This window comes from Condylura cristata, unplaced genomic scaffold, assembly GCF_000260355.1.
Source record: "Condylura cristata isolate star-nosed mole 26May11 unplaced genomic scaffold, ConCri1.0 scaffold00032, whole genome shotgun sequence".
NCBI classification, from domain to species: Eukaryota; Metazoa; Chordata; class Mammalia; order Eulipotyphla; family Talpidae; genus Condylura; species Condylura cristata.
Genome location: NW_004567133.1, coordinates 2850770 through 2913256, shown reverse-complemented (window position 1 = coordinate 2913256; position 62487 = coordinate 2850770). Strand labels below are relative to the sequence as shown.

At 39.8% G+C, this 62487-nt stretch overlaps 3 protein-coding genes across 4 annotated transcripts; 2 read left to right on the top strand and 1 right to left on the bottom strand.

The window, feature by feature from the left end:
• The first annotated feature begins 2356 nt into the window (after positions 1–2356).
• Positions 2357–10570, top strand: LOC101637484 (zinc finger protein 420-like). Its single transcript, XM_012731633.1, has 6 exons — positions 2357–2365; positions 2497–2638; positions 2878–2973; positions 7563–7623; positions 8539–9311; positions 9732–10570. Exons 1-6 carry the CDS (start codon positions 2357–2359, stop codon positions 10265–10267), a joined length of 1617 nt encoding a protein of 538 aa, XP_012587087.1. The 3' UTR covers positions 10268–10570.
• An 8827-nt stretch (positions 10571–19397) lies between these two features.
• Positions 19398–33889, bottom strand: ZNF12 (zinc finger protein 12). Of its 2 annotated transcripts, none has more exons than XM_004691929.2 (5): positions 33473–33889; positions 32417–32481; positions 27320–27446; positions 26958–27050; positions 19398–23374 (listed from the first exon to the last, which is right to left on the bottom strand). In XM_004691929.2, exons 2-5 carry the CDS (start codon positions 32429–32431, stop codon positions 21531–21533), a joined length of 2079 nt encoding a protein of 692 aa, XP_004691986.1. In that variant the 5' UTR covers positions 32432–32481; positions 33473–33889; the 3' UTR covers positions 19398–21530. The 2 variants fall into 2 exon arrangements, with proteins under 2 accessions (XP_004691986.1, XP_012587205.1); XM_012731751.1 differs by having other exon boundaries at positions 33613–33889.
• A 4488-nt stretch (positions 33890–38377) lies between these two features.
• On the top strand, positions 38378–56322 carry RBAK (RB-associated KRAB zinc finger). The gene is made up of 5 exons (XM_012731750.1): positions 38378–38765; positions 39673–39731; positions 49845–49971; positions 50238–50333; positions 53154–56322. Exons 2-5 carry the CDS (start codon positions 39717–39719, stop codon positions 55067–55069), a joined length of 2154 nt encoding a protein of 717 aa, XP_012587204.1. The 5' UTR covers positions 38378–38765; positions 39673–39716; the 3' UTR covers positions 55070–56322.
• The last annotated feature ends 6165 nt before the right edge of the window (positions 56323–62487 follow it).

Sequence of the window (62487 nt, the reverse complement as noted above, 5' to 3'; positions counted from 1 at the left end):
GGGGAACAGAACAGGCAGATCGATGAAGTACACTGCTGAGGGGAGCAGCGGGCGGGCCAAGAGAGGTCTGCCCCGCCATGTGGATCTCCTCCGGGGCAGGTGGGGATCGAACTCAAGCCGAAGTGGCCTCAGCCTCTCAGTGCTGTGCCTTAACCCGCTGCGCCACCAGGGAGGGCCCAAGTCTCTCTCCTTTTAAAACTTCTACATTGTTCATTTTGATGCTGTTGTGAGATTGTTTTGGTTTCCTTTTCATATTGTTAATTGTTAATGGATAGAAATGCAATTGATTTTTGTAATTAATTTATATGCCACTACTCTGCTGAATGTGTTGATCCTTACAGTGGGTTATCTTTAGGATTTTCTATATATAAAATTATATTTGAGAAGAAATCAATTTTACTTTGATTCATCCACTTTGAATATCTACCTTCATTTCTTTGAATATCTACCAACCATTTCATAATTGGTTGGGCTCGTGCACCCATTACTGTGTTGATGAGGAATGGTGAAAGTGGGTATCACTGTGTTATTCCTGGTCTTAGCGGAAACCATTGAGTATATGGTATTTACTGGAGGCTTTTGTTACTTGGCTTGTATTATATTTAGTAGTTTCCTAATATTCTTGTTTTGGAGTGTTTTTGTCATGAATGAGTTTTGAATTTGTCATGTTTTGCTGCATCAATTGGCATGATCATGTTTTTCATTTTTCTTCATTTGTTCATGTGGTTATTATGTTGGCCATTTTTGTATTTTGAACTGTTTTTGCATTCAAGTAACAAATCCCAGTTAGTCATGACATATAATCCTTTTAATATGCTGCTGAACTTGGTTTTTTTTTTTTTTTTTGAAGATTTTTGCATAAGGACATTGGTTTTTAGTTTCCTTTGCTTGCAAAGTCTTGTAACTGGGGTATCAGGCTAATGCTGGCTTTATAGAATAAATTTGGAAGTATTTCCTCCTCTTTTTACTTTTTTGGAAAAATTTGAGATGGATTGGTTATTTGTTCTGCTGTAAGTGTTTTATAGCATGAAATTCTGAAAATTCATCAGATCTGGAGCTTTTATTGGTAAGATTTTTGATTTCTGATTCAATCTCCTTACAAGTTAATGGTCTGTTCAGATTTCCTGTTTTCTTTATGACTTAGTCTTGGTAGTTTGTATTTCTGGAAATTTGTCCAATTTATCTAGGTTATCCAATTTGTTGGTGTATAGTTGCTCATAATTTTCTCCCATAGTCATTTTATTTCAGGAGAATGAGCAGTAATGCCCTCATTTTCATTTCTGATTTTAGCAATTTGAGTCTTTTCACTCTCTGTCTCCCTCTCTTTTTTAGTCCAATTAATAAAGATTTGTGCATTTTGTTGATCTTCTGAAAAAGTCAGTTTGGGGGTTTATTTCCCTATTACTTTTCTGTTTTGCTTACCTCTAATGTTAATTATTTCCTTCTGCTAGATTTGGGATGAATTTTTCTTCTTTATAGTTCCTCAAGTTATAATGTTTGATGTTTGATTTGAGCTCTTTCTTGCTTTTTTTTTTTTTAAAGATTTATTTATTTGTACATACAGAACCGGGGTACAGGCTAGAGGCTCAGGGGCGGTGAGAAGCTTCACCAGAGACAGAGTGGGGAGCAGAACAGGCAGATCGACAAAGCACACTGCTGAGGGGAGCAGCGGGTGGGTCAGGAGAGGTCTGCCACACCATGTGGTCACCTCCGGGGCAGGCGGGATCGAACTCATGCGGAAGTGGCTTTAGCTTCTCAGTGCAGTGCTTTAACCCGCTGCGCCACCAGGGAGGGCCTCTTTCTTGCTTTTTAATGTAAACTTACAGCTATAAAGGTGATTGCTTGCATCTCTTCCTTGGCTCTTCAGCAGTCACCTGCCACTGGTAGAGGGACAGGTGTTCCAATGCCTTCTTCCCAGCTACAATAACTTGTCTACATTTGACTATTAACCAGAAAAAAAAAAAGAGATAAGTTTTATTGTGTGGGTTGGCATGTATATATTCCTTATTGCTAGGGTAGTGAAGGATTTTGAGATAACTAAACTGTAGAAACAAGTCCAAAATCACCCCATAATGCATTCCCCATACTTCTGCACCCCTTTATGTCCTCATGTCCCCTAACATCTATTCTCCTAGCAAAGTGCCATGTGTTCTCCTGCCTCTCTGGCTGTCCTTATGCAGTGATACCACATTAATGAAGCTCTAATTTTCAGTGAAGCACAACCTGTATTTTCTACCATTATTTAACACTCATTTTAAATGATTCTAGCATAGTACCATAAGTGTTCATAAATACAATTTGTCTCCTTACTGGGATATAAGCTCTTTAAAGGCAGAAAAAGGATTAATTTAACTTAATGTTCCTGGTAAGCTAGGACATCTTCCAGACACATGCTAGGAAATTTTAAATTTGTTTGAATTAATAAATGAATACATTTTTGGGTTTTCCTACTGTGCTATTTCTTTATCCCAGTTTTGATCTCTTTGGCTTGAATAGAAATGTGCTGGCCAGGGATCTGTGTCATTCAAGGATGTGACTGTGAATTTTAGCCGGAGTGAGTGGCTACAACTGACCAGTACTGAGCGGACGCTGTACCGGGATGTGATGCTGGAGAACTATAGCCACCTGGTCTCAGTGGGTGAGTTTTTCCTGTGTAATGCCTCATTGAGTGATTTTTTTTTAGTTCTTGGCTACCAGAATTTATGGGTCCTTTGTGGAGATGAGTGTTTCCATGGATACATATCTTAGGTCAAAGGTGATTGTGCCCACCTCTTTAATGAAAGGACACCATACACGTGGTTTCTGAAACTGTACTTTCCTCATTCTTCGTAGCTTTGATGTCCATGCAGCTTGTCAGTCTTCCCCTCTGTCTTACAGGGTATTGCATTGCCAAGCCAAAGTTGATCTTCAGATTGGAGCAAGGAGAAGAGCTGTGGCCCATAGAGGGAAAAGTGACAGGCCAGAGGGATCCTGGTGAGTGAGTCATAACAGGTGACAAAAAGAAGCCATTGGAAGTCAGGTCTCAAATGTGTTTATTTAGAGACCGGGCCCTTTGGTCTGTGTCTTAGTGACTTCTTTAGGGCTCTCAAGTCTTTAGCAGTGACTGACAGTGAACCCACTTGCTCAGATAACCTGAATCACCCTTAAATGTTTCCCCTTTCTGCCAACTTTTAGGGAAACTGACTGTTCTTATACCTGGTATTAATTCTCTGCTTGCCTTATCTTAGACCTATTTTTCTTGCTTTCTTTTTCTCCATTTTCAAGGACTATTTTCTTTTTGTTACTCTCTCCAACCAGACATTCATTATTCTGCAGATATTCCTACCCTATGCCACTCATGTTCTTGGTACTGGGGAGAGTGTGAGTGGCTAAATATGTACATTGTAATCCCTAAAGCAGCATTATAAACATACAAAGAAGTATAGCCCAAAATCAAAAAGATAAATTAAAATGGAGTGCTAAAAGGTTTTCACTAAGTTCAAAAGGGTAGAAGCTAAGTTTTTGAAGTTATTTAAAAAAAGAAAGAAAGAATAAAAAGATACCTAGAGACTATATATAGCCTGTCAAACTTAAAATGTTTACTGTCTGGCCCTTTATAGAAAGTTTGTTGACTTATGACCTGACTACTCTACTTATGTTTTATGCATACCAAAACACAAATAGAATATTTTCACACACAATCAGCAACACCTTGAACAATAATGAGTTGAACAGAGAAATTCAGAAAGAAAGACTTTCTCCATTGATGTCCAAGAGGCATTGGAATTTAACAAATATTTTTTTTAATGTGAAAACTTAGTAAAATAAGACAAGGTGAATATACCTTTCAACCCTATTCATACATAATGAGGAATTTCTAGACATATCTCTACCAGTCACCCCAGTAAGGATGTCTAGTATCATTATATTATTTAATATTAATTTGAATGAATTAGAAAATAAAATTAATTATAAAATAAATAATTGGCATGAAAGTTTAGAATGGGAAAGGTAAATCTTTATTTGCAGACAATATGTATCTAGTCAACCCAGTTGGAAAATAACCGGCTGGAAGGTAAGAAAATTGAATTGACCTTATTTCAAATGGTAGCAAATTTTGAAAAAAAAACCTAAGGACTAACATTAAAAAATTGCACAATGTGGCCCTCCCTGGTGGCGCAGCGGGTTGGAGCACAGCACTGAGAATCTAAAGCCGCTTCCGCATGAGTTCCATCCCCGCCTGCCCCGGAGGTGACCACATGGCATGGCAGACCTCTCCTGACCCGCCCGCTGCTCCCCTCAGCAGTGTACTTCGTCAATCTGCCTGTTCTGTTTCCCACTCTGTCTCTGGTGAAGCCTCTCACCACCCCTGAGCCTCTGGCCTGTACCCCAGTTCTGTATGAATAAATGAATGAATCTTTAAAAAAAAAATTGCACAATGTTACCTATCTAAATTTTTTTTTTTTAATTTTAGACATAGGTCATGTTATTTTATCTATTTTAAAAGAAGATTTATTTATAAGAACTGGGGTGTAAGCCAGAGGTGTGAGGGGGTGAGAGGGTTCACCAGAGACAGAGTGGGGAGCACAACAGACAGATCTACTGAAATACACTGTTGAGGGGAGCAGTGGGGAGATCAGGAGAGGTCTGCTGCACCATGTGAGTCAGCTCCCTGGTGGGGGATCAAACTCAGGCCGCAGGGGCAATAGTATGATAGTGCTGAAACTTAATCCCTGTACCAGGAGGGAGGCCCTCTATCTAAAGTTTTCAAATACTTGTAAGAGCCTAAAAGACTTGAAATTGTATCATGTTTCCTCCACAGGAAGATTCAGGGGTTAAAGATGTCATGCCAGTTCTCTTAAGCCAATCTAGATACATAGTACTCAAATAAACTTAACCTAAAATAGCCAGAAGGAACTCAGGAAGGTCATTGATGTCTTCTGAGAGGAGCTGAATGACTGGGAGACAATAGAAAATACCAGTCTTTTTTGGTAACTCCTGAAATTTGACCCATGTTGAATATACCATTAAATAATTTTTGTTTTAGTTAAAGTAAGGATAACAGCTGTTTCATATGATACTGAGAGGGTAAGACGAAGACTGAAAATTAAGTGTTGAGTTTTCTGATATTGGTGATTTTAACAAGAAAAGTTTTTAGGGAATGGTGTGGTGAAAGCTGGTAGGTTCATATGAGAACGGAGGTCTTTTACTTCCAGCAGGAAGTTGGGCGAGCCTTGCTGTAGATTAGGAGTAGAATCTAGACAAATATAAAAAAAAAAAAACTTCAGCCATTTCTGGATTTTCTGAAATGTGAGGGAAATCTGCAGTAGTCAAGAGACAAAACAAATTAGAAACCTAACAGTGAGCTGAAGCTTAAAGCAGGTTCATTGAGCAGCAGATATGAAATGGAACTTGTTCAGAGGACAGATGCTCATTCCACCACCATGAGAGCCAGACTGATGGGAAAGTGCAACCTGCATCTTCCACATGAAATCAGGGCTCTGCAAATCTGGCTAGATCCACCCTAGCTGTTACTGTTAACTTTCTTTGACTTCCAGGAGGGAAAAACAAATTTTCAAGAAAGGGATGGCCAGTTCAGCCTTCCAGATACACACAGATTATAATGACACCAAAAATAGGAGGACAAAAAAATTAGCAAGCTCATGTGAAGAAGTCAGTTATAAGACTCAGTAGAACTGATAGAATTAAAATATGGAGGACTTTAGATTTTAGAATTATTCAGTACCAATTTTTTTTTAATTGTATGCAGAACAAAATCCAAAAATAACAAAAGCACTTTTGAAGTGCAGTGAAGAACTTGGTTTGGGGTATTTGCCCTCTCAAATGTCAGTAATAACTCTATGACTGTAGTAATTTAAAGTTTTCCTTTGAAACTATTTTCTGTACCATTTATTCTTACCTTCCAATGACCTAACTCAAAACCAAAGCTTATTTTCTGAATCCTTACTTATCCCTAGTTGTAAGTATGCATTTACAAACCTAAAGCATCCACTTGTGTTGTTGATAGCCTTATATAAACCTAGGGTTGCCCTCTCTTACTTTAAACACCTCTTAAAATGAATCAGCCCATATTAATGCTTTTTTTGTTGTTGCGCAAAAACTTGTGAAAAATTCCATTTGATGTAACCTCTAAATATTATACATACATCTTCCCACAACCTGCATCTCTTCTTGCCTCTGCAGAGCTTTAATAAAAGTTTTAGGACTGTCAGCCATGTAGTCAATACTTGTTGTGCTTTTTTTACACGTGATTCCTATTTAAGCTAAAAATTTCACCTCTTGCTTTCTCCTTAATTACTCTTGCCAACAACAAGCTCTTCTTTATTAGAATTCTCATTTCACTTAGTGGCTGACCTCAAAGTTGATCTTATAATGTGACACCTTAGAGTATCTGGCTGTTACCTTTTTGTCCCCCCGACCTGAAAGATGTCTTTTTTACTCTTCCTTACTTTGATGTTGTAATATACAATAGATTGTTTTCATGTGGTAATACTGATAGAGATGTGTATTCAGAAAGCATTCTGAAGTATGAAACATCCTAAGTCGGGCGATATTATCTTCTTATAGATGTGATTCATAAGATATATAGATTGACATGAGGCCTATTTTTTAAATAAAAATTTCCTATTAAATCATATTTTTTAAATAGGGATCTTCAGCAAATTCTGATGTATAATGGTAAGGGAGGGGCACTACGTATATATCAAAGGCAACTGGAGCAACATTAAAACTGATAGCAGCATAGTTGTAGTTGGGGGAGGTATGCAAATTGTTAAATATTTAGAATTTCAGTGTTATTAAGTACTATTTGGACAAAGATGATGAAAAGTGTATTAATGAAAAGTATAGGTAGTGAATATTTTAAAATACTTGAGCAAATAGAGGTTAAGAGGCATGATCTGAAAAAAAAAAATGTGTTTGGCAAGGGAAGAAGAGTGATACATTTTATGGATGATATCTGTGTTTCTAGTAGGACCAAAGTTTAAAAGCAAGCTTACCAAAGAGTAAAAATCTTTATGAAACTTATGACTTGTGATTAGGAATGAACATTAAAAAAATTTATTGTGAATTTCAGCAAGAAGTCACATATCACTCAACCTCAAAGTTAAGGATAAAACTAATATAAATCTTATTTTATGGGTGATCTAGCAGGCTGCACTTACATAATCTAAGACTTCCCATGATGTTTCTTCTGAACACCCACATACATTATTATTCTGGTTACACTACTTTCTACTCATGTCTTTTGTTGGATTCTTACCATTATCTGTAGTTTCTGTGCCATGCTTTTCCCTCAACTCAGTTGTTTTTTTGTGCTTAGTTGTGCTTTTTTTTTTAGTTTAAGGTCATAGCTTAAAAATAGTAATTATATGTATGTTCATTACTAGTTTTGCAGGTGTTTTCTGTTTTTGTTTTCCTTCTGAACCATGAAGAAATATGTGTTTGGAATTTTATCGAAGGAACTTGGGACTGAAAATTGAGAATAAGTGATAAAATCAAGTATATTTACAAAGAAAATGTGTTAACATTTCAAAATTACACTTAACTTTCTTTATTTCTAGAAGTCAGGACGTTTGATGACATCAGAGAGAGAAGCCAGGAAAACCAAGATAAACATTTGTGGCGAGTTTCTCTCACCAACAAAAAAACATTGACTAATAAGACAGATAGGGTTTTCAGAAAGACATTTGATTTGGATACAAACCCAATTTCTGCAAGAAAAACACCATGTGAAGATGACTGCAGTGGATTAAATTTGAAAAATGTTTCAGAGTTAGTTAGTGGTAAAAACCATTCCAGTAAGAAGTCTGATGAAATTAATGCATGTAGGAAGTTGCTTCTTCCAAACAGGCAAGAAAATAATTATGCTGAAAAGGAATCTGATGAATGTAATCAAGATGGGAAATCCCTGAGTAATAATGAGGACCTTAGTGAGCAACAAAGAAGTCAGACTTCAAGACCACCTCTTAAAGATAATGAACATGAAGAAACTCTTTTTCATGAGTCAGCTGACATCACAGCTAAGAGAGCTCAAACAAAAAAGAAATCTTGTGATTCTAAGGAACATAAAGAAAGTATCAGTAACAAGTCAACCCTAGAAATTCCCCAGGAAATTCACACAAGGAAGGATCACTCTGAAGTTAATGAGAATTCAGCCCTTACTCATCATCAGAAAATTAATATAGAGGAGGAAACCCATGAATCTAATAAAAATGAGGACAGTTTCAACAAGTCACATCTCATTCATCCTCATAAAACTCAAACAGGAGAAAACATCTTTCAGTGTAATCATTGCAAGAAAGCTTTTGGGCAGGAGTCTCACCTCACTCAACATCAGATTACCCATGCAATAGAGAAATCATGTGAAAATAATAAATCTCAACTTGACTCTCCAAGAACTCACACAGGAGATAAACCCAGCGAATCTAAGAAATGTGGTAATGCCCCTGTGATGTCAATCCTTACTGATCAGCAGAGCAGGCAGTTAGAAAAGAGGCCTTTTGTATGCAATGAGTGCAAGAAAGCTTTCCGTCATAGCTCAGCTCTAAAAGTTCATCAGAGAATCCACACAGGAGAGAAGCCCTATAAGTGTAATGAGTGTGGGAAATCCTTTTATGCAAAATCAAATTTCAATCATCATCAGAGAACTCACACAGGGGAGAAACCATATGAATGTAAGGATTGTGGGAAATGCTTCTGTGTGAAATCAAACTTAACAAAACATCAGAAGACACATACAGGAGAGAAACCTTTCAAATGTAATGAATGTGAAAAAACTTTCTTCCAGAAGTCACAATTTACTGACCATCAGAGAACACACACAGGGGAGAAGCCCTATAAATGTAATGAATGTGGGAAATCCTTTTACTATAAGTCAGCCCTACATGTACATCAAGGGAAGCATTCAGAAGACAAACCCTATAAATGTACTGAATGTGAGAAATCCTTCTGCTATAAGTCAGCCCTAATTATACATCAGGTATCTCATACAGGAAAGAAGCCCTATGACTGTAATGAATGTGGAAAAACCTTCTGTGTGAAATCAAATCTTACGAAACATCAGAAAATTCACACAGGTTTGAAACCCTATGAATGTAATGAGTGTGGCAAATCCTTCGCTATGAATTCAATGCTTGTTGTACATAAAAGAATTCATACAGGGGAGAAACCCTATGGATGCAATGAATGTGAGAAGTCCTTTTACAAAAAGTCAGCCCTCACTAAACATCAGAAAACTCACACAGGGGAGAAACCCTATGGATGCAATGAATGTGGGAAAGCCTTCCATATGAAATCAACTCTAATTATACATCAGAGAACTCACACTGGAGAGAAACCCTTTAAATGTAATGAATGTGAAAAGGCATTCTATGTGAAGTCACTTCTTAATATTCATCAGAGAAATCACACAGGGAAGAAACCCCATGTGTGTAATGAATGTGGGAAAGCCTTTTCTATGAAGTCAAATCTCACTGACCATAAGAGAACACATTCAGAAGAGAAGCCATACGAATGTAATGAATGTCAGAAAACCTTTCGCCACAAATCAACTTTGACTGTACACCTGAGAACTCACACGGGGGAGAAGCCCTATAAGTGTAATGAGTGTGGGAAATCCTTCTACATGAAGTCTGCTCTTAGTCAACACCAGAGAATACACACAGGGGAGAAACCTTATGGATGTAAAGAATGTGGGAAAACCTTCTTCCAGAAGTCACACCTCACTAAACATCAACGAACACACACAGGGGAGAAACCTTATGAATGTCAGGAGTGCAGGAAAACCTTCTTCCAGAAATCACATCTTATTGAACATCAGAGAACACACACTGGGGAAAAACCCCATGAATGTAATAAATGTGGGAAGTCTTTCTGTTACAAGTCAGCCTTAACCATACATCAAAGAACTCACACAGAAGAAAAACCTTATAAATGTAATGAATGTGAAAAGTCTTTCTGTATGAAATCACACCTCACTGTACATCAGAGAACTCACACAGGGAAGAACCCCTTCGAATGTAATGAATGTGGGAAGACTTTTTATGTGAAGTCAAACCTCATTAATCATCAGAGAACACACACAGGTGAGAAGCCATATGAATGTAAGAGATGTGGGAAATCGTTCTGTATGAAGTCAACCCTCACAGTACACCAGCGGACACACACAGGAGAGAAACCCTATGAGTGTAGTGAATGTGGAAAGTCCTTTTGTAAGAAGTCAACTCTTACTAAACATTTGGTCATTCACACAAAAAAGCTACCCTAAAAAAAAAAAAAAGGAAAATCTTCCTGTGTGAGGTTAAATTTTGTCATGGAAGAAACCATAGGAATGTAATAATGTGAAGACTCCTCAGAAAGTGCACATGTGGTGGGGGTTGGCTGACTCTCCATGAAAGAGATGAATATGGAAAACTTTCTGTGTCATACCTTACTGTCAGAGAACTTGTGGATCTACCTATTGAATACATGCTTCAGATAAATCATGGGGGAAGAGAATAAAGAATGCCATAAAGGCATTTACAAAGTTGCAACCTACTTAACATTAATATTGAAGGGAAGTTATATAAATGTGTTATATGCATGAAAGTTCTAAGGAAGAAGTCAAATTTTGTTATATACAAAAGGAATACTAAGGGAAACTGATCAATTTGAGATATGTGGATATGTTTTTTCCTCTAGAAATAATGTAATACCAGAATTAATGAGTCCGATATACAAAATTTGACAATGCGACATCAGATGTAGCTAATGCTGATGTTACTCATTGTTGGAATATAAAGCCTCAATAGTTGACAGTTTCAATAGTAGGTTGACAGAATCAGATGTATGAAGAATACTTGATTTAAGCAAGGCTTGGGGATGTTACAACATACACCTGTTGTGTATGTTTGATTTACACAGTGGATGTCAAAATAGTTGTCAGTAGAAAAAATATACCTATAGCATAATTATTATGAAAAATTTCTCCCATTAAGTGCCGCCAGTATCTCTTTGTATTTCGATACATTGTAAATGACATGTCTGCCAAACTTGAAGCACTGTACCAGGACATACTGAGAAAGACAATGTAAAGGAAATGGTATATAGCATGTTAACTTTTGTGTAAGAATTGAGAAGAAATAAGAAAAAATATATATGTGTACTTGCATAACTACTTATTTTTTCAAAAAAAAAAGCTAGATCATAAACTACAAACTAATACCTAACACTAATATCTACAAACTGATAAGGCAGCAGTGAATGGTAGTGGAGTTAGAAATAGAAGCAGTTTATTTTGACTAACTTTTTATGAAATTTTGACTTTTAAACAAATGTAAGTTACATATTTAACATTTAGTAAAGCACTTCTGAAACTGAAAACAAACCAAATTTATATCAAATTAGTAGTTTAACCAGAGAAAATCATTCAAGGGATGTTTGAACACTAGTGTGATTTACATCCTGAATGAGATATGTCTTATTACAACAAACAAAAAGATCTGTAAAGACTTAAGTAGACACTACTAGTTAATTTTGTTATTAATAATTTTAGCATTACTTTGAATCTATTTTGTGTATATTATAGGATAAAGTAAATGAAAAACTGTTTGTAGGAACTAAAATTCCCGATCTCAGATCATAATAAAATAAAAACATATGTAAAATTCCCTATAATGATAAGCAGGAAGTGGAAATATTACTCATTAATTAAAAGAAATTGATATGCTTCCTAGCTACGTCCATTGAGAAGACCTAGGAGCAATGGCATCCTCATGGCAATGAACAAATCTAGTCCCCAACATCATCCACTAAGAACCAGGACTCCTTGGAGAAGTAACTGGTTTTAGGTGTGGGTCCTGAAGAGTCAAAGGTGAGTCTGAGACCTGTTGTGTCAAAACTAAGGAAGCACTCAAAGATTAATGCAGATGCGTCAAAGATCACAGAAGTTAGTGAGAATGGGTTCCCACTGATCACATCTGAGGTTACTGAATAATTCACAGTGAAACAGAATGATTGTCTATAACATTTTGAATAAAAATTTGAGTTGCGGTAATACTAGAAGGAGAAAAGAGCTAACATTTTTGCCATTGAAGGCAAATCTTATACAAATTCTTTGTAGCTAGAGGGAATTAATTCAATTTTCGCTCTGTTCCTTTAGCAGGTACAGTTGCTTAGCTGTAGTGTGGGAAGGCTGTTGCAGAATAATGTCAACTAGTGTAGAAGGAATGACAGAATTTGGAAATTGGTAATTTGCAGCCCCTAGTGCTTCTGGGCAAAGATTGGCAATGGATGTGGGCTTTGTGTAATGCCAGAGTACCTCCCACAGATAGATGATTCATTGAAACTGGAACAAATGTACTTTTCCAGTGGAATGACTGTCCAGCTATGATCAAGTGATCACATGCACTATCAGAGTGTTGACATTATGTACATCCTCACGAGATGCACATGCAGAACTTATGTTGCATTGAGAAGGTTCCTTGCCAGAATGTTTAATGTAAATCTAACCAAATGTTTAGTCTTTTAGTTTACAGGAAATGAGGAACAGCTTCAGTAAAGAGTAACAAATCTGGAATGTTATGTAGCTTACAAGATTGCTGGCCTGGTTTTCCCACAAAAGGAAAGAAAATCTTTGCCTTTCAATTGAAAGTGGTTAAAAGAAATGCTCTGCATGAACCTTGATGAGATCCAAAACTTCTGGCTTTAAAAAGCCATGGATATTTTAAAGGCATTTGGAGGCATTTGAATATGACATGGGCATTAGATAATTTCAGGGAATTAGTGTTAAAGTGAGGTGATCATGATAAGGAGTTAGTGGGTTCTGTACATGCATGCTGAATACAGTGATGAATTGTGATGTCTGCACATTTGAAGTTATTTCCAGGAAATAACACATCTAAGTAGATGAAGCAAATATAGTGCATTTAGCAAATAACTGGACTCAGTGATAAGCACATGGGTGTTTATTGGATTTTTCTTTTAAAAAAACTCTGAATTTTTTTTATTAAGGTTTGGAAAATGACACCACTTATTACTCTTGCTAGGTCTGTTGACATCTACATGCCCATTGTTATGACTTGCTCTTCAATAAAGAAGCTCAACAATATCTTTTCATAAAAGCGTTTCACTGTCTTGATTTAATGAAAACCTGTTCATAATGTATGCTTAGGCAGAGCCCAGTACTGTCAACAGCAGAAAACTGTGAGCAGAAATAGTGGCAAAAGCACTGCTCGTCATACAGGAGAATGGTGCTGTGTTCAGAAAGTGCCCTCCTTTTTCCTCCTCTGACTGCTTAGATAGGTAACTGTAGAGCCACAAAGTGCCTGGGTGCCAATTGTGTGGCAGACACTAGCCTGACTTTTGCTTCCCTATTGGAGACCAGCCCCAACTATCGAGGTGTCTGGAGGTAAGACAGGCAGGGCCCTAAGGTGGGAAGGTGTCGGTGAGCAGAGATTCCAAAAGGGAAGAGGGGAGTGGGAGTGAGGAAGACACGGCAGTCAGGGTTGAGTGCAAGTATTCCTGCTTATTCCCTCAGCATGTCTTTATTTATACTGTGTAACAAGGAGTTAATTGTAATAATGTATAGAGTGAGTTAATGAGAGATCACCATAAAACGTTCTCAAGGACAAGGGGAACAAAACATTTTTCTCTTAACATTTTATAGTATACTAGATTATACGTTTTTGTGATAATTGTCATGTGTACAGATGTTTAGTTATCACTCAAAGGAAGAGGGGTCTGGGAAGGGGTGAGCTCGTTAGCAAAAGGTTATTAGGGGTCTTGGGCTTCCCACTTGACCTGGTTATGCCTTGGCATCGAGTTGACAGATGACTCCGTTCTTCCTTGTTGGAGATCCTTGGTGAGATTTGTTTTTCCTTTTTCACCAGGAATTGTTTTGGGTTGAGCCAGTAGGATGTTGAGGGAAATCCAGAATATGATCTTGTTTGCATTTTGTGACTCCAGGTTAGCATCCGAGGCGGGAGTGGTAGGTAGAACAGTTACCACACTGTGGTTAGTGGTAGTGGTTGCCAGGTATGGGGAATTAAGCAGCTGTAGAGCTGCCATTTCAGGGAGACCTAAGGTCATGAATTATTATTGATTAAGCCTGTGGGAGTTGAGATTTTCCTCTTACTTGGAGCTATAAGGTATCTGAACATTGCAGAGGCATACATTTTTACAATCATGTAATTCAGAAGTTTTAGGTTATAAGAATTGGGGGAAAATAGTGATTTCCTCTGAGAAAATTATTCAATGACTACTGTTTAAATTACTTGTAAATTTCTACCTAATAATGAAATAGTATTTCCTGTTTGAGAGAAAGCACAGGAAATTTCCACCTGGACACCTAGAACATTGTTATATATATATATATATTCTTTTTTTTTTAAGATTTATTTATTTGTGCATACAGAGCTGGGGTACAGGCCAGAGACTCAGGGGCGGTGAGAGGCTTCACCAGAGAGAGAGTGGGGAGCAGAACAGGCATATCTACACTGCTGAGGGGAGTAGCGGGCGGGTCAGGAGAGGTCTGCCATGCCATGTGGTCACCTCCAGGGCAGGCGGGAATCAAACTCATGCGAAAGTGGCTTTAGCTTAGTGCTGTGCTTTAACCCGGTGCCCACCAGGGCCTCACATTGTTATATTTTAAGTGTTCTTTTTCTTTATACAAAATAGCCTTTAAATGAAACAATTAATAAAATGAGGATTCATGAGATTATCCCTAAATTCTCTCACCATAAAAAAAAAACTTTAAAAATAAAATGAAGTATTTTATCATTTTCAAGCTGTGGCTCGATATAGGATCTGATTTTTTGATTTCCTAGTGAATTGCTAGTTTTTAGCAATTTAATCTTTTGTTCTCTATTTGATATATTATTGACCTTTCAACAACTGGGGGTGAGGGGTGCTACATCAAAAAATCTCAGTATAGTTTTTGTCTCCCCTGCCATGAAACAAGAAGTAACTTGTTGACTTACAGATTACATTAACTTGGTTAACACATGTTTTATATTTACTGTTCATTAAGTGGAAATGGATCATCATAAAGGCCTTCATCCTTGTTTTCACTGAGTAGATGAGAAGGAAGATGTTGGTTGGCTTTGCTGTTGCGGGCAGCACAGAAGGCAAGAGAGGTAGGCAAAGTTGGGCTAACTTTATGGAAATAAGTTTTAATTTCTGTCTGACTTTGTCGTTTCTCAAAAAAATCCTTCCACCTTTTGTTTTAGTTCCTTATAGAACAGTTCATGTTATAAAAAAAAAAGCATAGTTTGAATAATTGGACCCTCTTACCATATTGTCTTTTGTTGGTTTGTTATTAGGCACTGCTTTTTCTGCATCTTCTGGCCCTGGTTTAAAGATTTATTTTATTTATTTATACATACAAGAGCTGGGGTGTAGGTCAAAGGAATTGGAGTGGTGAGAGTATTCACCAGAGAGTGGGGAGCAGCAGGAAAGACAGGAGTGGTCTGCTGCGCCACTTGGGTCATCTCCCTGGCCAGGGATTGAATTCGGGCTGCAGTGGCTGCTAATAGCCATAGTGCTGAGACTTAATGGCCTGCACCACCTGAGAGGCCCTGGGACAGGCTGAGCAGCACCCATCTGTTGTCCTGTTAATTCCCCTGGTGGGGAATTATCTGTGTTAAGCGATCCCACACAATCCAAACCTGTGTTGTTCATGGTTCAGCTGCAGTTTTTATTATTGTGTAGTGTTTTTGCATCTACTTAGCTCTCGTCCTTCCAGAAATAAACTGCCACCACAGGGTAGTCAGACGATCAGAGCACCACCCTTTGGCCCACCACAGTTGTCCAGGGGTGGGCACTGAATTTGAAAGGCCCAGGAGAGCCCTGCTGGAGTTGTCTGTATCTGTGGGGGACCATTGACCAGGTGTGTGTGTTTTGGCTCCAGAGCTGTGTGGAAATTGTTAGATTGGCTTTTACTACAGACTCAGCCTACTACTCTCATTCTTTCTGGTTTTTGTTTTGTTTTACTTAACTACTTTATAATTGTGATAAAGACAGCAGGTAGATTCACCTTAACTGCAGCTTAAAAATGAATCTTGGAGCCTTTGGCCTCCTCCTCACAGGTTTTTAATAGCTGGCAGGGAGCAAGCTGGCAGGGAGACAGCAACTGGGCCCCCTGTGTGTCTTTATGTCCTTTCCTCTGGGCTTTCTCTCGCAGTTGCAGCTCATCCTCCTGTAGCAGCTCTCGCCACACGCCATCTGCTGCCCTGCCAGCCTGTCTCACTCAGGTGCGCCCATTTAGGCATACCCACACCGCACCCCAGGTGTCCACCATCGAGCACTCTGCCCCACGCCCACTCCCCAGTGCCTCTGCATTCATGGCCACAGGTGAAAGCCTTAGAGGCCAGTGGTGAAAAAGCCTGGGCATCTTCATTTACTCTACATAATACTCCATATATTAGGGAGCAAGTCCTTCATTCTGTTTATCAAAATTTTCTTGGCTTTTTCTTCATTAGTTCTTAGAAATGACCTTTATTTACAATGAACTTACCAGGCTCCTCTCCCAACCTCTTGGGAGGTATTTTTGAGACTACGTCTCAAAAATAGTCTCAAAAAACTGCCCTTGAGAGTGGGCCACATAATCCAGCTGACTGGGGCCACTTTTGGTGATCAGAGTGGGGCTCAGTTTGTGACTTTTCTCCCCTTTCACAGTGTCATGCCCATAGCAGCATCATTACCGTGGGGCCATTTCTAGGGCCTCAAACAGCTGTACTCCCCACCAATTCCTTTTGGCTTTTCTTGTCAGACTCATCCTAGATGGTGGTGGTGGTGGTGGTGGCCAAATTCCTATTCACCATTTACCTGAGGGCTTTCAGTGTTCAGGTGTGGTGAATGGGGAGGAATTCTGTATAGAAGTTAGATGTGTTTGTTTGATGCCTTCTCCACTGTGTGACAGACAGCCCAAATGCAACCCAACACATGTAGTAAAAGTTCACTTTCAATCACAAAATCCAGAACTGGCACTCTTGCTCAGAGTAGTTTCCAGGGACCTTAGTTTTTCTATCCATGATCACTCAGTTCTCTCACAATGAGGCCTCTGAGGTCAATTTGCCCATAACCAGCATCAAAAAACAAAGGACAGTGGAGCTTCTGGGCTACCTCACCTGGAAAGCAACACAGTTCCACTCGCTCTATTCCTCCAATGCTTCCTGAGGAAAACGAGGTAGAAAAAGAGGGACCTGCACACATATAGGTGGGACTAGATATAGGAAATGGAGCTGCCACACTTGAATTAATAGCTAGTTTCAATAGCATACAAAAATCCTACTGTATGTTTTAACCAAGTGTTTTTTTTATTGGTACAAACTAAGTGTATATACTGCATGTCTATTAAAATAGATTTATAACCATTACTCTTGAATTTTCACTTAGAGAGAAAAGAAACTATAGGCTTTTATATTGATCTGTCCCACTCAGGAACTCCCAGTATGTTGACACAATGTACATAGGTCTCTCAGGTTCTGTTAAATTCTTTGTTCCTCAGATCAGATAATCTCAATTGACCTTCAAATTTGCTAATTCTTTCTCCTGTCTTAAATTTGTTGAACTCTTGTAGTGAAATTTTAAACTATCCCACTTTTCTGCTCAAGTTCGCATTTTTGTTTTTTTTTTTTTAAGATTTATTTATTTGTACAGAAGTGGGGTACAGGCCAGAGATGCGGAAGGTGAGAGGACTCACCAGAGACAGAGTGGGGTGCAGAACAGGCAGATCGAAGTAGTACACTGCTGAGGGGAGCAGCGGGCAGGTCAGGAGAGGTCTGCCTCACCATGTGGATCTCCTCCAGGCCAGGCGGGGATCGAACTCATGCAGAAGTGCTGTGCTTTAACCCGCTGCGCCACCAGGGAGGGCCTCTCATTTGGTTTTTTATAACTTCTATTGCTATTCTTTGAAACAGCTAGTTTTCCTCTAGTTCCTTGAGTATATTTGAGACAGCTGATTTAAAGTCCTTTTCTATGTCCAGTACCTGGACTTCCTCATGGAGAGGATTCCTATTCTTAGTCCCTGTGAATAGGTCATAATTTTGTCTGTATACTTTTGCTTGAAACTGCATATTTAAGATACATTGGGGCAACTCTGGAAATTAGATTCTCCCTCCTGTCCTAAGGTTTTTGTTCTGAGGGTCTTTGATTTTTTTTTTTTTTAAAGATTTATTTGTGCACACAGAACTGGGGTACAGGCCAGAGGCTCAGGGGCAGTGAGAGGCTTCACCAGAGACAGAGTGGGGAACAGAACAGGCAGATCGACGAAGTACACTGCTGAGGGGAGCAGCGGGTGGGCAGGAGAGGTCTGCCACACCATGTGGTCACCTCCGGGGCATACGAGAATCGAACTCATGCAGAAGCGGCTTTTAGATTCTCAGTGCTGTGCTTTAACCTGCTGCACCACCAGGGAGGGCCGGGTCTTTGATTTCTTACTGATCATCTAAGCTATTTTTGCAGGTCTACTCTTTTTGTCATGTGTGGATGGTCAATAGCTTGTCCCACTAACTGAGAGGAAGTATGTTTTTGTGCTTTGCCAGTTATCTGTTAAATCACTAGGGCCACAAAGAAAGATAAGAGGGAGGAGGGGTCAGAAAAATATACTGCCTTGTTTCCATACTGGCTGCTGGTCATGCCTTCAATGCTTAGCTAAACTCACAATTCTCCCTTAGCTTTCACTGTCAGCTTACAGGGAGCCTGACTAACATCCCAGTCACATACTGGGACTTCTCAGGTCACCTCTGAGCCTGTATCTCACTTTGGCAAATATGGAAACTCCACATACTGCTGTTTGATGCGCTTTCTTCCCAGGGTTCTCACCTTGTCATTCCTTGCTGCAGCCAACACTTTTTTCTTTGACCGCTTTTGGCAATAGCCACCCCAGGCCTCAGACTGTTGAACTGAAGAATCAAATGGAAGTCTTTATAACAACTTTACAGATAATGCCCTGACAGGTGAAACCCACACCAACAAACAATCTCTCAACTCTACCATTCCCAGCAGCTACCTATACACAGGGCACAGGCTATCATACATGTGGCCAGAGGGTGTGTGTGGGGGGGTATACACTTAAAATTACAACTCTTTTTATGCAATGCTGCTGCCTTCCTTCCCCAAATCTCTCCATGTGTATTCTAAGTTTTAGACTAGATTCTAGAGTTCTGCAAGTTGATGTCAACTTTTGCCAGCTCATTAAGATGTTTGTGTTGGAAGGACAAAAGTCCTCGCCATTTTTGGTAAAGTCACTCCCTATTGGTTCTTGAATACTTCCTTGTTTGCTAGTACAAACAGATGCTCTATGTGCTTATTTTACTTTTCTTTATAAGCTTTTCATATGCAGGCAATCCATAAGAGAAAAAGAATGTGTTAAAACCATTCAAGTTTTTCAAGTAATTTACTTCAAAATGCATATATAATATAATGACAGACTAGTATGGGAAACCTTTAGAAATATTTCAACATACATACTATGAATATATACTTCCTACACAAAAGCATACACTCTGCCAGACTTTGTTACACAGCATACTCACAATCATTTCAGAGAATGTGGGAGCAAAGTGCTTAGTAACAAAAACAGGAACCACAAGTGGTTTTAATACATGTAAAATACAGCATTTCATCTCAGTGGTAAAGTGGTAAATTACTCAACTATACAGAGCATCTGGCTAATCACTGGAAAGCAAACAAAAGTAGATATTTACATCATACATTATCATCTAACATAGCAGTGATCCATCAATATAATTTGACCTAGATAGGATTTGTCATGCATAACAAAAAGGCAGGTAAACTGACATTGTTAGGTTTCAAAGGCTAATTTCTTAGGTGTATGATGTAATAATCTAAGGAAACATACATATTTTTATTTCAGAACTTGATAGCTAATGTTCAATTTTATTTACATGTAAATTGACAATACAAAAACCTCTATAGAAATACCACGAATTAAATGATTTAACTAGAGTCCACTCCTGAATTGTTTCATTTCTATAAAAGTATAACTTTACATCTTCAGTTATTATTACAGAGTTCTAATGAACTGAGTTAAAATAAATTTAAGCATTCACAAAACAGTCCAGAGCTGGAGTGACTAATGTTAATTGGCAATGACATCATCCAGGTCCCTTCCTATTTTTCAGCTCTGTCACATTTAAATTATAATCCTTTGTTAAAAAGCATAACTAGTAGATCCCATACAGATTAGGAAAGGCTCAAAGATTCCAGTTCACTCTGTATGACTGCCTGAATCTGAGGACATCTTTTCCAGAATATAACCTATCAAGTATCTCCTGTATTTGTCTAGATGTCTAAAATTGGGTACAGTATTAACTCTTAACAAATTGCTGGCAATGAGAAAGGGATTTTCATTAATGGTTGAAACTACTCAGGATTTACCCCAACCTATGAGGAGGGAGACACCCCAACTGCCAGAAAATAGTAAGGTGGTCACTGAGCATATGCCATAAACTGATGCGAATGTATTCGTAGTTCATTCAGGAATAGGAAGGAGTAGAGCATAATGCCTAAAAACATATCAAATAAAAACAGACAGTTCTTGTTACAAAGTTATGTGTGCTTTGTACACTTATACAGGCAAACAAAAAGAGGACAAAAGTGGAAATATTTTAAGTATGCTTTTAACTGTATAAAGTGTAAGTGCTACAGCTATTTCTCACAACTAGAAACTTTTATCATTACCATTTCAAAAACTTCCATGCAGATTTTTCTATCTATTTTATGTGAAGATTTCTACCTCCCATTGATTTAGATATAACTGAAAATACTGTAAGAAATGCTGGCTTTTTAATGGAAGATTTTGTTCACTAATAATGATCAAATACATTTATAAATGCCAGGTAAGAAAATACAAAGTATATTTTATACCTACCAAATATTAACTCAATGACAATGTATATTAAGATATTAACATGGTGTTGCTACTTAGAATGAATAATCATACCATATGGCTAACAAATTATTCTAATAAGGACACCTTTGCAAATACTACTAAGAATGAATATGCAAGTCCTGTAAAAGCATCCTAAAACAAACACACCACCCATCCCCTCCATACATAAGTCCTACAATCTCAGAAACCACTCATAAATCAATTTAATGTTGAATTTAATGTTACTCTATTAGTTATCCTGCTCCGTTTCAACAAGGAATGTTTATTTACAATAGGTATCTTGTTTTCGCCCCCCTAGAAAAAGTTTGACACATCAAATATTTTAGTATTAATAATGTCCAAAGGAGTATCTTGTTTTCCACATTCCTTGAGTCCCCTTATTATGAATTCCCTGATATGTAAAGCAGTTTGAATCCATGCTGAAACATACATATATTCTTAATGGAAGTAAATGTTTACTCCTGTATAGCCCACTATCCAGAGTCATGTAGTTCTGTTACAATTGTGGCTTCTACCCTGTGAACTTTTAGATTACATGTGATTAATGCACAGTCATTTGTCCAGTCACCTGTGAAAATCTTACGGACAATGGGGTTTGACTTCAGGGAGCATTTCTTATTAATTACAAGGTCTGATTTCAGAGAAGTCTTTCTACATCATTTATATTTCCTCTCCTATGAATTCTCTGATGGCTATTGAAGGCTGATTTGTGATAGAATTTTTTCCCACATTCATTACATTCATAGGGTTTCTCTCCTGAATGAGTTCTATAATGTACAGTAAGGTATGACATTCGAGAAAAGGCCTTACCACATTCATTACATTCAAAAGGTTTCTCTCCCGAATGAATCCGATGATGTATAGTGAGATATGACATCTGAGAGAAGAACTTTCCACACTCATAACATTCATAGGCTTTCTCTCCTGTGTGTGTTCTCTGATGTCTATTAAGGGCTGAATTCTGGCAAAAGGTCTTTCCACATTCATTACATTCATAGGGTTTCTCTCCTGAATGAATTCTATGATGGATAGTGAGGTATGACATTTGAGAGAAGAATTTTCCACATATATAACATTCATAGGGTTTCTCTCCTTTATGTATTCTCCGATGTCTACAAAGAGCTGAATTCTGGTAGAATGTTTTTCCACATTCATTACATTCATAGGGTTTTACTCCTGAATGAGTTCTATGATGTATAGTGAGGTATGATAATTGAGAGAATAATTTTCCACATTCATTACATTCATAGGGTTTCTCTCCTGTGTGTACTCTCTGATGTCTCATTAGGGCTGAATTCAGGTAGAAGGTTTTCCCACATTCATTACATTCATAGGGCTTCTCTCCTGAATGAGTTCTATAGTGTACTGTGAGATATGATAACCGAGAGAAAAATTTTCCACATTCATTACATTCATAGGGTTTCTCTCCTGTATGTGTCCTCTGATGTGTGGTGAGAGTAGACTTACGACAGAAGCATTTCCCACACTCATTACATTTATAGAGTTTCACGCCAGTGTGAATCTTCTGATGGTCATTAAGTGCTGACTTCTGGGAGAAGGTTTTACCACAGTCATGACAAACATAGGGTCTCTCTCCTGAATGTGTTCTCTGGTGTTGTGTGAGATGTGTTTTCTGGCAAAAGGATTTTCCACAATAACTACATTCATAGGGCTTCTCTCCTGAGTGAGTTCTCTGATGCTGAATGAGGTGTAACTTCTGGTAGAAGGTTTTTCCACATTCATTACATTCATAGGGCTTCTCCCCCGTGTGTGTTCTCTGATGCACAGTGAGGGTTCCTTTCTGGCAGAAGGATTTCCCACATTGATTACATTCATAAGGTTTTTCTCCTGTATGAGTCCTCTGGTGTATAATAAATTTTGACTTTTTACAGAAGGATTTCCCACATGCAGTGCATTCATAGGGCTTCATTTCCATATGAGCCCTCTGGTGCACACTGAGGTTTGACATCTGGAGAAAGGCTATTTCAGATTCATTCCATTTATAGGGTTTCTCCTCCACATGAGTAACAAAACCTGTATCCTTTTGAAAGGCTTTCTGGCATTTAAGATATTCAAAGGGTTTCTCCAAAATATGAATGTTCTGATAAATGTTTTCTTCATTTAGAGTGCAAGCTTCCCCATTTTGATGAAGTTCATAGGATTTATCTCCCAAATTAGTTTTCTCAAGCTTAATATGATGAAGTGATTTCCCACATGAACTACATTCATCAGGCTTCATTCTTGCATAGCTTCCATCACTACTAATAAATTCTGAAATAGATTTTAAACTCCTTTCACATGAGTCACATTTATAGGATATATTTTTTGAAGGAACAGAGTTGGTTTCCACATTAGAAGTTTTACTGAGAACATTACCTCTCTCTTCAGTCAGGGTTTTATTGTTGGTAAAGACAGTTTGCCTTGAATGTTTGTCTTCATTTTCCTGAACTCTTTCTATCAGAGCATCAACTTTCCAGACTTCTAAAAAGAAGCAAAATTAACCAAATTTTATAAATCTTCTTATATAAATTATGGAATGAGATTTATACACAGAACTTTCATTATGGCACTAAGTTCATGGGCAGATGAAAATAATTCCAAATGTACTTTTTTCCTTATTATTTTGATATAGAACACACACGTACCCTCTGTCCAGGGATGAGGAAAGGGGGAAGAATAATATTGGCAAAAACACATGTACCTTTTATCTTTACTACTTTATAGGATTTTGTTCAAAACTAGGTATAGAAGGTAAAATACAAACAGAGAGCAATGATGGAAAGATACAAGATGTTGGAATTAAGACTGACAAGGCAGATATGAAAGGACTCCCAGGCAAATGGGATAAACTGACGGAGGGACAAGGAATGTTGCTAGACCAAGAAGGGCAGAAGATGTATCCAGTAGGAATACAGGAGGTGTGGTCATTTCATATCATGTTAGAAGAGACTTAGTATAGTCTAAGGCTCTGTCACCTTATACTGAGTTTTTTATGGTAGCATTTGACTAATCAAAATCCTCCCAAAGTATTTTGCCTTTTTTTCTTCAAATTCCACACACCTAACTTAACACCTAAATCTCTTTATGGTTACAGTTAAGAGTCCAGGGTTCTAACTCTGTTTCTGTTTCACTTAGAAGTAGAGTCCCAGGAACATATACTTCCAGTTGTAAGTATAGAATACATCAAGGAACAGTCCATCCTTCCAAAAGTTTTAAATTTCTTATATAGTCTGATGACACTAATTTAAACTGAACTCATTCTGTCTATGAAATTCTATTTGTTCCTATTTGGATGATACAGTGTAAGTTTGGCTAGAAGACCCAGGGCAATTTACCAACTGCCCTCTGTGACAGGATCATCCACTGATAAAATGGAGATCATGTACCTAAAACAGCACTTGGCACAACAGACATGTTCAAAAAATTGAACATTTTTCCCCATTTTCAGTCTACTAACAACTCTTGTCCTTGACATACCACTTTCATTTAACTCTGAATGTTTCATTTCATTTACAAATGTTAAAAATTAGAATCTTCATCCTGTTCCTAAAATGGTGATTTTAACTTTTACTTAATGCACCCAATTTTTGGATGAACTCAACTACTATACTTGCTATCATCCACATTCAATGAAACCATATCAACCTTTTCTAAAATCTGTAACTTTCCTGAATCCAATTCAAAATATGTACCAAAAGATAAAATACTGGATGTTGGGGGGATAAGGAGCCTACGGAGAGGCAAAGAAGTCTGATAAAAAATACTTTTCATCACCTGCCTTTACATGATGATTCCAAACTAGGATAATAACAGTTTTCCAAAACTCCTGATCCCGAAAACCAACTTATCTGTTGAATAGTATGTCATGACATATATACAAGTAGGGATTTATTTTAGAGGAACCTGGGAGAAAGTACAGTCTAAGCCCTTGCTGACTTATTCTAAGACTGCAGTGGTACTCAACAATGCCTCAGTTCATTTTCAGCCTTGAAGTTCTGCTCTTAGTGTTTTGGTGTTTGTTTGACTTCCCACCTCGATCTACTCAAAAGTCTATTGTGGGGAGGCAAGGGGAAATTCCATGCTTTAAAAAGCACAACAAGTTCCCGATATGCATTCTTACCTCAATAAGCTCCATTTCCTCTTAAAGCTGAAAATATTTTTCATAGAATCATTTTGGTGCAAAGATAGTCAGTCTTGCATTAACATTCCATGTGAAATGCTAAGTTTTAAATTTCTCTACACAGCTCTGTTCTCTCTTAGAGACTACTAGCTTATTTCCTCTAAACCCGAGTTGTTCTTAATCTAAATCATATGGGTATTTTTTTATCATTTACAGAACATGCTGTAACCTAAGCATACATATTTAAAGACAATTACCTATAAATTATTTCTGAATGGATGGATTAGAAAGTGTTTTCACCTAGCTCCTAAGATAATCAAAAGTATGGTTCTATATAGGTATGTATGTGTTTATTTTTGTTTCCATGTTACTACATAAATATAGAAATAAGCTATTACTAATTGATACACACCATGGCTTGGAAGGAGAACATGCCCTTTTCTTTATAGGAATGCAAATCAGGGGAGGAAAGAAGCTCAAATGAAAACTATATGCTGGATAAGCAGTATAGATTCTTTGACCAGACTTAATTTTTTTTAAAGCATCACAAAGTAGAAAAAGAAAGCTATTGGAATAACAGTGAATTGGAACCTTCAAAGAGGGATTGAAAATTTGAGCTCAGATTTAAAGAATGTGTAGTCTGGGTAAGTAAAGCAGACTTTAACGAATGTGACGCTGTAGGGATAGTAATCCCAGAAATATACTAAATTTATTTAGGAGTGTGGAGTTTAGAGTTTTGGGAAATGAGAAATTAATCATTACAACAAATACAGGATCAATATTGTGATTTGTAAAGGACAAAGAATGGAAATTCACAGGGAATTACTACAGGCTTATCCAGTGAGGTTAGTAGTAAGATTGGAAACTTCAGGTGAACACATCTTGCACAATCCAAGAATGACAGAAATACTTTTTGTTTACAGTGAGATGACAGAAACCAAAAACATGCGACAAAATTGAAACATGTTACATAATCATACAGTGATCAGCAATATTTAATTAGAAGCAGACATGCCAAAGGGGTCACTCCAAAGGGGGAAATCATGTAATTTACGAAGTAAAGGGAGGTAGGAAAGGTAGTCAGTAATTATAATTTGGATGAGCTCATGGTAATTTCCAGACATGATGAGAATGAAGAAGTTGCTGTATGCTATTGCAGAATATAATGGACTAGAAGACAAGATGAACAATGCAACATGAAACAGAACAAAATCCCTAAAGTTTTGCGATAGGAAAAGGCATCTGAACAACTAAGAAAACAAAGAAACCTCCAAAGGTAGAAGCATATGCTTTAGATATACTCCTAGAGGGGGGCAGAAAGATAAGTAAATCAAACTCATTCTGTACATCATGCTTACTGAGTACTTTCTATGATGAGACATTCAAGGCACTGGGAACATAACAGTAAACAAGTGACACAATGAAGAAGCACTTGGGAAAGAGACCCAAAGACTGTGACACCAAAGTTAAGAAGGCAAGATCTAAGGGACAGTGACCAGCACAAGTGTGCAAGACAGGAGAGGGGAACTGAATTTACTGGGTTAGGGGTAAGATGGGGTTAAGAATCTGATCTCAAAGAAAAAGAAGGGAAAAGTAAAATCGGTAATATAAAGTGTGAGGCATTTCACATTAAAAACAAGGGAAAAAAACTGAAGCCATTTATAAAGGAATGCCTAGAAACAAAAAGAATCTATGATAACGAGTTACTCAGAATGCAAAAAGAGCACAAAAAAAACAAAGTTCAAGAGGAGAAGTGATTGGATTTTGGTTCTGAATAGAGGTATGCATAGGAAGCTCTACAAGCAAGTTTTTCTGGGGAAGGAAAAAGTCTTTAGGAGACAGTATCTAATACAAGGCATTTTCTTTAGTCACTTCTAAAGGTTTGGGACCATTAATTTCCTGGAAAAACACTTCCATGTTACCTCATTGCCTCCACTAACACACCTGGATAACTCTGGAGTAGGAATTCTCCTACTATCCATGGCTCTTCTCCTTGCTCCAACTTGATGATAACTTCTGGTTTGATAAGGTGACACCCTGTTAACAAAAATGAAAGAGAACTTGAGCCTGGCTCTGGGATTCCAGATGTGTTATATGAAGAAAGTGCTGCTTTAAAAGCTTTATCACAGATGCTCCCATCTGTGTTTTATCAGGAACTTCTCAAGGGGGAGGTAAAGACTAAAATGCTCTGCCTGGTGCCCCAAACAAATTATTCACAATTGTCCCACCAAATTCAAAGATTAAGTCAGTAAATCTAAAGAGAAATACCATATATTTGAGCAGGTGAAAAAGCAAGCTGTCCTCACCGACAGAAACTAGATGGCTGTAGTTCTCCAGCATCACATCCCTATATATTGTCCTCTGCTCAGGATCCAGCTGCTGCCATTCCTCCTGCGTGAAGTCCACAGCCACATCCTTGAATGACACTGGCCCCTGTAATGGCACCGTGATTGGAATTGGGCAATATAGAGATTATACAGGGATAAGAGCTTATAACCAGTTATAACTTTAACTGGTAAAGTTAATTATAAACACTGCATACCTTTTTTTTATTGCAGATTGTGGAAAAATAAATATCAAAAAATGCATTCATTCAGCATACACCACAAAAAAGAAAATACTGGGTGTACCCTGTGAACGTGAAATAAGTCTTAGCTACTGGGAACACTAGAATCACCAGCTTGAGGGACACTCATGGAAACCAGGATGCACTTTGCTCCTTCATTTTGCTTCTGAACATTTACAACCCTGGTTCTCTCCACTACATGCTGCCAGTTGCTCCTTCCCAGTCTCCTTTGCCGGCTCCTTCCTAGTCACTGCAGGTTAGTGTTTTTGGTCCTTACTCTGCACTCACCGCTTTGATGGTGATCCCATCCAGCCTCATGGCTCTAATTACCACCTATAGGTCAACATTTCCCTAATTTATCACCAGTCCAGATGACTCCTCTAAACACCAGACACATATGTTCTAGACCTCAAGCTCAACAGGGCTGGAATTCAATTGCTGGTTCTGTCCAAACCTGCCCTTCTGCAGCTTACAGAAGGAGCCAATCTGGCATTTGCCACAATTGCCAAAGTGACAAGGAAGCCAGGAAACATACAGCTGGCCTTGCACTTTACTGAAAGGGAAGTCCCCAGCACATCTGAATGTGGTTGGTATGTGAACTGTCAATAGCATGTTTCAATTACCCCTAATTCTTAGCTGGGGGAACTGTGAATCCCCTTTTCTTCCCATTTAGCATTCCAGGGGAAGAGGAGAATGTTTCCAAAGAGGGGCAGAAAGTAAACAGACTAGAAACTTCCCCAGACCTTATTTTTAAATGAGTGTCTTCTGAATAAACCTTCCACTAGAAATATGGACCCCAGTCTGAGTCACTGTCCCCATTTCCTTTACTATCATTATCTCCAAGCAAAGCTATCATGGCACCTATCACATAATATGATGTAGTAAATGGGCAGCTCTATGGAAAGCACTAACTTAGTTCTTTGGTCACGAATATATACTTCTCAGTGATAATCTAATTTATCGTATCCCTATGTTTACTATGTATCTTAGCATTCTTTCCACATTAGGGCAGAAAGTAACCAGGAAACAGAAGTCAAGTTTAAACAACCAAGGTTTATACAATTTCCAAGAAAGGGTTGTAAAACCGTGTTGATATGTTAAAAATTAGAGAGGTTCAGGCCCTCCCTGGTGTCGCAGCAGGTTAAAGCACAGCACTGAGAATCTAAAGCCGATTCCACATGAGTTCGATTCCCGCCTGCCCTGGAGGTGACCACATGGCGTGGCAGACCTCTCCTGACCCGCCCACTGCTCCCCTCAGCAGTGTACTTCGTCGATCTGCCTGTTCTGTTCCCCACTCTGTCTCTGGTGAAGCCTCTCACCACCTCTGAGCCTCTGGCCTGCACCCCAGTTCTATATGCACAAATAAATAAATCTTTAAAAAAAAAAAAATTAGAGAGGTTCAGATGGTTGAACGAACAGGGAGAAGCAGTGCTGTGGAAGGGAAAAGCCATGTTGTCTTCAAGGGTCATTTGAGATACTGACAAACCCCTAACATAAACCGAAAAATCTATTCTGGCTTTTGCTGTTTTTAAATGTTGAACAATAATAACCACAGGATGGGGCCTGCTGGTTTTTTGAAATACTGGTCCCTTGACCCCTTACTGCAGCGATGTCCAGGGACCAGCCTCTGTGAGCCTGGGAAACAGAGGGCCCAATTACTGATGGACACTGGGCGCAAGAGGTCCCATCCACCTCTACTAATTGTACCCAGCTCTAAGCGGCAGCAGTCAGTCCTGGAAGCCACACTCAGGCATCAATAGCCCCAGCTGGCCACCCTCACAAAGGAATTCCATATTGCATCCTCCTGGTTCTGACCAGTACTTTCTGTGTTCACTTTTTAGAAATGGAAGCCTGGTTACACTTATACAAGTTTTGTCTCTCTTTAGTTTGTCTGCCAAGCTGAACCTACTACTTTTGGTATTTGTGAACACACTGATTATACAATAGGTAAAACCAGGACAAAAGACTTTAAAATCACTGAAAAGAGGGGAAGAAATATGGGAAAGACATCATCAATTCAGGAACATTCCAGGCATGAAAAGGATACAAGTAAGTGTGTATTATAAATTGAAGCAAGTGTATTATAAGGCCATCACATCAATGACCATAATAAATGTAAATTAACAAAATCTCCATTTTAAATCTGAATCTTTCTTGTGGTAAAACCATCCAGGTACACAATCTTTATTAAAACCTATGCAGAAATAAGTGTATCACTGCATTTAAACCTCCATCCTACGCTTTTATGTAATGTGTTTGCTTTTATCTATATGTCTTTTCCACTACTCTAAGGGATTCTTCCTAAAAAAGAATATTCCATTTGGCTTGGAATCTCAGTGCCTACGAGAGAGCTCACATTTAAGAATCAGTAAGTGAATGGTTACTTCACAAGGGCTGCTAAATGAAGGGAAGCCTTGTCCATAAAAGCAAGTGGATATGTCAGTTAAGTTTCTATGTACTAAAAGGCAATACCAAATGCAAGACAGCCTAATTTTAATACATAAATGCACATCTTATTCTAACTTTTGGTTTTGTACTTGTAACTTCACAAAATGTGCCATTTGTGGCACATTTATAATTGCTTGTAACTTTACCTTATAAAAAAAAGGACAAAATTATTTTATTTGTAATGCATATAAAATACATTCACTACTGCTATTTGAAAATAGGATTATCGTAAGTGCTCCCTATTAGTGATGGCGTTTAAGTAACTTGCTCAAGTTTACTTTTATGTATAAAGGAGGGAGAAATTTGCATTCTTTTTTTCTTTAGCTTAAAACACATATAGCTTTGCAAATATTTAAAATTTAAAGTATATGGGTTTCAAAAATCTAGAGAGCAATCTGTAATCAATCAGAGGTACAGATATTTAGGGATTTTCGGTTGGTTTCAAAAGACAAGGGACTACCCAAGATGTGTGTCTTAAAAGATCAGTGCACAGGACAATGGTGATGGCACAGGGGTGAGCTGGTGGTGGGAAGTCCATGACGGTTACAACCAAGATGAAAAAATGAACAAAATGAAGAATGATGTAAAAAATAAAAGGAAAAAAAAAAGCCCACTCAGTACAGGTCATATTCTGAGATAGATTTGTAATCACCGAACTCAGATATGGGTCACATGTTTCACACAAGTCAGAATGCTGGCAATGAATTCCCCCTCAAAGCCAACTTGACCATGCACAGTACCAGCTCACTCACTGCTCTGGAAGGTTCATTACAAGCACCTCATGCATTTGTGATTCCTTTCATGACAGACTGAGAAAGCTAAAAGCACTGACTCCATCAGTGAAAACAGGAGGAAAGTCTTCCTCAGAGGGTTGGAAATAAAAGACCCCAGAGGACTTTACTGAAGGGGCTTCCCTCAGAGACCCACCTCACAAGCATTACTGAGAACCTAACAACAAACAGCTGAAGAATAGCAACAGCCCTACTGGACCCAACACAGTCACAACTGGTCACCCTCTCCTGGAAACTTCATTCCCTTGGATTCTGAACTTCCTCTCCAGGTTTTCTCCGGCCTTACTGTAGCCCCCGCTCACTCCCTTCTCAGCCACCCCTTACAGGGGTGAGCCCAGCTGACCTGTGTTGTCTCAGTTCTTGGCTTTTATAGTACCCACATGCAAACATCCAGCCCAGGCTCAGTCCTGACCCCGGCCATATACATCTACCTTCCTGCTATCTGTACTTGCAATTTCAAGAGTTCAAATTCAAAACAATGAAAATCAAATTTTGGTCTTTACTCAAATCTGCTTTTCCCACAGCCTTCCCCATTTCAGTGCCATGAGAATCTCATTCTTCTAGTCATGCCAGCTTTCCACATAGAGGCCACATGATATGGGAAAAACACTCAATGTGGAAAGTTCACATAAAAGAGTTGGGAAAAGAAATTATAGTCTAGAAAGGGAGTTTCTCACAGTCCAGGAGGAAAACATCAGCTATTATAAAGGTAGGAAGGATATGATGAAGGGGAAGGGGTAAGAACAAACCTAGCAACTGAATATAGTTGTTTAGAATGAATCCCACTTTTCTGGTCAGGGTGACAGGCTGAATGGGGGAGTAGGAAAAAGAGCAGAAGGTATAGATGGGGTTGCAAACTATTACTTTTGGACTGGTTGGCTCTATTTAACTTGAGATGTGCTCAGAAAAACTCCATAGAGACACTGGTAGGTAACTGGACAGAGGTATCTGGGCCACATGAGAGGAGAGATGGAGTTCAAGGCATGGAAGGAGAGATCAGATATAAAAGAGCCAGGGGTGGAAGAAGAAAACATAAAAAAGCAGAAGGAATAATCAAAGTTGGAGAAGAGGAGGAGAGGTCTGTCACAGAATCCAACAGAAGATTCTGCAGATAGGAAAGTCCTGGAGTGATCCAAGGCCAGGAGTTCTCTGCTGGGTTAATCCATTAGATCACATGAAATCTGTACTGGGTCAGGCTCAGGGGAGGAGCAGGCCCAGAACCAAAACTGTAGGATAAAATGTGCACAGTCTGTTGTACAACCCAAGTAGACCAGCAGAGAGAAATGTTCAGGGAATCTTTTTTAAAGGAAGACAAAAGTAATTCCTCTAGTTGCTCATTTCATCCCTGATGGAGGAGCAGAAACAATTACCTATGAGACAACAATGTTGTAGTAGATGGTATTTGTCTTTTTTTGTGAAGACCATCAAAGATACAAGCAGCTTTGGTACTGAAAGATCATGCAATCCCTGTTTGCCCAAACAGAAATGCTTGGACTAACCTGCTACTCTGTCGTCTGACCACATCTTTTATCTATTTCTATTTTCCAACATAATAGCTGAACAACAGGTGTGTTATATAAGAAAGCAGAGAAACTCACCAGGGATTTATTCATTTTCTGATGCTCTTGGGAAAATGTGAAGGACTGTGAAAGTGGAGTCGAACCTGGAGAAGGAAATGCAAGCATGAGGCTGGAATGGCTTGTAAAGAAAGTACCCTCCTAAATAAGAATCTACCCAGAAAGTTCCATGAAAGACACCTTATGAAAGCCTGTCCCTTTAAACTGTCAAAACTAAGTGGAGTAAGGAGGAAGCATCCACCTGTGAATTTCTAATTCCCATATGACTGTGTATTGCCTGAGTGGATACATTATGTCAGTGAAAGATCAATCCTTCTGAAATAATCTGGCATCTTTAAATTTTAAGATAAAAAAAGAGAAACTCATCTCTTGCTAATTCTTTTAACTACTTAAGATCAGAAAATACACAGGATGCTCTCTGAGTAAGATATACTTAGGCATGGCTCACTCTTCAATTATTGGTACCAACTTAAGTGTGCTCCTCTAGAGTACCTGTAATTAAGAAACCTATTGTAACTGTAATACAAGAAGAGAACGCTGACCAGGGAGTCTGAGTCCTTGTTAGCAATCCCACGTCCACACCTGGTGACACTGGCCGAGTCCTTTCCCCTCTCAGTACCAATTTCAACCCAGATAGCAGGAGACAACCTTTGCAGACTTATCCTACACTACACTGTGTGAGCCAGCAAGGGCTGAACATTGAGATCAGTCAAGGTGCTGATGGAGACCCGTTGACAATCTGGAAAAGCCAAGAGGAGGAAGAAGGGGTGTCCGGTGTGGAGGAAGTGGACACAATGTCCGAAGTGGATGCTGGTGATCCCTAAGCCACTAAGAACCCTTTAATTCACAAATCCTAAAGTGGGGGCATTCTGAAGCAGTCAGCCTCTGCCTTGCAATCACCCTCAGATTTGCGGGAAGCGGTCAAACCCTCCCTGTCCATACTCCCTCGTCCTTGGCGCGGGCAAGTTCTCCTACTCCCCACCCACCGCGCCCCGCCCCGTCCCGCCCCGCCAAGCCCTGCACAATTCCAGCGGGGAGATACAGAACTGCCACCAGCAACTCAAATTCAAGACCTACCCTTCCGGAACTAGACGCCTCAGCCCCCAGGCTCCTGGGAAGTGGCTGCTCTGCCAGTTTCGGCTGCAAGGGTGTCTCTTCTCCCCCTCCCCAATCCGCTAAGCCCGAGGAACCGGCTCTGGCCTGCGGGGCAAACTCACTATAGGCGAAGGTCCCTCTGGGGCCCAAGTCCGCCTCCTGGAGACCTCACCGGGCCGCGCGCCTTGATCAGGCTCCGCCGCCACTCCGTCCGGCCCCCCTGGCCCAGCGGGTTCCAGGGCTCGCCTTCGCGGGACCCCGCTCGAGCCTCTGCCTGGTCCCAGCGAACCCTTGCCCACACAGTTCCGCGCCTGGTGGTTTCAGCCTGAACGCACGGCGTCCAGTCCCGCAGGCCCTGGGATCCTAGCCGGTGGGAGGCCAGAGCCTGGGAACGAGGGCGAAAAGTGACCTGGACGCGGACAGGAAGCGGAGCAGCGCAGACATTGCGCGTGCGCGAACACGCACGCGCCAGAGGTGCACATGCGCAGAAGGACAACGGAATGCTGCCTCCCGGGTGACAAATGCCTGGACTCTGTTTCCCATAAGTCTACGCGGCGCACGTTAGGAAAGCTCCTGTGGCGGTGAGCTATGGGTTTGTCCTGGACTCGAGTTCATTTTTGTCTTCATCTCTGATTGTTTTGTCTGGAAACCCTTCGGGTGCCAACTGAGGGGCCCCTAAAACCAGGACAGGGCAAAGAAAGGGTCTTTCATGTTCCCTGAAGCACTAGGCCTTGCCCTAAAATGCCAGGAAACGATAAATGACCCAACCACCACGAAAAATAACATCCACAGGCATAGTTTCCCCAAGGAAGGAAACAGCAATCTTAGCTTTTCTAGGTAGCCCGACTAATGTATAAAATTGTTAGAAAAACCAGAAAGTACACACAAACCAAAAGAAGACGACACATACCTGGATCTTATTTCTCAAAATGGCATATTTTATATTAGTTTAAAATAGCATTTTTCAAAGACTGGGTCACAGGCACAATGATTACTGCTTTTTAGTGAAATAATATAACTATTGTTTGCCAATTGTTTCTTAAAAGCTGTGGTGAGGGTTAAAAATAAAATCTGCAGGGCCCTCCCTGGTGGCGCAGCGGGTTAAAGCACAGCACTGAGAATCTAAAGCCACTTCCGCATGAGTTCGATTCCCGCCTGCCCCGGAGGAGACCACATGGCGCGGCAGACCTCTCCTGGCCCGCCCGCTGCTCCCCTCAGCAGTGTACTTCGTTGATCTGCCTGTTCTGTTCCCCGCTCTGTCTCTGGTGAAGCCTCTCACCGCCCCTGAGCCTCTGGCCTGTACCCCAGTTCTGTATGCACAAATAAATAAATCTTTAAAAAAAAAAATAAAATAAAAAAAAATAAAATCTGCAAACCCAGAAAATGCTCTCCACAACTGTAGAACTAAAAGTTTTATTCCTGAATTAACCATTGAACCAGATTGTGTTGCACATCACAGGGACCAGAGGTAAGAGAGGCGCCATCTTTTGTTATGGACTTGTGGGTACCACCATTAGATCCATCCATCCGTACATCACCTCAAGATACAGGTAAGTGATCCTTTTTCTCAGTGAAGGAGTTAAAGGGCAGCCTAAAGTGAATTGGGTTGCCTGTCTATGGGTCCTCACCTGTGTGCTTAAGATTCAACTGCAGACACACACAAAAGGTCAATAATGGGTTTATTTATAAGGGAAAAGAACAACTCAGGGAAAGAGAATCAGAAGTCTCAATGTCTCCTACCAGTTCCGCTGACCTGGAACCCCAGCAGCACGCTGGAAACTGATGAAGAGCCAAGTGACAAGCCACAAGGCCAAGAGTCCTTCAGCCCAGCATACCCAGTTTTTATATCCCAAACCCAAAATGGCAGCTTAACTCTGCCCTTGGGTCCTGTCAGTCCTCCCTTTGGTGTTGCTGGGATTTGTAGTTTTCAGTGGAGTGGGGGTGGAGTCCACAAAACCTCTATCTGTACAGTTCCTTCAGGACATCCTTTCCCCCTAACAAAAGGACTTGACAGCATCATTTTCTGTATAGTCTTTCATAGTTCATCCTAAATTCATTGGCAATTCGGGAGGCCATCTGACAGTTAATTGCCTTTATCCAGAGAAAAAAGAAATATTTCCCTTTGCATTTTTATGAAAGCAGAGAATTACAACTCAGAGCAAGGTGCCTAGCCTAAATTCCCTTTGGTGACATATAGGGACATTAACTTCACTAAAGTTTACATTTCAAAGAGATGGCTGTCAGATGCATAGGAAAAACAGGCCTGGATTATAATGCTGGCCTGAGGCTTATTTAGCTTTTAAAGAGATTTAAGTACAGGTGAAAAAGGTGGAGGAAGTTACTTATATACAATTTTTCTTGAGGAAATGCTTTAAAAAAGGGAAAGGAAAGCCCTTCCTGGCGGTGCAGCGGGTTAAAGCACAGCACTGCAAGCAAGCCATAGCCCTTCAGTGTGAGTTTAAACCCCAGCACTGATCCTCTTAAGGGTCAACATGGTGGGTCAAACATCTGACCCCACTGTGTGCCTCTTTGAGCCACAGGGCATCCCTCTTCTTCCCCCACAGGAAGATCAAGACCTCCAACAGAAAACTGACTCAGAACTTTTGACTGTGTCCCTCCAACTCAGCTCACCAAAGTAGGTGTGTAGAAGGTCCTTCTCCAGAAGCTGGAAGAAACTTGGAGAAGATAACTTAGTTGGGAATCAAGATGGGGCAAGAGATCTAGGTAAGGAAGGGGAAAACTGGACCCTGGAATTAAGGCTTCCAGGTGTGTACTTGCTCCAAGGTTTCTGACTCTGGGAAGAATGAAAAAAGGTCACGCTGGGAGGACTTTCCAGACTGGCTGTACATGGGGACACATCAGGAAACCCAGGCTTCTGCTGTCAGTTATCACCCTATGACTTGGCCAGCTGTCTGCAAGCTCGCTGCAGCTGCCTCAGTACAAGTTCCATCCCCGGCCCCGGAGGTGACCCACATGGTGCAGAAGACCTCTCCTGACCCATCCACTGCTCCCCTCAGCAGTGTACTTCATCAATCTGCCTGTTCTGCTCCCCAATCTGTCTTTGGGGAACCCTCTCACAGCAAATGCACCTCTGGCCTGTACCTCAGTTCTGTATGCATAAATAAATAAATCTTTAAAAAAAAATATGAGATGAGGAAGGTCCCATGTCAGATCTTAAAGCAGGAGACAAGGAGAGTAGGTATTGAGGGGGGAAAATGGCAGGGTAGAAGGAATATAAAGCCCTTGGGTACCTAGATAACACTTTGGAATTCAGCAAGACACACATTCCTGGGAATGGTCTGTGGCAAACAAACACACAGGCCCAAGGGAAAAATACACAGTGGTCACGATTTTAAACTTAATGGGAGTCCTTTACATAACCTCCAATTCCAATAGGTGATAGAAGTAAAATCTAGAGGGCAGATGAATTAGGAATAACTGTAAAGAAATGAGTGGAAAAGAGAGTTGATACCATGAATACTAAATCATTGGAAGAAAGCATTTTGGCATATGGGAGCATCAGAACATACTAAGATGGTCCCAAATTCCAGGTCTCTGTGTCCTCGTGGTGCACTACTATCCCCACCCACTCCTACCTCCTTTACATTCCCTTCCTCCCACCCCCAGGACACTTATTTGAGCTTTGACCACCAAAGTCCAAGCTCAAGGCACTGTTGGGAGTGGACTGCTCTTGCTGTCACATAAGCCGAATGTGTTTGAGAGATCTGTTTGCTGTATACCATATTATCGTAGTAAACAGGTGCATTACTCTTGAAGTTTTCCTGACTCTGTTAGGGGATCTTAAATATGGGGTGAGATCATCACTGTTACAGATATAAAAAAGATATTAAATGTTTTTATTTGATTCAAGAGGAAGCTGACAACGCTTATTCAAAGGAGAATCTGAGAAAAAGACATCGCAGATCAGGAATGCTGAAATAGGTATGTAAGTGGGGAAACGAAGGCAAAACTGAATTTTCCGATGGTGGAGATGCATGCTGGGGGTAGTCAATGAGTTTCCACTAAACACAGAAAAGGCATGGCTACTTCATTGGCTAACTCAGACTCAAACATAAGAAAGAACTATAAGCAAATAACCTGGAGGACAGGTGCCTGAAATTAATGCCTTATTTATGTAATCACTGAGTTCTATTTACTTATATTTTACTTAGGCCCTCCCTGGTGGCCCAACGGGTTGGGAACAGCACTGCAAGCTGGCCGCAGTCGCTTCAATGTGAGTTTGACTCCCAGCCCTGGAGGTGATACACATGGTGCGGCAAACCTGAACCGCCCGGAGCTCCCCAGTAGTGTACTTCATCGATCAGCCTGTTCTGCTCCCCACTCTGTCTCTGGTAAAGTCTCTCACCGCCCCTGCACCTCTGACAAGTACCCTAGTTGTGTATGAATAAATAAATCTTTTAAAAAGTCTCACGACCATAAACGAACATGAGACACCTTTCCCTTATTTATCATGGTTGTGCTAGACACATGCTAAGACTTAAGTTCACAAAGTAAGGCAACTAACTAGTACGGTGCCAGGATGCCTTTAGGCAAGACTCCCCATGAAGTTCCCTTACATTAAGGAGCCTGAGACCCGGAGGAGGCGGGGTCTGCCAATTTCATAGTCAGTCTCTTAACCGCAAGGAGGAGCAGACTTCTTAGATTTTCCCTAACTTGACAGCGCCTACTAGACTTTTGGGAAATAAGAGTCTGGTACTTCTCAGGTTTTGGTACAGGGATGTCTTCCGGTGTCGTCCTGCGCATGTGCACCGCGACCCGTGTGCGTGTTCGCGCACGCTCAGAGCCGCCGCGCGTCTCCACTTCCTGTCCATGCCTAGGTCACCGTTTGCTTTATTTCCTTCGCTCGCTGCCTTCCGACGGCTGAGGGACCCGGTGTCGGCAGGACTGTACGCCGGCGGACCCGGCCGAAACCCAGAGGTGCGGGCCTGTTAGGGCAAGGACTCGCTTGGGCCGGACGGAGGCTCGAGCGGGGATCTCCGAGAGTGAGCCCCGGAGCCTGCGGCTGGGCCAGCGGAGCAGGGACGGCGGGGCCCGGCCGGCTGTCGGCGTCCACCGGAGCCCGAGCAAGGCGCGCGGCGCGGTGTGGCTCCGAGAGACCGATTTGTGCTCCTTGGAGAGTTTGTCGCAGAGGCTCAGAGCCGGATCCTTGGGGATTGAGGGGGGGCAGCTCCGGGGCAGAAGCGCGCTGGAGGAGCAGCCCCCTTCTCGCAGCCCTCGGAGCCTTGGGGCGGAGACAGCGAGTTCCGGAAGAAGGGTAGGTCTTGGATTGTGGTCGGGAGGCAGGGGTGGGTCTTCTCGCCCGCAGTGTGCAGGACCTGGAGGATCCGTCCCACGCTGAGGACACGGGAGTGTGCACAGAGAGGGTCTCTTGGAGATCGAGGGGCTGGGTTGCACGGCAGAGGCCGACTGCCCTCCTTTGGGACTTGTGAATTCAAGGTTTCTGGGCGGCACAGGTGGGTCACCCGTCTGTGCTTCGGGTGTTCTGTTCACTCCTCCACTCCACACCTGACACCCCTTCCTCCTCTTGGCCTGTGCAGATTGTAAACGTGCCTTCATCAGCTCCCTTGTCTGATCCAAGTGTTCTGCCCTGTGTACTCACAGTGTAGTGTCTGCAAAAGCTATTGCTTGCTGCCTTGTGGGTCTGAGAGTGGAGGTGACTTGTCCAGAGTCATCCCATGCAGGTGGGATATCTAACATATCTAACAAGGGAACTCACAGACCAGTGTCTTGCCACCACCCCACCGCTGTTTTCTTATGGATAGTGGAAACCAATTTTAGATAATTAAAATAAAAAAGTATGTTTCATACACATTTATCCCATTTTTCTGAGATCCATGTATTTCTTTGATCTTAAGCAATTTAAAGAGACATTGGGAAAATACTTGAGCTGTATGTTGGGAGTTTTTAATTTTTGTGCCTTTTATTTGTAATAAAAAAGTCATTGTTTATATTTGCCAGTGAGAGTGACACATTTAATTTCATCATATTATGTTGGAATTAAAAAGGTTCAGGTGTATGTTTGAAATGTCACTTTTTGCCCTTGTTCGCTGTTCACCAGGTGTCATTTTGTTGTGCTTTCTTTGGTGCTTCTTCTGCAGGAGATTCCTTCTCAGGAAGGCCAGATTACTCACTATTTCATTTATTTGCTACTCCTTTTCTAGGTCAACCATTTACAGTTTGTAGACATTTTCAAGAGCAGCAGAAAATGAATGAATCCCAGGTGAGTTTGTATTAAATGTCCCTCACATTGTCTTGTAAGGCATTTTAGGCCTTACTTTAAAATGGAACACAGAAGTTGATAAAAGACATCATGTAAAATATAGTTAAGAGTGGCAGATCAGCATTGAGATCTTTGTCAAGTTCCCCCATGTGTTTAGAGTTATTGAAATGGACTTATTGACAGTCATAGGAAAAGAAAGAATCCCACCCATTAAATGATATGTGCTGACTATATGGAGAAACCTTTTTGTACTTGTGGGTTTTTCAAGATTTTCTTGAACTTGGAAACATCTCTTCATTAAAGTTCACATAACTGTAGATAGCTTTCCTTATAGCATCCTCAGATAACTGCAGTGTTGTCTGTACTTGTTGCTGATGTGAGCAGAGTTCTGCTCAAGGAGATCTGGGTGTGTTTAATCTTTTTAGATAAGAAAAATTTGTCATCCAAGTAGATGCATTTCCATTTTTATTGTTTATCCAAGGATATGAAACCTAACGCATAGGGAATTGGGCCTTTTATCCTTCAGATATTTTTGTGAGTCTGTTGATTTGGGTTGCACAGAAAAGGATACACAAAGGAATTCTCTAAAGTTTTTCTCACTTCTCATTCCCATTTCATTTCTCAGTGTCTTGGTGTATCCTTACCACTTTCTCAGCCTTTGGGTGAAGATTAGCAATGATCAAGTTATAGTCAAATCAGAGGGCATTTTCAGTTTTTGCTCACTTTCATCTTCCTTTGACATCTGTTGCTCCCAAACTGATAAAATCTTCTCAGGGTCTCATCTTCTTCTAACCTTTTAAACAATTCATCTGTAAATATTTCTTTACATGTCTTTATGTGATAAGGAGACTAAAAAAAGGAGGTGGGGATAATCCATAATACCATTCTTTCGCTGTATACTTATCTGGTATTCACATGTCACAGTTTTTGGAACAATTTTTGATTTGTTCTTCAATAAGGATACAAGTAACTTTCATACATTGCAGTTGATTAAGTCTTTTAAATAGTAAATTCCCCTGTATGTTTTTTCTGTCATTTTTTGCAATTTTTCTTTTTTAAGAAATTAGATTTCCTTAGTTTACCTGTCTGGATTGGGTTGGTTGCATTGCCATCTTTTTTTTTTTTTTTTTTTTTTTTTAAGATTTACTTACTTATGCATACAGAACTGGGGTGCAGGCCAGAGGTGCAGGTGTGGTGTGGTGAGAGGCTTCACCAGAGACAGAGTGGGGAGCAGAACAGGAAGACTGACAAAGTACACTGCTGGAACGGAGGTGGGTCAGGAGAGGTCTGCCACGCCATGTGGGTCACCTCCGGGGTTGGGAATTGAACTCATGATGAAGTGGCTTTAGCTTCTTAGTGCTGTGCTTTAACCTACTGTACCACGAGGAGGGCTCGCATTGCTACCATTTTAACTTTTATTTTTAAATTCCCTGGATACCTTGTAAAATTGGCAGTGAAATCTGGAAGATTACTCAGATTCAGAACAACATTCAGTTGTTCTGACAAGACTGTATTGTACGTGGCATTTGTCTGTGTCTTCTTGGAGGCATGTTACCTTCCTGTCTTTGTTTCGTGGTGTCGACGTGGTTGATGTTCATTGTAATGAACCTGTAGTTCATTGGGAGAGAGAAAATTGTTACATGCAGCTTCTACCACTCCATTCACTAGCTAGTAAGCATCTCTTAAAGACAAGTATCTCCTTGTGTTTTGGTCCTAAGGTGCATACAGGAAATACTGAAATACTTGCCAGGACAGTGCTGGGTGGGTGGTTTTGTTCACTCTGAACTCTGAGTTTACATGGGTTTGAAGTATTTCAGGACATCAGAGTTGTTATATTTGATTTAATGTAAGTGGTTCATCTTTATTTAGTTCAAGAAAGAATCTCCTCAAATTGGTTTTTGGGACATTTCAAAACCTCCCCTCCTCCAGTATATATATATATATATTTTTTTTTTTTAAGATTTATTTATTATTTGTACATACAGAACTGGGGTACAGGCCAGAGGCTCAAGGGCAGCGAGAGGCTTCACCAGAGACAGAGTGGGGAGCAGAACAGGCAGATCTATTAAGTACACTGCTAGGGGAAGCAGCAGGTGGATCAGGAGAGTTCTGCCATGCCATGTGGCCACCTCCGGGGCAGGCGGGAATCGAACTCATGTGGAAGTGGCTTTAGCTTCTCAGTGCAGTGTTTTAACCCGCTGCACCACCAGGGAGGGCCACCTCCAGTATATTTAATAGCAAGATATTATTTTGTTCAGTTGTATTTTGAGAAAATACCAAATTTACAGTAGAGTTTGTAAGTATTATACAAAGAACCCCCATGTAAACTTTTCTCAGATACTCTAGCTTTTTACATTTTCCCACATTACCTCTCTCAGTATATACATATGTTTTTCTGAACCACTTGAGAGTGGGTGTTATGTGTCATGTCCCTTTACCCTGTTGTGGCTCAGGTTGTACTTCTAAACATCAAGAATATTTTCTTATGTACATATGACACATTTTTTGAATTAAGGAAATGTAACATTGGAATAGGATTTTATTTTATTTACTTATTTTTTTTTTTTTTTAAAGATTTATTTATTTGTACAGAACTGGGCCAGAGATGCGGAGGGTGAGAGAATTCACCAGAGACAGAGCGGGGAGCAGAACAGGCAGATCGACGAAGTACACTGCTGAGGGGAGCAGCGGGCGGGTCAGGAGAGGTCTGCCACGCCATGTGGTCACCTCCGGGGCAGGCGGGAATCGAACTCATGAGGAAATGGCTTTAGCTTCTCAGTGCAGTGCTTTAACCCGCTGCGCCACCAGGGAGGGCCATATTTACTTATTTTTTAAAGATTTATTTATTTATGCATACAGAGCTGAGGTACAGGCCAGAGGTGCAGGAGTGGTGAGAGGATTCACCAGAGACGGAGTGGGGAGCAGAACAGGCTGACTAATAAAGTACACTGCTGAGGGGAGCAGCAGACAGGTCAGGAGAGGTCTGCTGTGCCATGTGGATCACCTCGAAGCTGGGGATCGAACTCACACTGAAGTGGCTTTAGCTTCTGAGTGCCTGTGCTTTAACCCACTGCACCACCAGGGCCAGAGATGCAGGTATGGTGAGAGGATTCACCAGAGACAGAGTGGGGAGCAGAACAGGCAGATAGACAAAGTACACTGCTGAGGGGAGCAGCAGGTGAGACAAGAAAGGTCTGCCATGCTATGTGGGTCACTTCCAGGGCCCGGGGATTGAACTGGCACTGAAGTAGCTGCAACTTGCCTGCAGTGCTGTGCCGTAACCTGTTGTGCCACCAGTGAAGACCCTGGAATAAGAATTTTAATATAGTTAATCTTCCAGTTTACCCAGAATTTCCTTTATAGTCAATTTAAGTTTCTGTTAGAGGATCCAAGCCAGGAATCACATGTAGCTATCATGCTTTCATGTCTGTTCAATAAGGAACAAGTTCTCAATTGCCGCATTATAATACTTAGGAATATAGGCCAATTGTTTTATAGAATTCTTTGAATTTAGAGTTCCATAATACTTCCTGTTAAATTTATGGCTCAGCATTAAAATTCTCTCTCATTAAAGTCCCATGTGCATTTGAGACGATTGCCTGTTCTGTGCTTGGCAGTTGGAGTTTTCTATAAAATCTATGAGATCCAGTTGTTTGGTAGTGTTGTTGAGGTGTATTATATTCTTGCTGATTTTCTGCCTGTTGTCTAATCAGTTGTGAGAGAGGGGTATTAAAATCTGCAGTTTGTGGTGTTTCTCTTTGACATTCTATCAGTTTTTGCTTTGGGTATTTTATTAAATACATATATATTTTAAAAAAATTTTTCTTGATAGCTACCTTGCCCTTGTGAAATGGCCCCCTTTATCCCTAGTAACATTCTGTACTGTATCAAGTAGTTCTTTTTAACATTAATATTGCCAGTAAGCTTTCTTTTGAGTTGTGTTGTCCTGGTATACCTTATCTATCCTTTTAATTTGTTTGCATCTTTATATTAAAGTGTATTTGTCATCGGTGGCATGTAAATGATTTTGTTTCTCATCCATTTTGGCAATCTCTCACCCCAATGCTGACAATTTCGGGTGTTTGGACTACTTACATGTCATATGATTATGAATACAGTCAGGTTGTAGTTGGCCTTCGTTTATAAAGGAACCATGTGGCTTTCCTCAGTCTTTAGCTGTGTTCCAACGCTATCTCCTTGCTTAAATGGTTTATGAGAGAATCCTCTGGCATCCTCATCTTAGTTCCCCTCAGCATGTCTTCCCTTTCTCTTGCTGTGAGGTGTATTTTATCACTGGTTTCCAGCAGTTTATTGAATTGTGACTTGGTATCGATGCCTAAATATCCCTGTGCTTGGGGATCTTTGAATTTCTTTGATCTGTACTTTTATAGTTCTTAATCAATGTTGAGAAAATTTCCACCATTTCTCCAAAACATTTCCTCAGTTTTTTCCCTCAGCAGTTCCCACTATCTGCATAGACCTTGAAGATGCCCACAGCTCACTAATGGATTCCTTTTCTTTTGATTTATTTTTCTCTGTGTTTCATCTTACACAGTTTCTATTGGTGTGGTCTTCATGTTTACTTTTTTCAGCAATGCTTTTAATCTGGTCTAGTGTCCTTTTCATCTCAGGTATTGTAGTTTTATATGTAGAAGTTCAATGAAGAGTCTTTTAAAAAAAATTTATTGCGGTAATATTTGTTTAAAATGTATTTGGTTTCCTGATATAGGTTCACAATTCTTCAGTTGTATGTTACCACACTGTGCCCACCACCACAGCATTTAATTCTCTCTACTTTCTTCCATGTCTCTATTCAATTGTTTTGATCATATGGAATATTGTTGTAAACCATTTTGACACTCTCTGCTAATTGTGACATCCATTTCAGCTCTAGGTCCATTTCAATTGATTGTTTTTTTAATGGATCATACTTTCTTACCTATGTCCCCCAACTTCTCAATTCTTTCTCTTCAACTTGACTCTCCCTCCCTGCTCCATGACCTAGAAACTCTCAAGACAGTAACTGAGGGACTCCCCTTGTTTGTTTCTGGTCTGATAGGTTACTGACAGTCCTTCATTGGCTGATCACCAGGCATGTGTTCTATTTTGTCCCTGGGGAGGGAGGTGTTATGTGAGATTGGAGGGTAAATTCAATCTCTGTTTATTTTGATGAAAGTAGAAGTTGTACTGCTTATATTTGGAGTCATAGAAAACTTTCTTTCATATCAAGGTTATAGAAAATTCACCATGACTTTTTCCTGTTGGCTTCAGTTTTCATATTTAGATTACTGATGCAATTGGCATTTATTCCTTTATGGTGTAAGATAGGGATTTTTATTCAAATTCAGATAATTTGAATAAATGTGTGTATATGTTATATATCTGTATATACTAGACATACTGCATATTAAATATGTAATCATATGCATATGTTCATATGTTTATGTTAGTGAAGTATCCACCATTTATTAAAACACATATCCACTGTTTATATTATGATTCCAGAATCATAACCATGTAACTTGTCATGTAATTATAAAAGTCTTTCTAGATTTTGTGTTCTGTTCCACTTTTCTCTCTCTATTCTTGTGCCAGTACAAACAACTTAATCTATAACAAGGTAGTTTTAAATCTGGTGGTGTTAGCCCCCTCCACAGTTTCTTTTGTTGGAGCTTTTCCCAGCTATTTTTTTTTTATCCCTCCTCATAAAACTTCAGTGTTTTTTTTGAACTTTAGTTTTATTTTGTCTAGTTCCAGAAAAACTTCTCAGTGTTTTAATTGGGATCACATACTTGTAAAGCTTTTGGATTACGTTGACCTATCCAAGTACAAGTTTCATTCCACTTGTTGAAGTCTATTTCTTGGTTAGTCAGAAGTGTTTCCTATTGCAGGCTTTGTACATTTCTTGCTAAGAGTTTTATTTTCTCTGTTGCTGCTGTAAACTGTATACACCCAAGTTATATTTTTTTTACTCTTTTTCTATGTAGTAAGATTATTGATTCATATGTATTATTTATATGTCCTGTTACCTATCTAATAGTTCTCTTATTGCGTTGATTTCATTGTCATTTCTGAGTTTTCTAGGTATAATGTACCATCTACAAATAGAAATAGCTTTACTTTCTCTTATTATAACAGGAGCTAGTGAGCATTTGGCTTGTTTCTGAGCTTAGTGGTAATGTGTTTCCCCATTAAATATAATCCTGACTTTTGGACTGAGGCATAAATGTGTGTATATTTGCAAGCTTAACAGAGTTTATATATGTACTCTGTATGATTGAGATATATACATGTTATATACTTGTATATACTAGACACTGCATATTAAATATGTAATTGTATATTGTTCATATATTTATGTTAATGAAGTATCCACCAATTTCTATTTTCTTGGGTATTTTTTTTATTTTATATCAGTTTATTTTTACATCATTTTGTACATTTTTTTCCCCCATCTCAATTGTAATCCCCGCAGGTTTCCCATCACCAAGTCACCCGTGTGCCATCACCATAATCCCAGGCACTTCCCTCCCCACCCCCCCGGATTTCTTGGGTATTTTTAAAATGTATTTTAAATTTCATCAAAAGTTTCTCTTAATCTTTGGAGGTATGAGATTTTTTTCTTAGCTATATTAAATGGCAATTTTTAGTAGTGGGTTCGCAAATATCTAAATACTCTGTATTTTTTTTAAAGATTTATTTATTTATACATACAGAACTGGGGTATAGGCCAGAGGTACAGGGGCAGAGAGAGGATTCATCAGAGACAGAGTAGGGAGCGGAACAGGCAGATTGACAAAATACACTGCTGAGGGGAGCAGCGGGCAGGTCAGGAAAGGTCTGCTGTAACATGTGGGTCACTTCCGGGGCTGGGAATCGAACTTATGCTGAAGTGGCTTTAGCTTCTTAGTGTGCTTTAACCCACTGTGCCACCAGGGAGGACCCAATACTCTGTATTCTTAAAGTTCCATTTAGCTATTACATAGTCAGTATTCAATTCCATATTGTGGTGATGTTTGCTAATAATTTCTTTTGAATAGCTGTGTTTCATCTAAGTGGTATTCGTATGTAATTTATTTTACTGATTTGTCAACATATATCACTATTATCATGTCATTATTCAAACTCCTCTGACTCCTTCTTGATTGACTAACCTTGAAGGTCATTAATTTCATAGATAAAGATTGTATAAGCTCATTTGGCCTTGCTTTGGGCCAATCCTGTTTGGGTAGATTTTACCCACGCAGGCATGGGTAACTCTGGGTCCTTGAATTGGAAACTTTTCTGTATTGCACACTGATTGTATTAAAGTTCCTTTCCATTAAAGGTCTTATATGTTTTGTCTTGATGAGACAGATGGCAGAACCTATTTAGAGCAGACAGGCTTAGGAATTCTGGGGTGCCCCCTCCCTGCCCTGTAACAGAATGAATAGACCACATTTTGCTTCTGTTCACCCATCAGTAAACACTAAATTACTACTATGTTTTAGCTGTTGTGAATAATGCTCCTATGCACGAGTGTACAAATACCTGTTTGAGATCCTGCTTTCAATTCCAGAACTGGAATTATTGGATTTTAAAATAACTCTATTTTTAATTTTTTGAGGATCTACCAAACTTTTTCATAGCAGCTGACATTTTACATTCCTACAGTAGTGCTTGCACGACCCCACCGTAGGGTTGCAATTTCTATCACACTTGTAATTTCCTGTTTTGTTGTTTACTTTGATAATAGCCATTCTTTTTTTTGTGTGCGCGCATTTTTTAAATAATAGTTTATTTTTACATCATTTTGTGCCTTTTCCCATCTCAGTTGTAATCCCCATGGGCTTCCCATCACCAGATCACCAGTGTGCCATTACCATAGTCCAGTGCACTTCCCTCCCCCCACTGATTTTGATCCCATTTCCCACTCCATCCCCATGAAATGTGGTATATATAGTTGTTCATTATTATTATTATTATTTTCTTACCTGGTCCCTTATACTCCTGCTATGAGTGAAACCATCCATAATTTTTCCTTTTCTTTTCTGGCTTGATAACAGCCATTCTTTTTTTTTTTTTTTTTTAAGATTTATTTATTTATTCAAACAGAACTGGGGTACAGGCCAGAGATGCGGAGGGTGAGAGGATTCACCAGAGACTGTGGGGAGCAGAACAGGCAGATCCACCAAGTACACTACTGAGGGGAGCAGCGGGCAGGTCAGGAGAGGTCTGCCTCACAATGTGGTCACCTCCAGGGCAGGCAGGGATCGAACTCATGTGGAAGTGGCTTTAGCTTCTTAGTGCTGTGTTTTAGCCTGCTGTGCCACCAGGGAGGGCCCGATAACAGCCATTCTTATGGGTTAGGAGGGGCCAGCTCATAGATTTGATTATTGTTTCCCTGGCAGTTAATGATATTGGACATTTGTTCATGTGTTTTTTGACCAGTTGCATATCTTCTTTGGAGAAATGTCTAATTACAGAAATAAACAATGATGTAAGAAAGAAAATAAAACAGTTGTCAGCATAAAATAAAAAGAAACATTGCCCATATTTGAATTCGATTTTTTTTTTTTTTGGTCATTGAGTTTTTTGAGTTCTCTTTATATTGATATCAGTCCCTTCAGATACATGATTTTCAGGTATTTTTTCCCACCCCAAGTGCTGTATTTTCCTTCTATTTAAAGATTGTATCTTCTGATGCACAGACTTGTAGGGAACTGATAGTGAGTTGGTAGACAAGGTTAAGTTTCTTAGGTCAGTTGCTTTGCATTTTGACTAGTTTCCTAAGAGTCCGTGTCGCAACACAAGTGACCTACCTGAGCTAGCCTTGCATTAAACGTGTGTTCCTGGCATCCCATCTGGTGCAGCACTTATCCCAGGCTCACTGTTTAGACAATGAGTATGTGGTCACCCTGATTCTGGAGGTCTGAAGTGTGGTCTCCTTTACTCTGTATCTGGTTACAGTTCTCAGTTCTGCCTTCATCTGGCTGCTCTTTGTACTAAAAGAAGGGAGCCACTCGAGAGGCTCAGGTACTCCTGAGTAGTTAATTGTTTTTTAGCCAGTCACTCTGCACTCCACAGGAACCCAAAGCCTCTTGGTGGACCTGTCGCTTTTTAAGGACTCACTTGCAGAGTCTGCAATTCTCTTTTGCTGCAGCCAACATCTACCCCTCATGAAGTTGTATGTTCTGTGGCTCTGATTTCTTACCTTTGACCCTACTCCATACTCCAGGACTTACTCAGAGAAAGTCCTGCTGTTAGTACCTCTGTGTTCCAGTGCTTTTTGGTAACTATATATTTTTTTAACTATATTTTTTTGAATTGGGACGTTTGCTTTTGAGACAGGAAAGTAATTGTGTATGGTTCAGTTCATGTTCTTGAATTAGAATTGACTTTACTCCCAAGCTCTAAACTATCAGCAGTATGTCAGTTTTTGCCTTGGTACTTATTACTCTGGGACCACAAAATTAAAATACTTTTCCTCTCTTGTTTTTGATTTTTTTCAAAAGATTTATTCATACAAGAGCTGGGTGTAGGCCAGAGTAGGGGAGGGTGAGAGCATTCACCAGACAGAGTGGGGAGCAGGATAGGCAGATCAACCAAAATACATTACTCAGGAGAGTCTGAGCAAGAGAGATCTGCTGCGCCATGTGGGCCAGCTCTCTGGGTTAGAATTGAACTCGTGCTGCAGTGGCTATGCATGGTGCTTATTAAGAAGACCAGACACAGAATCCTGAGGTACACCAGCATGAAAAGGCCCAGCAGTAAAAGAGGGCCAACCAGCAAAGACTACTCAAGAAAATAAAAAGGAACAAGATGAATATGTTTATTTACATGGGTATCTCACCAGACTACAGGTTTCTGAGGGTGAGAATGGTGCTTTACTCATATTGCCCCCAAAAGCTTGTTCAGTCATAAAATGAGAACTCAGGGTTTTCGGGGGTTTTTTTTTTTGTTTTTTTCACCTGAAGAACCCAAGGGCGATGTATTCCTAATGTGGTTGTTTTTCTTCCATAATCATAGCAGGTGAACAGTATGTGTTCATAGTTAATGTTACCACTCAGCTTACTAAGTTCTTGTTTGTATATCTTCTTTGTGTCACCTAATCCTGATCATGTGCTACTACAGGGATCAGTGTCATTTAAGGATGTTGCTGTGAATTTCACCCAGGAAGAGTGGCAGCAGCTAGATGCTGAGCAGAGGACAACATACAGGGATGTGATGTTGGAGAACTACAACCATCTTGTTTTCATGGGTGAGGACAGCTTTTCTGAATTGCTTTTCTCTTGAGACTTGCAACTTCATGATTTTATCCTAGGTTTTAAGAAATAAGTGATAAGACCTTTAGTTCCTTTTAAACTAGGTAGATATTTTATGTTATCTTTGCTCCACCTAAAGGTTTTAATTTTGATAAGGTGAAATATAAGCCTTTATATCATGCAGCCTCTGAGGCAGCATCTTCTGCTCAGAGATCCTGAAGCTTAGCAGCTGGGCCACAAACATCTCCATTCTCATTCACAGGGTATGACAGCACCAAACCAAATGTGATTGTCAAGTTGGAGCAGGGGGAAGAGCCCTGGGTAGCAGAAGGGGAATTCCCAAATCAGACTCATCCAGGTAAGTTAGCAGAATATTACATTTTTTAAAAAAGACTTTATTTATTTATGCATACAGAACTGGGGTACAGGTCAGAGGTACAGGGGTGGTGAAAGGATTCACCAGAGACAGCAGAGTGGGAAACAGAACAGGAAGATCGATGAAGGGGAGCAGTGGGCGGGTCAGGATAAGTCTCCTACGCCATGTGGGTCACATCCAGGGCGGAGATTGAACTGGCACTGAAGCAGTTGTGCTAGCTTACAGTGCTGCATCCTAACCCGTTGCACCACCAGGGAGGGAAGAATATTACATTTTAAAAACAGCCACCCGAGACCTTTGGGAGTGACTTTAACAGGTATGTGTAGATGTGCCCTGAATGTCACAGACCACACCTCCCACTACCCAGATAGCACTTTCCCTCCACATATGCATCAGCTCTTATGTTTTACATGTGAAGGGATTTTCTTGCTTGTCAATGCTGTGAATCCCCCTACTTGCTTTTTCTCTTCTATTGTTAGTAACTTACCAACTCCCTATCATCAGGCTTTCAAAAGCCTAACAGAAAAGTGAACTTTGAGACTCTGATGTTTATTCTTTTTATCTTCCATTTTTTCCCTGCCTTGCTGTGAAATGCCTCATGTATCACTTCCCCGTGTGCTCAGGTAGGCAAATCCTGTCCTCCCCTTAACTTGGGAAGTCATGGTCCCCTTCCCACAGTGAGCACTGCACTTCATTTAGAAGTGCTAATCTCCATCCTTGAAATCTACCCTCAGTTGGATGACGCAACATAAACTTGACTTCCTCTTTCCCCACTGCTCATTCATGTCTTGTGTATCTATCCATTCCAGTGTCCACAGTAGATGCTGAGGGAGGTTTATTTCATAAGTGAATTTGAGTCATTCTCTTGTCTTATTCAGCAGTGCCACACAGAACCTGTTCTCTACTTCTTTAGTTTTAGATAAACCTTTAAAAAGCTTAACTTTTAAAGCTTTTTTTAAACTTATATATCTGTTGCCCATCCACACTGACACTGACTACCTGTGAGTGCTTTACTTAACAGGGATTGCTCTGTTAAGCCACTTCCTTCTTTCTCAGAAAGTCTCATGATAAACTATAAACTCTACAAAATCATGAGTTCTATACCTTTTGCTCACCTCCCTTTATTTATTGTACCAATCGTATTTTCCTGGTTTTTGTCTTTTGTCTTTTGTGAAATGCCTTCAGTTTTTCCCGGCTTGTTCTCAGTTTCTTATGACACCGACATAAACAGTACTATCTCATAAATGGATTATAATGAATCCTGTTTGCAAAATCTCATCTGAAGCCTCTAGTGGACCTAATCACTAGACTATGAAATGAGCCTCTGACTGTTCACTTACTTCTTAAATGGAATTTACACTTTCTTTTGAGATCCCACACAATAAGGCACAAACAATGTTACCTATTAAAATTAAGATCCTATTTCCCAAAACTCTGGTTAAATTACACTTAATCTAGATTTCCAGATGTCCTCTAAGTTATTGTCCCTTTCTTATGTATTTTACATAAGATTTTCCTTCTTTCCTTCCTTCCTTAATTATAAAAAATATATAACATAAAATTTATCACTTTGACCCTATATGAGTACACAGTTTGGGGTGTTAGCCAAATTCAAATTGTTGTACAATAGAACCATTAGAACTTTGTCCTTAAATTAAAGCTGAGAAGTTTGGTTTCTCTTAGAAGTTTCCATCAGTATTCATTAATCACTCAGTCTTTCCCTTCCATTAACTTTCTGTTCCACTTAGTCATTATTACCACAAAAGTTAGACATGGTTATGTACTTTGATATGGTTTGATTTATATTTATTCCTTATGCTTTCCCTACTAGAATTATAATCCTTCATGAAGAGGAGCATCTTCTTACTCTGCTTTGATATGTAACACACAGTAGGCATTCAGTAGATTTTTTTGTTCACTGAGGAGCTTTATTATTTACCCATGAAGAGAATATTTATTCTGAACTAGTTGGAATTATAGGATCTATTACAGCAGATAGGCATTAGGTTGGAACCCAAAAGTGCCTGATTTGATTAAACAGGAACTTTAATTTATAATGATAGAGAGATGCAAAGAAAATAGGAAACGTCATGTATGTCCACAAGTGCAGGTTTTTGTTAGGGAAGATCATAGCTGTTTGAACTAGTTTAAAATTCAGCTTTCATGTGAAATATTGATATTTCCATGTATGTTATACAACTTTGTGTTAAAGCTGTTTTAAAATTTAATGTAAGAACAAATTCAAAAAACTGGGAACCCGGTTTTGGGGCTATCTCTAAACATGAGGAAATTGGAACTTTGGATTTTTTATTTGCAGTTAAGTGCAAAATAGAAAGGCAGAGATTTTAGAAGGGTCTAGAACAGTGAGGCTGTTACTGTGGCATTCGTAATATGAAGTAATAGCAATGGTTTAATATAATAATCCTCCATAACTCTGTTTCTATCATATCCATAATATATTTGAATATTTCCTTTGAATATCCACCCCAGAATTTTTCTCCCACTGGCCCCATTTGCTCAGAATCCTCCCATTTCTGCAGGATCTAGCTCTCTTTCAATGACTTTATTCTGTGTTCATCATTTCTTGAGTTTGTTTTGCCTTTCTACCAAAGTCTTAAATATATTGTAAATAACAATGGTATTTGTTTTCATTGTGATTTTACTCTTTTTTCAATAATGCTGAGTCCTGTTAAGTTTGCCCTTTCCATATCTGCCCTACCCCTGTGTAGGACACTTGAGTTCCACTATTCTCTAATTATTGTGTTAATAATAACAAGTTTGTTTGACTTTCTTGCTTTTTAGAAGCAGTCTGGAGGTTAAATGACCTGATAGAGGAAATCCAAGAAAATGAATGTGGACATGCTAAGCAAGCTGTTTACATCCACAGCAAAACCCTGACTGAAGAGAGGCAGAATGTACTTGACAAAACATATAATGTGGAAACAAACCTTGTTCCTTCAAGCATAATATCTCATAATTGTGTCTCATGCAGAAAGAACTTAGAATCTACTTCAGAATTAATTATTAGTGATGGAAGCTATGCAAGAAAAAAACCTAATGAGTGTGGTGAATGTGGGAAAACGTATGGAGAGAAACCTTACGAATTTAATCAAAACAGAGAAGCTTGCTCTCAAAGTGAAGAAAACATTCTTCAGAAAATTAACGTTTTAGAGAAACCCTTTGAATTCAGTGACTGCATAGAAGCCTTAGACAATGAAACTGTTTTCATTACTCATAAAAGCACTTATATGGAAGAGAAACCCTATGAATGGAATGGGTCTGAGTCAGATTTCATCCAGATGTCAGATTTTAATGTATACCAGAGATCACAAATAGAAATGAAGCCCTTTGAATGTAGTGAATGTGGGAAATCCTTCTGTAAAAAGTCAAAATTTATTATACATCAGAGGGCTCACACAGGAGAGAAGCCCTATGAGTGTAATGTGTGTGGAAAATCCTTCAGCCAAAAGGGAACACTCACTGTACATCGGAGATCACACTTAGAGGAGAAACCCTATAAGTGTAATGAGTGTGGGAAAACCTTCTGTCAGAAGTTACATCTCACCCAACATCTGAGAACTCATTCAGGAGAGAAACCCTATGAATGTAATGAATGTGGAAAGACCTTCTGCCAAAAGACACACCTGACTCTGCATCAGAGAAATCATTCAGGAGAGAGACCCTATCCATGTAATGAATGTGGGAAATCCTTCTCCCGCAAGTCAGCTCTCAGTGATCATCAGAGAACACATACAGGCGAGAAGCTTTATAAGTGTAATGAATGTGGGAAATCCTACTACCGAAAGTCTACTCTTATTACACATCAGCGAATACACACAGGAGAGAAACCCTATCAATGTAGTGAATGTGGGAAATTCTTTTCTCGGGTATCATACCTCACTATACATTATAGAAGTCACTTAGAGGAGAAGCCCTATGAATGTAATGAATGTGGCAAAACCTTCAATTTAAATTCTGCCTTCATTAGACATCGGAAAGTGCACACAGATGAGAAACCCCATGAATGTAGTGAATGTGGAAAGCTCAGACAGTTTTCATATTCCCCTGAACATCACACAATTCCTTTAGGAGATAAACCCTATGAATGTAATGAATGTGGAAAAACCTTCCTTGAAAACACAACCTTAAGTGGGCACCAGTCATTACCAAAAGGAGAAAAGTCCTATGAATGTAATATATGTGGAAAATTATTCTCTGAGTTATCATACTACACTGTACATTATAGAAGTCATTCAGAAGAGAAGCCCTATAGATGTAGTGAATGTGGAAAAACCTTCTCCCATAATTCATCCCTCTTTAGACATCAGAGAGTACACACAGGAGAGAAACCCTATGAGTGTTATGAATGTGGAAAATTCTTCTCTCAGAAGTCTTATCTCACTATACATCATAGGATTCATTCAGGAGAGAAACCCTATGAATGTAGTAAATGTGGAAAAGTCTTCTCTCGGATGTCAAACCTCACTGTACATTATAGAAGCCATTCAGGAGAGAAACCCTATGAATGTAATGAATGTGGAAAAGTATTTTCTCAGAAGTCATACCTCACTGTACATTATAGAACTCATTCAGGAGAGAAACCCTATGAATGTAATGAATGTGGGAAAAAATTTCACCACAGATCAGCTTTCAATAGCCATCAGAGAATTCATAGGAGGGGTAATATGAACATACTTGATGTGGAAAACCTCCTGTGAAGTCATTTAAAAAACCCTCTGCATACAATAAATATGGGAAATCCAACAGGGAATCAGATATCTGTTTGAGAGTGTTTTTGTGAACAGAAAAGCATGTAGGCGTTAGACTCATTTTAATCTGAGTTTTCATAGAGAAGAATCCCTAAAAATAGCAATGAACAAAGACTTCAGCAGGACCCTACAACTCAATGGACAATAATTTATGCAGTAGTAAAACCTTATGAATATTTAATATTTATTTTGGTTCAAATTATATATCAGGGAGTCATACCAAGGCAAAATCCAAGTGGTGAATGTGAAAAATATATTGTCTTGGAAATTGTTATACTACAAGCCATATTTCAGATGGAACATCAAATGTTTCTAGGCAAGATATCAGAAGCTGTCAGCTCTAGATAAACCACTGTACAGGATGAAGTTCTAAAATCAGAAGTTGATAATGAAGACAGTCATAGTGAATACATGTATTGCAGTTTATCAAATGCAGTTTTTAAAATGCAGTCTAATAGCAATTCTATGCAATTTTGTGTAAGTGCAGATTTAAATATGTGAAAAGACAGCATTATAATTTGAATGTTAAGATGACAACATTTATTAATGGGATATTGTTGGTGAGTTGTGTGGTAGGTACAAATTAGTTAAATATCCAATTTTCTATTCTTTAGAGGTATTTACAATGGGTTTTTAATGAATGCCCCCATCAGTAGGGGAGGCAGTGGTTTTGTAAAGTTTTTAACTGCATTTGAGCAAAAAAGAATTTTTAGAATATTTTCATAGGCTACATAGATAATTGGAATTGAATATTTTAACAAAAGGACACCTATATTCATACTCTATAAAGTGCACAGATCTCACATTACTCTGTTAACCCACAAATTTGTGCAGTATGCCACTATTATGTAATTCAGATGTTTTAGCTGCTCTTTTATTTGGTAGGAATATGGTGTCATTTTGTACACTGCCTCTTACTCCCAACATTTTGAAAAAGTTAATACAAAGTTCCAGCAGACTATTTGGTTCACGAATGCACTGTTTTCCTCCTCACTTTTTGCTGGAAGTGTTTTGGTGTCCGTCTTTCTTGACAGAACACAAGATACAGCCTAAAAAGTCTCAGTCCATCATGAATTCATTATAATTTCCAGTAACTTGTTTATAGTGGGTACATGGCCCCATATTGGGTCAGTAAATTAAAGATGGGTTTCTTCTTCTGGGAAATGGTTAGAACTGATCAAATGGGTCTTATTCCTGGACCGTGTCTTAACACCCCAAAAAAAAAATCCTTAGTTCATGTAACACAGGAGATCATGTGGTAAAGTCACCATCCATCTATGTTTTTAGCAAACCATGGATAGAAAGGAATGTTTTCACTTGGATAATGAGCAACTTAAATTATAACAAAATAGTATGGCAGTGAAACAAAGTTTTCTCCCCTGAAAATAGAGAAGGATATCTCCTCTGACTAACTTTATTCAATATTGTTAAGAAGGCCCTAGCTCAGAAAGTAAGAGAAGAAAAAGAAAACACATGAGAATTAGAAAAAGTAAAAATTACTTGCAGATGGCATGGCTTTATTAAGTTAAAAATTCTTAAGATACCAACAATGAACATAGGAAATGGAAGTTTAAAAAGCAATACCACTTACAGCAGCATAGAAAATCTTCAAGTGCTTAGAGGAAAATTTGCCTAACAACATATTTTCAAGAACTATTCAGAAAAAAAATTACAAAACTGACAGGGATATATCTTGGTTATGGGTTCTAAGACAATCAAAAAAAATCACTTTCCCTAATCCATATTTTCAATGCAGTGTTGAAGTCCTAGAAAATTAATTGAAATTAAACTAATTCTTAAATCCATGATAAAATTCAAAATGCCAATAATAGGTGAGGCTGTGTTCTAGAATATACAATCCTAGAGAGTTTAAATTGCCAAATAATGACATGTAATGTGACATCTTATAATGTGATTTAAATTAGGATAGCATGATTTTGGCACAAAGATAAATTGACCAGTGAGAGAAAGATTCTGGAAGCAGGCATACATAATGATTTTTGATGAAAGTGATAATGCAGTTGATAGGGGAAAAGATGTTTTCTAATAGGTTTCATGATAAAAAGGTCAGCTGAGGTGAATCACAGGTCTAATTGTGAAATGTAAAATAGGGTCAAAAAACACTAAACCATGAACATTTTGATTGGGATATATTGCTTTAAAACTAAGAAAAACTTAAGGTAAGCCATGTAAATGTTTACAATTCACATATATGACACGAGACTTAAGTATAGTAGAAAAGAGGTTGGTAAATCTTTGGTAAGGAGGCTGATAGTATTTTGGACATTGAAAGCTAGATGCTTCTCTGTCACTCAACTTTACCCTGTGGAAGCAGACTACATAATGTGTAAACAAAAGAACATCACTATGTTCCAATGAAACTACTTGCAAACACAGGCAGTAATCCTATACTTCACCAAAAAAACACCTACAAATGAAGAAGGAAAAGATTAAAATTAGGGGAGGAACTTAAACATCAACAAAAAAAGGTACCTAGCTGGCAAATAACATGAAAAGTATATAAATTTTATTAGTAATCAGGAAAGTGCAAATTTAAAACACCTCGTGGTACTAACTGGTTTAAGTAAAAGCACCTGATTTTGGCAAGTATTAGAGGAAAATTTTCCTCTTCTACACTGCTGGTGATATTGCCAATTGTTATAACCATATTGTTTTTACCCTTTTAACCCAAACCTAGCAGAACTGTACATACAAGTCAACCAGGCATGTAGATAGCCACCAAAGGAAGTACTAGGATATTTACAGCATAAAAATGCCAAAAACAGATCTGAAGGCCTATTAGGATGAATGAACTTCAATAGTATATTTCCACTACTGAATAATGTAAAGCTATGAAGGTGAATGAACTCTTAAGTACTTGCAATAATACAGTTTCACAAACTACTGAAAGGAATCCAGATGAGCAAACAGTGTATGAGTCCATCTAATGTATAAGAACAGGCAGAACTGATCTGTGCAGATAGAAATAGTACCTAGCTTTGGCCAAGGCTGAAAGGGGGGGTACTTAACCTGGTGCTGGTCATTTTCTATATCTAACTCTAGGTGCTGAATATCTGAGTGTTGTGTGAACATAAGATAATGTGTATTTTTTCTGCATGTGTATTATACTTTTATAAAGTTTTTTTTAAATCACAAATGTTTACCATTTTTGTTGGTCTACACACCATGTTTTCCTAGATGTATGTGGATATGCTGCATAACAGGAATTAAGTGGTAGATTGTGCATAGTTTTGTGCAGGAAATTAGTCATGTGTCGCTTCATGACATGTCTGTCAAATACAAACTATGACTATGACAGTGGTCCCAGTGGATTCTACCATACAGCCTCGTGTGTTGTAGGTTATATCTTATAGGTTTGTGTAAGTACCCTTTGATGTTAACACAGTGACAAAGTCTCAACGCATTTCTCAGAAGGTTTCCCTGTCATTAAGTAATGTATGGTTAGTTTTAATGGCAACTAATTCCCTACACTGTGAACTTAGAACTTAATATAACGGGTAGCTTAAGTAAAACACTTGCAGAGGTGAGAGGACCATTACTTTTTGTCATCCACCCCTTCTCAAATACAAATGGGTCAGAACTGCTTCTTTAATAAAGAACTAAAGTGTGTGAACAGTGTACATTTCCTCAGATTGTTTTTCACATTTATGAATTTGGGAAACAATCATTACCCTATCATAGAGTTGACCTTCAAAGTAAGTGAATAACAGTGGTGAGTTTGACTTGATGAAAGTCTTCAGCTAATGCTTTTAGCAAACGTAGATACTCAATCGTTAACAGTACAAATGCGAGTGGAAAAAGCATTACTAAGATTGCACCATAAAAAAATGGCAACACTCGGTATAGGGAGAGAGCACTGTTGGCTGGGCTTATGATAGGTGAATAGTGATTTTTGATGGAATAGGCTATATGTACTTTATTTTACCTTACACTAGATTAAGAGTGATGAGGTGAACAATGCTTTGCTTGCTGAAGGAGCAATCATTAAGGAACTGGGTGGGACTTGTAGGTATGATCCCCACACTTGCTGTTTTCTCAGTCCTCTGGGCTTAACCTTGAGGTCTGTGGTAGGCAAAGTCATGGGTTACCCATCCATTTTAGCCAAGGCCTGCTGCTGGTGAGGTTCACCCACCCCCATGTTTACCACCACTCAGCTTGGAGTGTGTTAGCTTCTCAGATTTGGCTCTTGAGTATTTTAAATAGGTCAGAGAAATGAATGCAAGATAACTTACACCTAAGGGCAAAATTAAGCCCATTTCCTTATTCCATCACAGTAATGCCCAGATACACTATCCAGCCAACTTAGCACATCAAAACATCAAAGAGGGAAATGTATGACAGGTAGCATGACAATGCTGTGGCATACCCCAAGTTAAATTATGTGAAGGTCACAAAGACAACAACAAAAAAAATGTAACCCCCCACCAATTACCACAATGATAATCAAGTAAAAAAAAAAATCACATTAAAGAAACCAAACTATCATTCCATCAAATTGAACTACTATGGAGTTGTTGATTCATGAGAGTGAAAATGTCAAAATTCCCGTGAGGAGAGACATGACACTTGACTTTGAGGGGAAAAAACACCTGGGAACAGTGAAAAAACGTGTGAATAGCAAGGCATCTGTGGGGCAGAACTTTAAAAATGTGTCTTCTGCACATGTTTGGAAAGCAGACACCTATCCTCTGCCAGTGCAAACAGGAGCAAGAAGTCAGTGAAGCAAATGTGGTGGGTGTTCATCCCAGAGTGCTGCCAGCACACTCTCCAGTGCCTCAGGTCCACCACAACACACATTTGTAAAGGATTCTATGCTTTTAAAAAGGAGGGGGAATCTTCTGTAGATGGTTCATGGGGAGTGGTGAACTTGGGAAATGAGTCCCCTGAATTGCTTTGTGTCAGTTCCAAGGCTTAGATGTCCTCCATAAACCCAGGCTGAGAAGCAGAGCAGAGACCTCCTAGGACCTTTTAGGAGAAAACAAAAGGCCACCTAAGGACTCTGCCACACAAAAGCAAATTGAACTGCCTTAGATAAACACCTCAAAGAGACAAGAGCATAGTAACCTGACAGAAATAAAAGAATATTTGGAATAAATAAAAATCCAATGGAGTAATGAGTTGGAAGATACTGTGACAAAGAGCTTTGCAAAATGCTTTGGCAAAAATAAAATGTGATGTGTAACAGGTAAAAATAGAGATTTCAACAGATACCAACAGTATCTCAACAGTCTCAACAGTGGTTGAAAATCCACAAAGGGAAAGTGACTACATTTCATATATGCTAAAAATTCAAGATGACTTCAAAAGGATGGTGCTCTGGACAGGAAAGATTTGTCATTACTTGATTATTATTATTAAAGTGAAATTTAAGAACATCAAAAATTTTGAAAGCTTTAAAGAGGCAATCACTCAAAAGATGATTTCACATCTCCCACATTAGCCATTATGGAGTAACACGAACCAGATTTACCTTCCTGCCAAAACAACAAAAATGGATAAAATAGACAATGGCTTTTGGATATTGGACATCAGGTGCAGGGCATATTGCAAAAGTTACCCCTGTGATTGTGCAGGGTGCTGCTTGGAGAGACTGTCCCAGCATTGGTGCAAGGGAAGGCACCTCAAGCAGCTAGGTAGTCTCCCTGAGGGGAGGTTCCAGAAGGTGGGATGTGAGACTCTCCTGGAGCTCGCACAGGAAGGGATAAATCCTCTCCAACAGGGGAAGGGGAGGACTTATCACAAGGGAGAAGTTGGGTTGAATGTACAGCATGAGTTGGGTCACGTGAGCTCTAGGCTAATAGCCACTCCTGACCAAAAAATAAAAGCTTAAAAGCAGCTTGAGTATCAAAACTGTTTTCATGCAACTTCCTTGCCTCCCAGCACAAAGTCAAGAAAAGAAATTCCTTGTATTTAAAGGTATAATACACAAGATCATAGTCTCCTAATAGCATAAAATTCACAAAGTCTAGCTTTCAGTAAAACAAGTAGACACGCAAAGAAGCAGAAAAGTTCTTCATGTGATGAGAAAGATCAGTCAATAGAAAGAGACCAAGAAATGACAGATTAAGGAATTACTAAATAAGGATATTAACTGTTATAAACATATGCCAAATGTTCAAGAAGAGCAGAGAATGGAGAGATAGGTGACAGGACTGCCACGAACTTGGGGTTTTGTGCTGAAGGTGCTGGGGGCCCAGTCTGGGAACTTGGCCTAGGAAGGCAGACTGGCTGGTGGGTGGGCCTACTGTGACAGACACGGGGGCCATAGGCGGAGACTCCGCTGGTGCGCTCGAGACAGCTAAGCATTTGGGCGGAGCTAACTCCTGGGCGCCTGCGGAGGACCCAAGGTGACGTACAGGTAGGTGGGGCCTGGCTCCGTGGGGGTGGGGGTGGGCGTGGTCAGCAGTGGAGCGAGGCTATGACTCTCAGGAAGCGTTCAGAGCTCCAGGGACCCACTCGGCCAGAAGTGTCTGAATCTAACGGTCCTTAGGAAGCTGAGGCCAGTGACCCGGGTTTTGGGGGACATGGCAGTGACAGAAAGACACTGCAGGCCTGTGGGAGAGAATGGGAGCTGGGACTGGGTACTGGGTGGGGGTCGGGTGGTGGGGTCTGGGGGCAGTGTGGGGACAGCGAACCTGCCTCGAAGAAGGGTAGAGGGGTTGAGTGGACGGGATGGAAAGCAGGCAAGCAAGGGGCGTTCCCTCTGCCCTCACGGTGCCCTCTGCCCCCCCCCCCAGCTGACCTGCTCGCTTGGCTATGTGGCACCCAGTGCTTCTGCTGTTGCAGCTTCTCCCAGGCTCTCTCATCCCTACCACTTCTGCGGCTCCCATCCAGGAATCCAAAATCCAGGACAGCCTTCAGAGTCTTCTTCAAGGTTGCAACTGCATGATGCAGTGGGAGGGGAGAGGGTTGGGGACAATAGAAGATAGGGGTGGGGGACAGATGGGAAGAGGGGAGCGGAGAGACAGAGGAAGGGGAGACAGCCAGAGATCGAGGAAGGGGCACAAAGAACAGAGACAGGGCAGAGGAGGGGCAGGAATGAGTTGGTGGGATGGAATAGAAACAAGGTAGAAGAACAGGGACCCAGATAAGAAGGGGGCAAACTGTGAGCGGATGGGTTGGTTCATCTTGAATGTAAGCGGTGGCAAGGGAGGGAGTTAGGAGGCTGAAACCCAGCCTGGAAGGATAACTCACAGACCACCTGCTTGGAGCCACCTGACACTTGCTGGTAGGTCAGAAACAGTGACTTCTCTGCCCAGTGCTCTTCCTGGTGCTCTTCCATGTCCCCTTAGGGTGCCATTGCACATAGGATCAGAGGTGCTTTCTACCAGGCACCAGAAGCCCCT

Bases quoted from the DNA above. Each gene is read 5' to 3' on its own strand.
- LOC101637484 (XM_012731633.1), top strand. The intron at 2,974-7,562 runs GTGAGTGAGTCA...CTTTATTTCTAG, and splicing joins GACAGGCCAGAGGGATCCTG to AAGTCAGGACGTTTGATGAC. The intron at 9,312-9,731 runs ATCAGAGAACTC...ACCTCACTAAAC, and splicing joins GAAATCAACTCTAATTATAC to ATCAACGAACACACACAGGG.
- ZNF12 (XM_004691929.2), bottom strand. The intron at 27,051-27,319 runs GTGAGGACAGCT...TTTTGTTAACAG, and splicing joins CAGCCATCTAGTTTCTGTCG to GGTGTCACCTTATCAAACCA. The intron at 23,375-26,957 runs GTGTGTTAGTGG...GCTTCTTTTTAG, and splicing joins CCTACTCCAGAGTTATCCAG to AAGTCTGGAAAGTTGATGCT.
- RBAK (XM_012731750.1), top strand. The intron at 49,972-50,237 runs GTGAGGACAGCT...TCTCATTCACAG, and splicing joins CAACCATCTTGTTTTCATGG to GGTATGACAGCACCAAACCA. The intron at 50,334-53,153 runs GTAAGTTAGCAG...CTTGCTTTTTAG, and splicing joins CCCAAATCAGACTCATCCAG to AAGCAGTCTGGAGGTTAAAT.